General features: G+C 42.9%; 1 protein-coding gene across 3 annotated transcripts; it reads right to left on the reverse strand.

Annotated features, from left to right (window-relative positions):
• Positions 1 to 12641: 12641 nt before the first annotated feature.
• On the reverse strand, positions 12642 to 55909 carry LOC115195880 (uncharacterized). 3 transcript variants are annotated; one of them, XM_029756207.1, is made up of 7 exons: positions 55791 to 55909; positions 54195 to 54301; positions 22201 to 22706; positions 19798 to 19975; positions 18751 to 19625; positions 14364 to 18568; positions 12642 to 13612 (listed from the first exon to the last, which is right to left on the reverse strand). In XM_029756207.1, the coding sequence occupies exons 3-7, from the start codon at positions 22569 to 22571 to the stop codon at positions 13578 to 13580; spliced, it is 5664 nt and encodes a 1887-aa protein (XP_029612067.1). In that variant the 5' UTR covers positions 22572 to 22706; positions 54195 to 54301; positions 55791 to 55909; the 3' UTR covers positions 12642 to 13577. The 3 variants fall into 3 exon arrangements, with proteins under 3 accessions (XP_029612067.1, XP_029612069.1, XP_029612070.1); XM_029756209.1 differs by having other exon boundaries at positions 54190 to 54301; XM_029756210.1 differs by lacking the exon at positions 54195 to 54301.
• Between the last annotated feature and the right edge of the window lie 16180 nt (positions 55910 to 72089).

The following is a 72089-nucleotide window of genomic DNA, read 5'->3' on the forward strand; positions in this document are numbered from 1 at the left end:
TAACGTAACAAAATATGGAAAAAGTGAAGGGGTTTGAATACTTTCCGAATGCACTGTATATTAACATCATAAATGTAGTTATTTGTTACATTTGACCGTGTAAAACCTAGCAGTATTACTTACTTATCTAAGAGTGAGGCAGAAATATAGCATTTTGCTAAAAAAGTATTATTAAAATCAAAGGCCCTTTTCTATTTTTACCAATGACATGCCACTGGCATTAAACAAAGCATGTGTGTCCATGTATGCTGATGATTCAACCATATACGTATCAGCAACCACAGCTAATGAAGTCACTGAAACCCTTAACAAAGAGTTGCAGTCTGTTTTGGAATGGGTGGCCAGTAATAAACTGAACATCTCTAAAACTAAGAGCATTGTATTTGGTACAAATCATTCCTTAAGTGCTAGACCTCAGCTGAATCTGGTAATGAATGGTGTGGCTGTTGAACAAGTTGAGGAGACTAAATTACTTGGCGTACCTTAGATTGTAAACTGTCATGGTCAAAACATATAGATTCAATGGTTGCAAAGATGGGGAGAGGTCTAGTCGTAATATAGAGATGCTCTGCTTTTTTGACACTACACTCCAAAAGCAAGTTCTACAGGCTCTAGTTGTGTCTAATCTTGATTATTGTCCAGTCGTGTGGTCCAGTGCTGCAAGGAAAAAACCTAGTTAAGCTGCAGCTGGCCCAGAACAGAGCGGCATGTTTTTCTCTTAATTGTAATCAGAGGGTTGATATAAATACTATACATGCCAGTCTCTCTTGGCTAAGAGTTGAGGAGAGACTGACTGCATCACTTCTTCTTTTTATAAGAAACATTAATGTGTTGAATATCCCAAATTGTTTGCATAGTGAACTTACACACAGCTCTGACACACACACACACTTTTCCCACCAGACATGATACCATGGGTCTTTTCATAGTCCTCAAATCCAGAACAAATTCAAGAAAACTTACAGTATTATATAGAGCCCTTATTGCATGGAACTTCCTTCCATCTCATATTGCTCAAATAAACAGCAAACCTGGTTTCAAAAAACAGATAAAGCAACATCTCGTGGCACAACGCCTCTCCCCTATTTGACCTAGATACTTTGTGTGTATGCATTGATATGTAGGCTATGTGTACCTTTTTAAAAATGTATGTAGTTCTGTCCTTGAGCTGTTCTTGTCTAATGATGTTCTGTATTATGTAATTCTGTATTATGTTTCATGTTTGTGTGGACCCCAGGAAGAGTAGCTGCTGCTTTTGCAACAGCTAATGAGGATCCTAATAAAATACCAAAATACCAAATCAAATGTTATTGTTCACATACACTATATGACCAAAAGTATGTGGACATCTGCTCGTTGAACATCTCATTCCAAAATCATGGGCATTAATATGGAGTTGCCCCCCCCCCCCCTTTTGCTGCTATAACAGCTTCCACTCTTCTCGGAAGGCATTCCACTAGATGTTTGAACATTGCTTGCAGGGACTTCCATTTAGCCACAAGAGCATTAGCATCGCAGTTGCCGTTCCAATTAATCACAAAGATGTTTGATGTTGTTGAGGTCAGGGCTCTGTGCAGGGCAGTCAAGTTCTTCCACACACCGATCTCGTCTGAACCATGAAAAAGAGCCAAAGACCATTATTCCTCCTCCACCAAACTTTACAGTTGGCACTATGCATTGGGGCTGGTAGTGTTCTCCTGGCATCTGCCAAACCCAGAATTGTTTGTCGGACTGCCAGATGGTAAAGCTTGATTCATCATTCCAGACAACGCACTTCCACTGCTCAAGAGTCCAATGGCGCCGAGCTTTACACCACTCCAGCCGACCCATGGCATTGTGCCTGGTGATTTTAGGCTTGTGTGCAGCTGCTCGGCAATGGAACCCCATTTCATGAAGCTCCCAACGAATAGTTGTTGTGCTGACATTGCTTCCAGAGGCAGTTTGGAACTCTGTAGTGAGTGTTGCAACCGAGGACAGACGATTTTTACACGCTACGTGCTTCAGCACTCGGCGGTCCCGTTCCGTGAGCTTGTGTGGCCTACTACTTCTCGTTGTTGCTCCTAGATGTTTCCACTTCACAATAACAGCACTTACAGTTGACCGGGACAACTCTAGCAGGGCAGAAATTTTACGAACTGACTTGTTGGAAAGGTGGCATTGTGACGATCGTCGTAGAGAGGAGACCAAGGTGCAGCGTGTTAAGTGCTCATGATTAATATTTATTATAACTCAGAACACGAAATCAAAACAACAAACAAAGGAAAACGAACGTCACATTCTGCAGGCTTTGTTGAGCTGTACAAAAACAGGATCCCACACAGAAGGAGGGAAAAAGAGCTGCCTAAGTATGACTCCCAATCAGAGACAACGATAGACAGCTGCCTCTGATTGGAAACCATACTCAGCCAAAACAAAGAAATACAACAACCTAGATTGCCCACCCCACATCACACCCTGACCTAACCAAACCAGAGGAAATAAAATGTCTCTCAAAGGTCAGGGTGTGACAGTACCCCCCCACAAAGGTGCAGACTCCCGGCCGCAAACCTGAACCTATAGGGGAGGGTCCGGGTGGCGATCTATCCTTGGTGGCGGCTCCGGTTCGGGGCATAGCCCCCGCTCCGCCTGCTGATCCCTCCGCTTTTGTTTCACCAGACCATGGATCGTCGCCGGAGGCTCCGGACTGCAGACCACCACTGGAGGCTCCGGACTACGGACGGTCGCTGAAGGCTCCGGACAGGGGACCGTCGCTGGAGGCTCCGGACTGGGGGACCGTTGCTGGAGGCTCCGGACTGGGGGACGTCGCTGAAGGATCCGGACTGGGGGACGTCGCTGGAGGCTCCGGACTGGGGGACGTTGCTGTAGGCTCCATGCCATGGATCATCACTACAGGTTCCGCGCCATGGATCATCACTGGAGGCTTCTTGTCATGGATCATCACTGGAGGCTCCGGGCCATGGATCATCACTGGAGGCTTCGTGCCATGGATTATCAATGGAGGCTTCGTGCCATGGATCATCCCTACAGGTTCCAGGCCATGGATCATCACTGGAGGCTTTGTGCCATGGATCATCCCTACAGGCTCTGGGCCATGGATCATCACTGGAGGCTTCGTGCCATGGATTATCACTGGAGGCTCCGGACCATGGATTATCACTGGAGGCTTCGGACTCTGGGCCGTCTCAGGAGGTTCCGGACTGTGGGCCGTCTCAGGAGGTTCCGGACTGTAGGTCGTCTCAGGAGGTTCTGGACTGTAGGCCGTCTCAGGAGGTTCCGGACTGTCAAACGTCGCCGGAAGCTCTGGACTGGGAACTGTCGCCGGAAGCTCTGGACTGGGAACTGTCGCCGGAGGCTCTGGACTGGGAACTGTCGCTGGAAGCTCTGGACTGGGAACTGTCGCCGGAAGCTCTGGACTGGGAACTGTCACTGGAAGCTCTGGACTGGGAAGGCGCACTGGAGGCCTGATGCGTGGGGCTGGCACAGGTGGCGCCAGACTGGTAACACGCACCTCAGGGCGAGTGCGGAGAGCAGGAACAGGACACACTGAACTGGGCAGGCGCACTAGAGGCCTTATGCGTGGGGCTGGCACAGGTGGCGCCAGACTGGTAACACGCACCTCAGGGTGAGTGCGGAGAGCAGGAACAGGGCACACTGGACTGGGCAGGCGCACTAGAGGCCTGATGCGTGGGGCTGGCACAGGTGGCGCCAGACTGGTGACACGCACCTCAGGGCAAGTGCGAGGAGCAGGCACAGGGCGTACCAGGCTGGATAGACTCACTGGAGGCCGGGTACGTGGGGCAGGCACAGGATATACTGGGTCATTGAGGCGCACTGGAGGTCTGGAGCGTATGGCTGGCACAACCCGTCCTGGCTGGATGCTCAGTTTAGCCCGGCAAGTGCGGGGCGCTGGCACAGGACGAACTGGGCTGTGAAGGCGTACTGGCGACACCGTGCGTATCACCACATAACACTGTGCCTGACCAGTCCTACTCTCCCCACGGTAAGCACTGGGAGTTGGTTCAGGTCTGAACCCTGACTTAGCCAATCTCCCCGTGTGCCCCCCCCAACATTTTTGGGGGGGCTGCCTCTCGTGCTTGCCTCGTTGCCGTGCTAGTTCCTCCTATCGTCGCCGCTCTGCTCTCGCTGCCTCAATTTCCTCCCTCGGACGGCGATACTCCCCAGCCTGACTCCAGGGTCCTTTCCCGTCCAGAATTTCCTCCCATGTCCAATTCCCCTGACCACGCTGCTTGGTCCTTTGGTGGTGGGATCTTCTGTGACGATCGTCGTAGAGAGGAGACCAAGGTGCAGCGTGGTAAGTGCTCATGATTAATATTTATTATAACTCAGAACACGAAATCAAAACAACAAACAAAGGAAAACGAACGTCATGTTCTACAGGCTTTATTGAGCTGTACTAAAACAAGATCCCACACAGAAGGAGGGAAAAAGGGCAGCCTAAGTATGATTCCCAATCAGAGACATCGATACAACCTAGATTGCCCACCCCACATCACACCCTGACCTAACCAAACTAGAGGAAATAAAACGTCTCTCAAAGGTCAGGGCGTGACAGGCATCCTATGACGTTGCCACGTTGAAAGTCACTAAGCTATTCAGTAAGGCCATTATATTGTCGATGTTTGTCTATGGAGATCGCATGGCTGTGTGCTCGAATTTATACACCTGTCAGCATCCTGTATGGCTGAAATAGCCAAATTCACAAATTTGAAGAGGTTTCCACATTCCTTTGTGTATATAGTGTATTTAGCAGATGTTATTGCGGGTGTAGCTAAATGCTTGTTTTGTCTCTCTGAAATGAAACCATCAAGTGATATATTTTAAACAAATATGTCTGTCATTGAACATGTCATGATTAGGTAGTGTAACACACTAATCACTTTCATAAATTCTTTAAACAATAAAAGCTCATTTACCAACATTTCTGAAAATTGATATTTTATTTAACCTTTATTTAACTAGGCAAGTCAGTTAAGAACACATTCTTATTTACAATGACGGCCTACCAAAAGGCTTCTTGCGGGGACAGGGGCTGGGATTAAAATATATATATATATAAAATATATTTTTATATATATATATATATATATATATATATATATATATATACTGCTCAAAAAAATAAAGGGAACACTTAAACAACACATCCTAGATCTGAATGAAATAAATAATCTTATTAAATACTTTTTTCTTTACATAGTTGAATGTGCTGACAACAAAATCACACAAAAATAATCAATGGAAATCCAATTTATCAACCCATGGAGGTCTGGATTTGGAGTCACACTCAAAATTAAAGTGGAAAACCACACTACAGGCTGATGCAACTTTGATTTAATGTCCTTAAAACAAGTCAAAATGAGGCTCAGTTGTGTGTGTGGCCTCCACGTGCCTGTATGACCTCCCTACAATGCCTGGGCATGCTCCTGATGAGGTGGTGGATGGTCTCCTGAGGGATCTCCTCCCAGACCTGGACTAAAGCATCCTCCAACTCCTGGACAGTCTGTGGTGCAACGTGGCGTTGGTGGATGGAGCGAGACATGATGTCCCAGATGTGCTCAATTGGATTCAGGTCTGAGGAACGGGCGGGCCAGTCCATAGCATCAATGCCTTCCTCTTGCAGGAACTGCTGACACACTCCAGCCACATGAGGTCTAGCATTGTCTTGCATTAGGAGGAACCCAGGGCCAACCGCACCAGCATATGGTCTCACAAGGGGTCTGAGGATCTCATCTCGGTACCTAATGGCAGTCAGGCTACCTCTGGCGAGCACATGGAGGGCTGTGCGGCCCCCCAAAGAAATGCCACCCCACACCATGACTGACCCACCGCCAAACCGGTCATGCTGGAGGATGTTGCAGGCAGCAGAATGTTTTCCACGGCATCTCCAGACTCTGTCACGTCTGTCACGTGCTCAGTGTGAACCTGCTTTCATCTGTGAAGAGCACAGTGTGCCAGTGGCGAATTTGCCAATCTTGGTGTTCTCTGGCAAATGCCAAACGTCCTGCACGGTGTTGGGCTGTAAGCACAACCCCCACCTGTGGACGTCGGGCTCTCATACCACCCTCATGGAGTCGGTTTCTGACCGTTTGAGCAGACACGTGCACATTTGTGGCCTGCTGGAGGTCATTTTGCAGGGCTCTGGCAGTGCTCCTCCTGCTCCTCCTTGCACAAAGGCGGAGGTAGCAGTCCTGCAGCTGGGTTGTTGCCCTCCTACGGCCTCCTCCACGTCTCCTGATGTACTGGCCTGTCTCCTGGTAGCGCCTCCATGCTCTGGACACTACGCTGACACACAGAAAACCTTCTTGCCACAGCTCGCATTGATGTGCCATCCTGGATGAGCTGCACTACCTGAGCCACTTGTGTGGGTTGTAGACTCCGTCTCATGCTACAACTAGAGTGAAAGCACCGCCAGCATTCAAAAGTGACCAAAACATCAGCCAGGAAGCATAGAAACTGAGAAGTGGTCTGTGGTTACCACCTGCAGAACCACTCCTTTATTGGGGGTGTCTTGCTAATTGCCTATAATTTCCACCTGTTGTCTATTCCATTTGCACAACAGCATGTGAAATGTATTGTCAATCAGTGTTGCTTCCTAAGTGGACAGTTTGATTTCACAGAAGTGTGATTGACTTTGAGTTACATTGTGTTGTTTAAGTGTTCCCTTTATTTTTTTGAGCAGTGTATATATATATATATATATAAATATATATATATATATATATATATATATATAAATATATATATATATATATATATATATATATAGGACAAAACACACATCACGACAAGAGAGACACCACAACACTACATAAAGAGAGACATAGCATGGCAGCAACACATGAAAACACAGCATGGTAGCAACACAACCTGACAGCAACATGGTAGCAACATAACATGGCAGCAGCACAACATGGTAGCAGCACAAAACATGATACAAACATTATTGGGCACAGACAACAGCACAAAGGGCAAGAAGAGATGGAGATAAAAGAGTCCAGTTTGAGTGTTTATATGTAGCGTTTTGGAATGAAACTCTTTATATATATATTTCCTGGTATATGGGATTACTCAAGGAAGTACTAGAAGTACTACTGGTTTTCCATTAAGCCTCTATTGATTTCCATTTGTCTGTGTGAATGCACACTGCACTCAGTTTACTCATCCTATTGCCCCATAACATTACAACTTTACTATCGTGGAACTAGCTTGGTTTTTATGAAGTCACACTGTAAAGCATAACTGACACTATAGATAGAATATGGTTATAATTGGTATGTCAACATGAATGGGAGATAACACAACAGTTTATTATTTGTTAACCTTTTGAATACAGGACAATCCGTTCATGGTAAGATGAGTCAATCCCAGGGAGGGAAGGACACTACATGAGAAAGCCTGAACAAGAGGAAATAACAAACATCATTGTTATATTTGGACGTTCAAATGCTGTTCATATGCCAATGAGGCTAGCTTTGATCATGTGTGCATCCCAAATGGCACCCTATTACCTAATGTGCACTACTACTTTGGGCCCTTGTCAAAAAGTACTTATGGGTTCTAAAATGGTACAGTACAGGCAAGCCTACGTCACTGACCCTGTTTGAATAGACCTGTTGTTCTTTTACAGCTGAAGTACAGTACCATGCAGAGATACTAGACCAGTTATATACCTTGTCCAGCACCATGGACAGATTCAATCACGCCCTACATTCAAGGAACCATGTGCGATGTAGTGTACGTTCTTTAGGTTCTCTCCTTGCTTGAAATGTGTCAGCCAAATATCTCACTATTTGCAAATGTTTGTTTTCCACTTGCTGTACTTTTATTATACTGTCCAAGTAATTTTCATCACTATTTGTTGGCTAAACATTGACATGATTGACATGTCACTATTGCTGTCACTTGCTAGGCACATTAGGTTTTGTCATGGCTGGTGGGTTGGGGGCAATTGTAACGCGTTGCTAAAATGACCCTGAGCCAAGCAGCCAAATTATGATTTGTATTTTATTTAAACTTTAAGATTGTATGTATTCTACATTAATTATACAAAAACTAACTTTAAATAGCCGTGGGTTCCTGTGGAGTGCTAAATAACTTGTAAACTAATATCATTTGGTCACCATCAGACTATTCAGATGTCTTGAGAGGAACCAAATGACCATACAAAAACATGGCTGTTACTGTAAATATTTGTTACATACATAGAAATAATTATATTTTAGGCAAAATCATTCCATATGTCTTTGATAATATGATCATTCATAAACATGAATTCTTCTGAAGTTAAGTGAATGTATTGGTTTCTTTTTTAGTTGTTACCTTTGACCTCAGCTACATTTACAATTGTCCCTGGCACATACAGGGGCAAATGTAATGTTTTGGATTAAAATCAGTATTGTGATCCAAATGTCAGACATATAAATGGTATGAATGGTTAGGAGACAGATGTAAGTTACTTACATAAAAAAATTACTGGTCTAGTTCAAGTGGTCTCTGAGCAATAGAGTAAAATACAATTGCCCTCTCTCCCCTAGTTTGCACTGCCAGAATAGTGTAGTTTAGAATATTTTAGATAAAAATTCATCTTGAATACATCTGTATGATTCCCTGACTGTCTCTTTGAACTGAAACCAAATAGATTGTACATATACATATTTCTCCAGTGATATTAGCACTAGAAGTACCAGGGCCTTCATTTTGACTGCCTTCTGTTCTAGACTTATCCTAAATGCCAAAACGTTACTTTTTCAAATCCTCCTGCAGAGTCACTTGCAGGTAAGACATTTTGATTTCTACAGTATCAGAAAGAGCAGATTCTGAGGTTTTCAAAACACTTACTGTACCTTTGTAAGATATGAGCTCTATTTCAACATATCAAATTTTCCAAGAATAACCTTGCAGCAGATCACCTACAGTAAAATAAACTAATGAAAATGCTATTGTGTTCTTTGAAATACATATTTTTTTCGTATTCTAATGTTACCCAAGACCTTCATTAACACAACCAAAAGATAATTTTCCCGATAGCATATATTAAATCTATTTATTATACTGTTAGAATGTTACAGTCAAAATGGCTGCTCATTGGCGTAGTAAGGGGGTAGCGAGGCCCAGAAGTGTTAATACAAAACAGAGGCATAGCTTACATGCAAAGTTTATTTAATAATCTGCAATGTTATACAACAGAAGCACACTCTGACTGTATGTATGCTCATTTTTAATGATCATACCATGAATACAGACAAACATGTGCCTTTAAACACAGAGTTCCCTTTTTAGAATACTCAAAAAAATACCTTGCTTTCATTTTAAATACTTGCCGTAAAAATGTGAAAATAAAATATGCATTATATGAAATATATAACGGCTGCTTATCAGGTATACTATGGTACCAAATGCAATTATATGCAAATACCTTTCTCTCCATAACATCTAACGCATTACATGCAAGAACAAACAAAAGAATGGATGCCTGTATGCGTCTACAAAAAAGATATAAAGACTGTATGAAAATAGAAAATATCACAGCAAGATGTGCAACAATAGTCTATGTTATAAATACCTTGCAGTACAAAAGGTATATTACAATGTCCACATAACTATAGTCCACCTGGAACCTAGCCTAGAGTTACAGGGAAGGACAGAGTGTTGGTAGTGTAAACCATAGAATTAGAATAATTTTGAAGTAAAATTATTCTTAGAATTAGAATCATTCTAATTCTAGGGTATCAACATTATCCTGTGCTTGATATCAGGACTACAGTATCACAAACTAAAGCTCAAACTGACTTCCTGCTTATGCATGTCTTGAATCAGATCCCGTAACATTCATCCATACCATGTAACTTCAAACAAGGGGTTAAGAAAATAGCAGTATGTTTGTAGCAAGCAGACCATTTTTTTTTTTTATGTTAAGTCTTTATACACAGAAAACTGTTTTGGTTCAGAACGAGATCTTTCAACCAGTACTGGTTGATAATGCACAATGACTTGCATTTAGGCTTATGTAATATGCAAGTCAGTTATTTTAACAAAAACATTAAGGTGTATAACAATTAGAAGTCAATTCGAAAGTGAAGAATTCTTTCCCAGCTTACAAGGCGTTTGATATGTTCAACGCTTACATTTATCAGGTTCATGAATTTACGTTTTACAGTATATATCAGAAAAGTTATTTCAAAAATATACATTTTTGATTTCCAAAATACCTAAAACTTGTCTTATTCATATACAATTAACAATGAATTACAACATGTCCAGTTGAAATGAAGAAATTAGCTTAGTTACAGTAGATAAATTGTACGTGTTGAACACAAATAAACATTGGTTACATCCCAAATGGTACCCTATATCCTAAATAGTGCACTAATATTGGCTTTTCCCACAGAATCAGAAATGTGTACAAGGCACACTGAGATGTTATGGCTGTCTATCATTCATTACAACACCAAATTCATTAATTACAAAAAAATATATATTCACATTGACTTATGTGAGCAAATGAAATTGCACGGTTAATTATAAACCTTTAGCATTTGAAAATATATTTAAAATATACTTTTTTATTTTGTACAGTATGAGGTGTGATTAACAAACATAAATACATTTGTGAAATGAAATGCTGCTACGATTGCTGATGCTGAAAAAACAGACTCTAACCTGTCACATCACCCTGACAGTCTTGACACACTTTGGCACAGTCATGTTGGGGGGGTGGCACTGTAAATAAAATGTAACGGTCCTCACATTCACCCCTGAGGGATACCACCAATGCAAAACCACCAGCAACTCACAGACAGGTGACATGAGACCAATATCATTACTAAGCAGTGCAACCCCTGGTACTCTTAGTACCAAATGGTACAGATTTAACACATGGATGTGTAATGAGATCAATTTCTTAGGCCCCATCCCAAATGGACCCCTAGACCGTAGTGTATCTAAGGGTCGTTCTGGGATTGAGCCTTTAATACACAGGCTCTCGGCTGCTCACTCAAAGAAGCCCCAAGAGAAGCCCTGTGCAACAACAGTATTGCTCTGAGTGACAAACACCAGTGTTATATACAGTTGAAGTTAGAAGTTTACATACACTTAGGTTGGAGTCATTAAAACTCATTTTTCAACCACTCCATAAATTTCTTGTTAACAAACTATAGTTTTGGCAAGTTGGTTAGGACATCTACTTTGCTCATGACACAAGTAATTTTTCCAACAATTGTTTACAGATTATTTCACTTATAATTTACTGTATTACAATTCCAGTGGGTCAGAAGTTTACATACACTAAGTTGACTGTGCCTTTAAACAGCTTTTACAGAAAATTATGTCATGGCTTTAGAAGCTTCTGATAGGCTAATTGACATAATTTGAGTCAATTGGAGCTGTACCTGTGGATGTATTTCAAGGCCTACCTTCAAACTCTGTGCCTCTTTACGTGACATCATGGGAAAATCAAAAGAAATCAGCCAAGACCTCAGAAAAAAAATTGGTGACCTCCACAAGTCTGGTTCATCCTTGGGAGCAATTTCCAAATGCCTGAATGGGCCAAAATTCACCCAACTTATTGTGGGAAGTTTATGGAAGGCTACCCAAAATGTTTGACCCAAGTTAAACAATTTAAAGGCAATGCTACCAAATACTAATTGAGTGCATGTAAACTTCTGACCCACTGGGAATGTGATGAAAGAAATACAAGCTGAAATAAATCATTCTCTTTACTATTATTCTGACATTTCACATTCTTAAAATAAAGTGGTGATCCTAACTGACCTAAGACATGGAATTTTTACTAGGATTAAATGTCAGGAATTGTGAAAAACTGAGTTTAAATATATTTGGCTAAGGTGTATGGAAACCTCCGACTTCAACTGTATACATTTACCCTGGCCCCAGATCTGTCTTGCTGTCACGCCAACGGTCATGGCAATTTCCATATAGGAGTTGGCAAAAACAAGTCTGGGACCAGGTTATTCTCAATCTGATCCAGCCTGACATATAAGTACATTCTCAGGCCTCACGGCCAAGCCACAAACACACAAGTGTAGAGAACAGGAGAGATGCATCAATCGGTAATAACATCTGAAGAGTATAGCTTCAAAATCAGATTCTTCTTTGACATATACACAGAGTATACCAAACATTAGGAACACCTTCCTAATATTGAGTTGCACCCCCTTTTGCCCTCAGAACAGCCTCAATTCGTCGGGGCATGGACTATATAAGGTGTTGAAAGTGTTCCAAAGGGATGCTGGCCCATGTTGACTCCAATGCTTCCCACAGTTGTGTCAAGTTGGCTGGATCTCCTTTGGGTGGTGGATCGTTCTTGATACACATGGGAAACTGTTGCGTGTGAAAAACCCAGCAGCGTTGCAGTTCTTGACGCAAACTGGTGCACCTGGCACATACTGCCATACCCCGTTCAAAGGCACTTAAATGTTTTGTCTTGCCCATTCACCTTCTGAATGGTATACATTCCATGTCTCAATTGTCTCGAGACTTAAACATCCTTCTTTAACCATTCTCCTCCCCTTCATCTACTCTAATTGAAGTGGATTTAACAAGTGCCATCAATAAGGGATCATAACTTTCACATGGATTCACCTGGTCAGTCTATGTCATGGAAAGTGCAGTTGTTCTTAATGTTTTGTATACTCAGTGTAAGTTTCAACACAGGTAATAAAATGTACAGTTTTTCAGCAACAAACATCACAAAAGTCTGTTGGAACAAAACCTTAAACCTCTATTATTATTATTTACATTTGGTGTATGACGGTAACACTGATTGTAACACGAGACATTTGTCTTATTGTGGTTTCGTCTTAAAGTACTTGTTTGTGTTTGAAAAGCATAAGCACTTCTTTACATTCATAGGAACCACAGTGCTGTTGTATTGGGAGACAGTCGATGGCAGACATGTAATTCCAAGAAAATCAAAGCCGCATTCCAAACGGCACCCTATTCCCTATACAGTGTACAACTTTTGAGCGGGGCCCTAGTCAAAAGTACTACACTATAAAGGTAATAGGGTGCCATTTGGGATGCACAAACAACACAAAAACAAAATACCAGATAAGACAGGCTGGGAAAATCACCCCGTTAAGCAACAGTGGTTGGCTCATGACTGGAAGCATCTGGAAGTAGAAGAAGATGATGAAGAGGAGGATGAGGAGTGTGAGTAGAAGGATGAAGGCCAGAAGACAGATGGGTCCCAGTAATTCTCTTGTTTGGCAGTCAGAAGGCCATTAGAGCACCAGGTCAGAGTCAGGCAGGTATATTATGGACTGTTGCTGTTGCTTAAACAATGCTTGTATTGGTGAAAAGGGGGCACAGTGGTTGGGGGGTGGGGGGGTCATTGATTGAGATTAAGTTTCATCCTTATTCCCTATATAGTGCAGTACTTTTAACCAGTCCCCATAGAGCTCTGTTCAAAATAACTATATAGGCATTAACCAAGGCATTGACTGGAAAGTTGACGGACGGACGGATGGGCGGACGGACGGAGCGGTGATCAAAGCCGATTCCCCCCAGATGTTGAAGGTATTCATAGAGGTCAGAGGCTACACTCTCTCCACTCGACTAGGATCATAGGAGTCTGAGGAGAAAAAATGACATCAATCACAATCCAGTCAGACATTCATGATGATAATCCATATACAGTAATGAGGGAAAACCTTACTGCCAGTCTGTTTGCGCTATCAAGCCAATTATTGGTCTCTCATTATCACGCCAAACTGGCAGAGCAAAAACAGATCTGGGACCAGGCTAGGGAAATCCATCTTATCTCTAAAACAATGTGTTTCAGTAAGTCCCAGTGTCTCTGTGGATTCCCAGCTCACACAATGGCTTGGCTTGTCCTTCCCTCCCTTCTTCCATCCACACCCGCTAAACCAACCCCATAAAAAGTTATATCGTACAACTGGGATAACTGCTAGGTTCTGGAGTGGTTTACCTTCCTCTCCCTCTATAAAAACACCTAAATTGTTCATTTGGGTCAAAATGTCACAAAACCAACAAGAGCAGAGTTTCCCTACTTGTTTATCTGACAATGTTCTTAGTGCGTTTTCCAGCAGTATGTATATCAAATATTTTCTAAATTCCATCCTGATCCTTCATGTTACGCTAGGATGATAGCTCCCTCTTGTGATAAACATGATAAAATGAAGCTTTAAATAAAACAGGAGATAAAGAGTTTTACACAAAGATGAAGTACACAAAGTACTAAACATACATGTGTATATTGTAGATTTTGTGATTATTTTCCCCCAGTGTATGAAAAGTCCTATATAAATATGTAAGTTACATATATTATTGTTAAAGGCGTGTGTGTGTGTCCATGTTCCTACCTGAGAGCAGCTCGTCCTCCTCTAGGGTTGTAGAGGAGCCACAGGAAGAGACACTGAAGCTCAGGGGAAGGGTGATCTCTCTTTTGGCCACCGTGCCGCTGCGAGGCATGGGGACAGGCTTGGGGAGGAGAGAAGGTTTCACTGGCCTGGACACCAGCTCTGGCCGAACCTCCTGTTGCTGTTTTTCATCTGACTTTTCACTCCTCTCCTCCTCTCTTTTCACCTCTGGCTCTTTCTCTTCCTCCTCCACTTGCCTCTCTGTTTTATCCTCTGGTTCTTTCTCCCCCTCCTGCACTTCTCTTTCCTCTTCCTCCTGACTCCCTCTTTTCTCCTCCTCAATTCTCACCTTTAGCTCTTTCTCCACCTTGATTGTCAACTCTTGCTCTTTCTCCTCTATTTTCAACTCCTCCAGTTCTTTCTCCTCTCCCGATACTATGCTCTCATCTTCTCTCTTGTCTTCCCCGTCTATCTCTTTCCCCTCCGGCTCTGACTCTATCCACAACTCTTCCTCTTCCATCTCTTCTCTCTCTCCCTGGCTCATCCCCTCATCTTTCTCCTGCTCAGCCTCTACCTGCTCAGCCACTACCTCTGTCTCTGTCTCCTGCTCTGGCTCTCCTGAGTCTAAACTCCTGATAAGTACGCAGGAGACTGAGAACACCTCATCCAAGTGGACCATACTCTCTGTGCAGCCTGGCGACGTCGAGAATGAGAGCCTGGGGGAGGCACCACCAATGTGCCCCTTCCTCTCCCCTCCTCCACCCACACTCAGCAAGCTAAGGTACAGCTCCTCATCTGGGGTCACAGGCAGAGACAAGGGGAGGCTGCTAGGGGGAAACTCTGGCAGGTCCAGCATCATGGAGGGGTGGCTTAATCTCTCTCTGTCTCCTCCATCATGTTTGTCCTCACATACTGATAAGCTGACATCCTTACTGGGTCCTCCTCTTGTCTCCTCCTCTTCTTCTATCGTCTCCTCTTCCAAGGTAACCATGGATACCTGTACCTTCATCACTTGCTCGTACCCTCTTCTCACATGCTTTGTATCTCTGTCTTCGTCTGGACTGTGCTTCAGTGTTTCTCCTATTAGAGTTTCATCCTCATTCTCTGGGTTGTCTCTGTGCTCCTCTGCTTTCTGTTCGACCCTGCCTAGTGATTCCACAGCATGTGCTCCTTCTGGACTGAGTTCTTGGGTCTCTCTCTCAGTCTCTGTGTTGTCTCTGTGCTCCTGTGTTTCACCTATGACAGTTTCTCCCTCATCCCCTCTGTACCCCTGCCTATCCTCCTCTCTCTCCTCTACAACCCCCTGCAGTGACACCTCCTCTCTCTGCTCCTCCTCAACCCCCTGCAGTGACTCCTCCTCCTCTCTCTGCTCCTCCTCTCTCTCCTGGACCATCCCCCGCAGTGAATCCGGCGCTACGTCTATCCCCAATATCCTGGCTGCTCTCTGCTCCATTGTCTCGTTCTCAGGGATCCCCTTGGCACACTTCACCTCATATAGATTACTCAGGTCCTCTGTGGGCATGTTGTTTGCCTTCTCCTTGATCAGCAGGGTCTCCAGGTGTATATCTGCCAACGTAGCAACGTTACGCCAACTCAGAGGATCGGAGCTGACGCTGTATCTGTAGTCGTCATCCTCAAACGCAAACGCGGCCTCCCTAGTCAATCTGCCGGTGTGTGGTGTCCCCTGCGACCCTTTATCTCTGGGCGACCTGCTGTTCTCACTCCGGGCCCTGCGGATGTTCAGATTGGGCTCATGCCCCCTAAATCTGGGTGGCACGATGGGCACGTTATCCTTCTTTACCTTCATCCCCTCCTCCACTACTTTAGCGGAGCCAAGCTCTTCCTTATTATTGCCATCACTGATGTTCACAACCTCAACCTGGTTGTTCTTGGCAAAAAAGTATCTGTCTCGGTTCTCCCTTGATAGCTGTACATTCTGACATAGTTCATTGTGGTCTAATGGTGTGATCAGTGAGAATGGGCGGCCACAATACTGGCCTTGCTCTACGGTGCCTCCAGGGACCTCAGTGCAGACGGTGAGCCCCACGTCCCTCAGTAGAGACTCCTTGGCAACGGGGATGTCCTGCTCCTGCCTGTAGGTCAGTCTGGAGTCATAGTTTACCCTGGGGTCACCCTTAACATTGTGGGAGTTGTAATCTCTGAAGCCAGTGGACTCTGTTAGGGTGGCAGTGGGAGCCATGTCCTCTCTCTTCAGTCTGAGGATGCTAGTTCTGCTCTGGGGCTGAGGCCTGGAGAAAGCACTCCTCACCTCCCTGTAGTCTGGGTCAATGGTAGAGCCAGGGCCCCAGCTGTCTAGCCTTGGCATGATGGTAGGGATGTTGTTGTTGGGTTTGTTATTCAGGCGCTGGTCTGGAAGGCTAACCGTCTCCCTCTCAGGGTCCAGATGCGGAGGGGCTATGTGCTGATGTTGTTGTGGGTCTTCTCCGCTCAGCTCCATGATGGTCCTGTAGACCTCGTCCAGGTCGTCTATACACTGGTCGACACTGGGTCTCCTGGGCTGGACCTTCATTTTCTTCTGGACCTGGTCTATATCTACGCCTGCAGCCTTGTTGAAACTCTCCAGCTCCTCAATGGCATCCCACGGCCGCCGGCTCACCGGCTTCAGCAGGAACTGTCCGAACGCCACATGGCCCTGGATGTTAGCATTGGCATTGACTGGGGGTTTGGTGGTGTTGGAGGTGGTAGTACCAGTCTTCCTGGATGTGGAGGTCTGTTGGTTTCTCCCCTCCCCAGGCACAGGGGGTGGAGGCTGGGGTGGGAGTGACAGGGGCTGGGCCGGGCTGATACTGAGACAGGAGAAGGCGCTGTTGCTGGATGGGTGGAGGTTCTTCTGGCCCTTCATGGGATAGTCCACACCATAGGAGCCGGAGCTGCAGTCGGTGCCTGCACCACTGTCCATGGTGGTATCGGAGGCTGGATGGCCTGTCTCCTGCCCCCCCTGTCCTCCCTGACCCTGTCCTCCAGGGGGACTCTGAGGCTGACTTGTTCCCCCAGTACCCCCAGGACCCTTCACTGGCACGGGTGAGCTGGTCTGGGTCTCTTGGTTCCTGTACTGGTCCCCGGGCCAGGAGCCGGCGTAGCACAGCTCCTTGTCAGCACTGGCCTGGAGTGACCAGGCGTCTACTGTCTCCTTCCTCAGAGGACCCTTCCTGGTTCTTCTCATTGAGGTGAAGCTGCTGGTGTGGGAGGGGGGTTTGAGACCCATGTCTGATAAAGACTTGCTACAGAGGCTTTGGCTGTTCTCTGATTTGGATTGGACCACAGTGTTTTGGTTGTCTTCTGTGGCGATGACGCTCACGATTGGCAGAATACTTGGCAGAATGGCAGGCATATTCTCGTTATTATTCTGGTCTGCTGCTGAGACTGAGTCTTTATTGGTTTGTTGCATGTGGATAGGGACAGACACCAGGCAGAATATGGTCTCACTGTGCGCCTTCCTCTTAGAGTTCCTGTTGAGGTTGTCTACTCCTGAGTCTCCTGGAACTATCTTCTTCACCTGTGTGATGGTTTTTTCCGAGAAGCCCTGATCTGAGCTGGAAATGTGACACACTGGCGGAGCAGGATCTGGTGGCTGGAAGGCAGAGGGACCACCTTGGTTTGGTTTAGGATTATACCTGTTACAGTTTTGGGAAGTTGCTGCTGGGAAGTTATCTAGTGAGCCAGTCTCTTTGTGCAAATTACAGTGCTGCTGCTGTTGCTGCCACCTGTTATTGTTATTGTCATAGTCGCTAGCAGACCTCAGCGGCATGGGACTGGCCGGGTCTGGCGTGCTGGCAAGTGGAGGTGGGGCCCCCATGGAAGCGGACGACAAAAAGGCACTGTCATCAGACGAGTGGTCTGACACGGTGACACTGGGAAGCTCGGAGGATGTGGAGTTACGGATGTGGCGGATCTTGTCGGCGTCCGTCATGGACTTACCTCCGCCACATAGAGACGAGTTTCCTCCCCAGGACACATGTCGGAGGCGTGGGTCGTCGAAGGGGATGTACTGGATGTCAGGATCCAGGACCGGCTGGTGCTGCTGCTTACTGTAGCCAGTGTAGTGCTGCTTTCTGTGGGGTACACTCCTCTCTCTATGAGGCTCCGGCCAGGACCCTCCTCCACCGGTGTGTCTGCTACCAAACCAGGGGTCTGGGGTCCCATGCATCTGCTGCTGCTTCTGCTGCTGCTGGTACATCTGGTGGTACCTGATAACACATGATCATTTATTTAACTTCTAAATTGTACATTGCATTTACATTCATTTGGTCATTTAGCAAATTATTCTCTATAGCGCTATTTATTACAGAAAATAATGTCAAAGTGCTTCAATAGCAAATGAAAAAAAGCAATATAAAATCCTGAGTAGGTAAGCTACATAATTTGTTACCTGTAGTTGGCAGGGACCTCTCCATAGCCCCTGTGACCTCCATGGCTTCCTCTCATAGGTCGAGGAGCTCTCTTGGGGGGATACGATGGGGGAGGGATATACCCCGGAGGCTCCGTGCCAGACCCTCCATCCTGTGTATAATAGTCCAGCTTGGGGTCACCTATAATGGGGTGAGGAAGGGGAGTTCTGTCCCTGGCCTGGGGGGTTGATGCTGCTTCTGGGTCTCCTGAGAGCGTTTCGGAGCTCCCCCGGGTCTGCTGGTGCACCTCGTAGGACGGAGGTCGCAGGGGACGGCTGTACCGGACCTTTGGTACTTGAGAAGCCTGACTCACCTGGCTGACCTGGCTAGTCATACTAGCCTGACTGGAGGGTCTGTTGTCATTCTCAGGCCACCTGTCCCTGTCCCCTACGGCCTGGTTGTGGTTATATATGCTGTAAGGGTCGTAATGAAACCCTGGGTGGCCGTTGACCCTCCTGTGCACCTCCTGCCCAGGCCCAGACCCAATAGACCCAGACATTTCCACGTACTGCAGGCTGTCCGGTTGCAGCATCCTGGGAAGAGACTGGGACTTCCCTTTGTTCCTGGGACCCATTACAACCATAGCACCATCCGGTGTGCGGAGGTGGCGCTGCTGCAGATACTGCTCCTGAGCCTGAGACCACCTCTCGCCCTCGCTGTCTGAAAGCTGGCAGGAGAAGCTCACCACGGAAGGCCGCCACTCGTCCGTGCCCTGGCTCTGACACTTCCTATCAACGGCGGTCATCCTCCACTGCTGCAGTGCTGCCTCTCTCTGTCTGGAGCGGGTCTGGGCCTGAGCTTGGGACTGGGCTGCCCAGCTCTGCTTCTCACACTGCTGGCAGTCCTCTGGGGGCACCTAGACAGAGGACAGAACCACAATGGTCTTTGGCTTGTTCCCAAATGGCAACATATTCCCAATATAGTGCACTACTTTTTAGTGCACCCATGGGCTCTGGTCAAAGGTAGTATACTATAGAGGACTATTTCATTTTGAATTGTTAAATAAACAAATCAAAGAATCAAATCACCTCCTGTCTCTGCTGCTGCTGCACCCCCTCTGTCCTCCTATAGGTACCACCTCCTCGGGGCGCTCTGAAGTCAGCGTAGTCCAGGAGAATGCTGAAGTCCTGGCCCCTCCTCCTCCAGTAGGACAAGTCTCTGGGGCCCTTGTGATGAGAATACACCCCTCTGGGCCCCTCATAGAACCTAGAACACAGAACACACTGTATCAGAACCTAGAACACACTGAACACACATTATAACCTAGAACACAGAACAGACACAGTACTAGAACTTAGAACCAATGGTTCGCTCATAGACCATAGAACACACACAGGACACATCAGAAATAGTCCTCCAGTAGATGACTGTGATGATGTGTCTGGCGTTGTGCCCCTCTACCACTAGGGGGAGTTAGACCACCACAGACAGGCCACCACTAGACTACTAAAGTCAGTCTGCTATCAGTCTGCTACTGATAGTGTACTGTACTGTATCTGAAGACTTCATAACAGCATATCCGATTTGCAGAACAATATACTGTGTTTATCATCATCTCTCTATGCAAGCTCAAAATCTCAGTTTCTGGATATTCCTACTGAACATGTTAACAAACATGCACATGTGTGCACCCTATGGGCTGAGGGAGGCTGATTTTCCATCCGTGATCTGACCTGCCCTTTTCATGTATTGTCAGTACAGGCAGGCGTGATCATTAGGTAAGTTCCCATAATATAGTATAGCCTAGTTAGCCAATCATCAGCGGATATTATCTGCACCTCCTAGTGGAAAGATTAGGAATATTCTATATGTACGTTCTAAAACTATGCTAAAAACACCCCAGCAACAACAATTTCAATAAGTGGCACATTTGATTATCTTAAATTTTCAAATCAAATGCACTGTTTGGACTTGAGGCAAAGGTAGGGGATATGCAGGTTGTATTACGTTGCCTAATATCATCAACGTATCCATGGATTGTATTCAAGGTCAAACGACTGTTTTATAAGCAAATAGTACATACTTGAGTGGCATTGGCCGTTTTTCCTAGCCACCGTGCTTCTTTCACATGCATTGCTTGCTGTTTGGGGTTTTAGGCTGGGTTTCTGTACAGCACTTTGAGATTTCAGCTGATGTACGAAGGGCTATATAAAAATAAATTTGATTTGATTTGATTGGGCACTGATATCATAGAATTACATATAGAATGAATTAAGCTATAGGATCTCTATGAGTGATGTATGCTATTAACCGTCCTGTATGTTCAGAGCTATACAATACACAGTCCTCCAGGACTGGTACTGCAACTAGGCTACTCGAGCTGCCAAGAAGAAAGGCAGAAACGAAAGAAAAAGTGTCTCTGTAAAAATCCTAAATTTTAACACTCAGGGACATTCCCCAGGAAAGGTTTCCATTGCATAACTCGTGAACTAAATTAAATATAGTAGCCAGCATCTCTTCTTCGTATAGCCTACATATTTAAATGCTGTGTGCTTAAGGGAGGTTCTCTGTGTGGCGACTAAGAGTGAGGATATCGATACGACGAGCAGACATCCCAATCTGTCTGGATGCGTCCAAAATGGCACCCTATTCCCTATACAGTGCCCTACCAGGACGTAATGGGGCTCTATGGACCCCCTTTATGTTCTGGTGAAAAGTAATGCACTATATAGGGATTTAAGGTGCCATTTGGGATGCTGATTCTGTCTGTAGAACTGGGCATGCTCAGACAGTGGTGCTGGGGTCTATCAGCAGTAGCAGCAGCTCTATTCTGTTTACAACACAACTGTCCCATGTGGCAGATTAAGACTCCAGAACACATTAGCCCAACTCCCTGTCTACTGGCTTTATAGAGAAGAGGAGGGAGGGAGGGAAGAGCATAACCCCAACTCCCTGTCTACTGGCTTTATAGAGAGGAGGAGGGAGGGAGGAGCATTACCCCAACTCCCTGTCTACTGGCTTTATAGAGAAGAGGAGGGAGGGAGGAGCATTACCCCAACTCCCTGTCTACTGGCTTTATAGAGGGAGGGAGGTAGGGAGGGAGTTGGGGGGAAGAGAGGAACATTAGCCAAACTCCCTGTCTACTAGAGGGATAGAAATAGGGAGGGAGGGGGAGGAGCATTATCAACTCCCTATCTACTGGCTTTATAGAGAAGAAGAGGGAGGGAGTTAGGGGAGGAGAAAAGCATTACCCAAACTCCCTGTTTACTGGCTTTATAAAGGTAGGTAGGTAGGTAGGTAGGTAGTTGGAGGGAGGACATTACCCCAACTCCCTGTCTATTAGGAGAGGAAGAGGGAGAGTGGGAGGGAGAGTGGGGAAAGGGAAGTAAGAGAGAAAGGGAGCAAACTCCCAATGCAGAACTTCTTGACTGACGGAGTCCACCTTTCCATGAATCTATTTGTGCCAAACAAGCTCTGTGCAGCAGACTCACCCGCTATCTGTCGTGAGAGAATCGGCCAAGGAGTGCACGTCACCTTGGTTACCGCTGTCGGCTTCCATCCTCTGTGGTTGGCTATTCCTGTCCCTCCCACCTTTGATTGGGGCCGGTGGCTGGGGACGCCTGCTGGTGCTGTTGCTGTACACATAGACCCCTGGCCCAGACTGTATCTCATACCCGTTCACTGTTCCATGACCACCACCGGACCGGCTCTCTAAGATCTCCTGGCGGCAGGAGGACGGGTCGCCATAACGCTTGTTATCGTAAGAGGACGGGGTTGTGGGGGAGGCAGCAGGAGGGGAGGTAGAGGTTTTTTGGGGCAGTTTGTATCCATGCGAGATGAGCAGGTCATCCACGCTGTACATGGTCGCATTTGTTTTGCTGGTGTTGTTTTTGGGATGGGGTTGTAGGGGACTGGTAGAGGGGGGCGTCACTCAGACCTGGTTGCTAGACACAGCGACAGGAGCCCGAGCACAGCTGTGAAGCTGATGAGGCCATCACTGGGAAAACAGGAGAGAAAGAGAGAGGGGGGAGAGTTAGAAAGCGTGAAAGGGAAGGTGCCAATAAAATCATTATCCCTCTGTCTCAGTGTCCTTCTCTTCAGAGAACTGCCCGACTGGACGGAGGCGAGGAGAGAAGAGAGGGAAGAGAACGAACCAACCGCTCTGTCTGCCTCCCTGCCTTCCCTCTCCTGTTCTCTACTCTCCCCGTCCCTCCTCTCCTCTCTGCCTGACAACAGGACTCCCGTCCCCTCTCCCCATTATTTTTCTGTCCTCTCTTCTCACCATCCTTCCTTTCCTCTCTTTCCCTTCTCTCCTCTCCTCTCTGCCCCACAACAGGACTCTCTCCATCTCAGTCCGAGACAGAGCTCTGATACTAAGCCCACCACTTGCAGGAAAATCGACAACACTAGTCAGAGCAACCCAAAATATAATTATTATCATTACTAATGATAATAGTAATAACGGTGCTAGTGATAAATATAATGTAATTAACTATGTAATAATAACTGAAGTAATAAGGACAGTGTTCCCTTTAGACCTGAGGCAGTGGTTGGTCGGCTAGCCCATGTTTGGTAAATCAGCAGTGGGGATTGGGAGTAGTCAGTGTTGCAGTGGCTCTTGATGTAACAGTCTTAGCGGTGCTCCCCTCATCTTGCGTGCTTCAGCTTGCTTGCACCACCAGGACTGTGTGTGTGTGTGTGTGTGTGTGTGTGTGTGTCTCGGCCTCTATCCACATCCAAATCTGGGGCGTAGCTTTAATAATTACGCACCCAGCTAGCCAGCCATGCAGCTCCAGAAAGCCCTGAGGGTATTCCTGAACCCTGGGCATATGCCTGAAAGCCTGGGTAATATGAGTGGATTACGCTCTGCCTGTATTGTACTGATCTCTGTAAGTGATGTTTACAAAAGCGTACTACTGGACAGATACTAATGACAGTCTTCGTGTCACTCTATCCCAAACAAGAGTTAGTCTAGTTTATACCAACACATTCTGGGATTAGCCCCATAAGTACAGATAGGAGGAAGAGCCTGTAGTAGTGTACTACTGTAGAGTAAGTTAAAACATTTTTATAAAGTATTCCTTCATTACAACATACTACACATTGAAAAATGTACATGTAGCTTAGGCCTACAGTATGCAGCTTTTGCAAAGTCTTGAAGACCAGGACCCGCATTCACAAAGTGTCTAGGTGTGCTGATCAAGGATCAGTTTTGCCTTTAGTTTTACATCATAATTATATGGATGGGGGACCTGATCCTAAATCAGAACTCATACTTTGAGACACTTGATAGCCCCTGATTGGAGACATTGTGTAGCTGTGTTGCCCCATCTTCCACCTGAGCATTAGAGTCTGTAGTGATACTAGCTAGGATATTGCGTGTCTCTCTACTCTAGGTGTGTGAAATGCTGCTCTCTCTCTTTGTATGATCAGCCCTCTAATGCGATTATCTTTCTCATTTAAAACTTTAAACCTGTTAGTATTAGGGGATTGACTCTTGGCTCTGGTTCAGTCATACTTTCTCATGTTTAAATGTTGAGTATTTTACATGGACAGGCACATTTCTGTAAGTGAGTATGGTATTTTCCATCATCGCACAAACTAAATACTGGATGTATTACTGATGAATTAGCTCACTGTCAAATCCAGCTTAAACTGCAAACTTGGTTTCACAAATCCAAAATGATGCAAAGTCTCCACTAGCTAGGCCTAAACAACAAATGTATTCAAGCCTTGCCAGATATGACACTATGTGCAAACCACATTTTAATTGCAAACCACATTCCATCTGTACGAATGCTATATACTAACTGCTAGGCCTAAAACGTGAGTGGGTTCAATAGTTCAACCAGCCTAGCCCTAGAGTTGTCTGTGATACTTCCTCCATTTATTGCAGGAAACAAGTGAAGTGATAAACCACCCTGACCATTAGCAAAGAGACTTTGTCCTAAATGGCACCCATAGTGCAGTACTTTTTACCAGATCCCTACGGTCAAGGAGTTCATTATGTAGGAAACTGTGTGCGATTTGAGAAAGAGATCAGATACCTCTTGATCAAATCAGTGTTACACACCCTTTACTCCCTTCCTGCACATTAATAACCCCTTCAGCCTCTGGTTTATCAGCTGTTTACTACAGACACACACACACACACACACACACACACACACTTTGTGTAATTCGGAAATGTCATAATATGATCAAAACCGAGTATGATCCATAACATATGCTGCCTGCTGCCCTATCTAATACCTATTTAAATTCCTAAACCCACAATCGTAATTCCTGTCAGTCAGTTATCATCTCTAAATGGGGCTTATCTTCACCATCATAAGTCAACATCGAGATCAGGATTTCCTCTCCGTTCGTGACACTCCTCCCCTCATGTCCCATGTCGAGCTCAGTTTAAATACCAGGGCAATTACATAGGAAAGTCAGCCTGAGCATCCACAAATACATTTAGTCATTCCCGAATGAAACTACATTCAAAATTATCCTTAACATCTATATGCTGGAGTACAGGCTTTATTTGAAATTTTTAAAACCTCTCTAGGGTAGGTGGGACGAAATCGTCCCATCTACTCAACAGCCAGTGGAATCCCATGGCGCGTTATTCAAATACCTTAGAAATGCTATTACTTCAATTTCTCAAACATATGACTACTTTACATCATTTTAAAGACAAGACTCTCGTTAATCTAACCACACTGTCCGATTTCAAAAAGGCTTTACAACGAAAGCAAAACATTAGATTATGTCAGCAGAGTACCCAGCCAGAAATAATCAGACACCCATTTTTCAAGCTAGCATTTAATGTCACATAAACCCAAACCACAGCTAAATGCAGCACTAACCTTTGATGATCTTCATCAGATGACAATCCTAGGACATTATGTTATACAATACATGCACGTTTTGTTCAATCAAGCTCATATTTATATCAAAAACCAGCTTTTGACATTAGCATGTGACGTTCAGAACTAGCATACCCACCGCAAACTTCCGGTGAATTTACTAAATTACTCACGATAAACGTTCACAAAAAACATAACAATTATTTTAAGAATTATAGATACAGAACTCCTTTATGCACTCGCTATGTCCGGTTTTAAAATAGCTTTTCGGTGAAAGCACATTTTGCAATATTCTGAGTAGAGAGCCCAGCCATCACGGGCTAGCTATTTAGACACCCACCAAGTTTAGCCCTCACCAAAGTCAGATTTACTATAAGAAAAATGTGATTACCTTTGCTGTTCTTCGTCAGAATGCACTCCCAGGACTTCTACTTCAATAACAAATGTTGGTTTGGTTCAAAATAATCCATAGTTATGTTCAAATATCCTCTGTTTTGTTCGTGCGTTCAAGACACTATCCAAAAGGGTAAAGAAGGGTGACGCGCCCGCCGCGTTTCGTGACAAAAAATGTCTAAATATTCCATTACCGTACTTCGAAGCATGTCAGCCGCTGTTTAAAATCAATTTTTATGCTATTTTTCTCATAAAAAAAACATAATATTCCGACCGGGAAACCGTGTTTTAGTTCAAAGACAGAGAAAATAAAAACATGGGGTCGCCTCGTGCACGCGCCTCAGTCTCATTGTACTCTGATTGACCACCATCCATATGCGCTAATGTTTTTCAGCCAGGGGCTCCAAAGACATCATTCAGCTTTTTCCCGGTTTCTGAGAGCCTATGGGAGCTGTAGGAAGTGTCACGTTACAGCAAAGATCCTCAGTTTTCAATAAAGAGAGTCAAGAAGCCCAAGAAATTGTCAGACAGGCCACTTCCTGTAAGGAATCTTCTCAGGTTTCTGCCTGCCATATGAGTTCTGTTATACTCAGACACCATTCAAACAGTTTTAGAAACTTTAGGGTGTTTTCTATCCAAAGCCAATAATTATATGCATATTCTAGTTTCTGGGCAGTAGTAATAACCAGATTAAATCGGGTACGTTTTTTATCCGGCCGTGTAAATACTGCCCCCTATTTAAGTAGGAAATTGTATGAATTTTGACCATTACAGAGTAGGATGCCAAGTTTCTAGTAGAGGTCGATCAATTATGATTTTTCCAACGCTGATGCCGATACCGATTATTGGAGGGCTAAAAAAAGCCGATGGCGATTAATCGGACGCTTTTATATATATATATAATAATCAATCAATCAATCAATGTCTTGTTGTGCGTGAGTGTTTGGTGGAGGGATCCCCTATGCCAGGGAAGGCGTAGCTCTACGAATCTTAATTGCACAAAACCTATTATTTGGCAGGGAATACTATTTGTAGATCAGTTATTCCACACCTCACTTTGCTCAAGCAGATCCTCTCCAACGGAGAGTTGTAGTTAAAAATGGGTCAATAAGGGGCGGTTTAAGGGGAGAGTAATTGAAACCAACCATGGAAGTACGTTGTTGCGAATTCGGGAGGTAGCCCCGACCAGGACTCAAACCCAGGTCTAGTGACTGTCAAACCAACTCCTTAACCATTACGCCAAGAGGTCTGAAAAAAACACATAAACCGACTGGCCCTACTCATGGCTAGCAGAGCTTGTTTTCCACAGCTGTCCCGCAGTGTTATTTATTTATTTATTCATTCAACCTTTATTTAACTAGGCAAGACAGTTAAGAACAAATTTTTATTTACAATGACAATCTACCCTGGCCAAAGCCTAACCCGGACGACACTGGGACAATTGTGCGCCGCCCTATGGGACTCCCAATCACGACCGGTTATGTTACAGCCTGGAATCTAGCCAGGGTCTGTAGTGACGCCTCTAGCACTAAGCACAGTGCCTTACACCGCTGCTCCACTCTGGAGCCCTAGTCATAAAGATGAGACGTTAATGAAGCAATGCAGACCAAATTGAAGTATCTTGAGCTTTGTTTGTGTGTTCTACAGTCTTGTAAAAAGACTACATCAGATCATCTTCAAACTTTCACTGCAAAGCTAACTTTCATCAAGGTTTTACATGGTCTTTAATTGGTTTCTCTCTTTTCATTGTCAGTATCCTTTTTTAGCGTTATGATTTCCGTAACATCTGATTGTGGATGTGATGGATATTAATGTATAATATCTTAGCTTTAGAAGCTTGTGCTTTCACCACATTGTGTGTGCTTGTTCTAAGATGTATTCTATATGAATCCTTTACAGAAGCAATTGTTGATATCTTTGAAATGATGTGTTCTAGCAAGGATTCTCTTGGAAAAGTTATGCTGAAATGCATTTCTGATACATGACACTAGTATTGTTTACATAGAAAGATGAGAAGATTGTTGAAAAACTATCTGTGAATAGTCCTGGAGTATCTTTTATAAATGAAAGCTCCCCAAAATATATTGACTTCATCAAGTGTTCAGAAAAGTGGATTGGCAGTATAGGCACCTGCATATTGTCTAATTTGCATATTTTGATATACTATTTCAGAACAATTGTAATTCAACAAAATCTTATATTTGTGTCTACATTCAACTGGTAAATGTCCATTTGTATATATACAGTGCCTTCAGAAAGTATTCAGACCCCTTAACTTTTTCCACATTTTGTAACGTTACAGCCTTATTCTAAAATGGATTAAAGTAAAAAAAAATCCTTCGCAATCTACATCATAATAATAAAGCGAAAACATGTTTTTCTAAATGTTTGTAAATGTATTACAAATAAAAAACAGAAATACCTTACATAAGTACTCAGACCCTTTGCTATGAGACTTGAAATTGAGCTCAGGTGCATCCTCTTTCCATTGATCATCCATGAGCCGTTTCTACAACTTGGAGTCCAACTGTGGTAAATTCAATTGATTGGACATGATTTGGAAAGGCACACACCTGTCTATATAAGGTCCCACCGTTGACTGTGCATGTCAGAGCAAAAACCAAGCCATGAGGTCGAAGGAATTGTCCGTAGAGCTCCGAGACAGGATTGTGTCGAGGCATAGATCTGGGGAAGGGTACCAAAACATTTCTGCAGCATTGAAGGTCCCCAAGAACTCAGTGGCCTCCATCATTCTTCAATGGAAGAAGTTTGGGGCCACCAAGACCCTTCCTAGAGCTGGTCACCCGAACAAACTGAGCAATCGGGGAAGAAGGGACTTGGTCAGGGAGGTGACCAAGAACCCGATGGTCACTCTGACAGAGCTCCAGAGTTCCTCTGTGGAGATGGGAGAACCTTCCAGAAGGACAACCATCTCTGCAGCACTCCACCAATCAGGCCTTTATGGTAGAGTGGCCAGATGGAAGCCACTCCTCAGTAAACGACACATGACAGCCCGCTTAGAATTTGCCAAAAGGCACCTAAAGACTCTCAGGGCATGAGAAACAAGATTATCTGGTCTGATGAAATCAAGATTGAACGCTTTGGCCAAGCGTCATGTCTGGGGGAAACCTGGCACCATCCTACTGTGAAGGATGGTGGTGGCAGCATCATGCTGTAGGGGTGTTTTTCAGCGACAGGGACTGGGAGACTAGTCAGGATCGAGGCAAAGATGAATGGAGAAAAGTACAGAGAGGTCCTTGATGAAAATATGTTGCAGAGTGCTCAGGACCTCAGACTGGGGGCGAAGGTTCACCTTCCAACAGGACAACGAACTTAAGCACACATCCAAGACAACGCAGGAGTGGTTTCGGGACAAGTCTCTTCCAAACAATGCAGAGAGAAAGAAAATAGACAAATAATAGAAAAGTAAAACATGTAATAATTAGGGCTGGGCGATATGGACCAAAAGTCATATCCCGATATATTTAGGCTGAATATCGATATAAGATATATATCCCGATATTTTTTCCGCAAAGTGAGAGCAAATGTTCAGTCAAAGTCAAAGCCAGATATGACATGTCTCAAGAAGTTTTATTGAAACCGGCTATTTCAGTGAACAGTTGAAAAATCAAATGAATAAATAATAAACAGGGCTCTTCACCTGGTTCAGATTAAATGCTCAGCTGTTCAAATAACAATAACATGTAAACATAAACACTGTATAACAACAGAAGTACCTTTTTTGAAATCAAACTCCATAAGGTGCACATTTAAATAAAACAAATATCTTAAACAAAAATAGCCTATAAAATAAAATAGGCCTATCTTTTTCTGAAATAAATATTATATATATTTATGAGAAAAGTCAACTTTTTTTAGTTTGACAACTTGAAATGGCTTATTAAAATCAAATTACAGATTTCTTCTCCTTTCTAACAAATCCACAGATGCAAATAACGAACATTACAAAATAATAAAATATGACAAACCCTAGTAAGGGCAGCAATTATATATAAATAAAGAACAAAATAAAGTGCTCAGTTTGAGAAAATGTTTTTTAAACATCAGCCTGAGATTACCATTTGCTTTTTGTTAACTCAATTTCTTATCTGAACAGCTTCAACCAGTTGCACAAGAAACAGACTATCAACTAAATAAACATTTTCCCCCTCTTTTTTTACTTTGATAAACAGTAATGCTGTCTTGAGGTAGACATTAGGCACACTGCGGGAAAATGAAGTTTGCAGTGAGCTTTGTTTCGGGGCTGGAGCTTTTTCGGGTTGTCGACGGCTTGCGGCTGGGGCTTCTGCAGCGCGCAGTTTCACACACTCTTCGTATTGCAGTTTGTACCACTGTTTTAGGTGGTGAAAAAGATTTGTAGTGCTTCCACCCCTGGCTGTAACTTTTTTATGGCACTGCCTACATATAACGTGATTTTGTTGCTCATCTGATACTTTGAATCCGAACCATCTCCAAATTACTGAGCCAATGCTTTTTCTTTTACTAACCAATTCCCCCTAAAAACGCTCCGGAGACGCTGTTGCTTCCTCCATGTTTGTTGAAGTGTCTGTTCCTGCCCCTCCCCCCTCTGTGCATGAAAGAGGAGGGGCGGGGCGCGGGGAGCAGTGCAGAGAGCTCCGGGTCTGCAGCTTGCTTGGAGCAAGGATCAAAGCGCAAATTTGAACTATATCGATATATGTGAAATGGTCTAATTTCATATCACATTTAAAATATATCGATATATTTTTTATATCGATATATCGCCCAGCCCTAGTAATAATACAAATTATTGATACATAATGAGTAACGATAACTTGGCTATATACAAGCGGTACCAGTACCAAGTTGATGTGCAGGGGTACAAGGTAACTGAGATAGAAATGTACATATAACTACGAATAAAGTGACAGATAGTAAACAGTATGAGTCACGTGATGAGTCACAAAAAGTGCAAAAGGGTGAATGTCTGGGTAGGTATTTGGTTAACCATTTAACTAACTATTTAGCAGTCTTATGGCGTGGGGGTAGAAGCTGTTCAGGGTCCTGTTGGTTCCAGACTGAGTGCATCGGTACAGTCTATGACTTGGGTGGCTGGAGTCGTTGACAATTTTTTGGGCCTTCCTCTGACACCGCCTGGTATAGAGGTCCTGGATGGCAGGGAGCTCGGCCTCAGTGATGTACTCGGCCGTCCGCACTACCCTCTGTAGCACCTAGCACTTTTTAATGATTTTTACTCTTTCAAAACTAAATTAATTATCTTCTTTATGGATAACATATGTAGGCTAGCTGCTCAGTAAGCTAAAAACTCATCTAAACCATATGCAGACCAGACCAGACCTGGCATTACACAGAACTGTACTCTCATTCTATGTAGCCTAGTAGGTGAAATGGAAAATGAATGTAGCCAAATCACAACTACTTGTTATATTACTAGATAGCTTACAAATACTAGTGTCCAATTAATAAAGTAGCTACAGTGAGGGAAAAAAGTATTTGATCCCCTGCTGATTTTGTACATTTGCCCACTGACAAAGAACTGATCAGTCTATAACTTTAATGGTAGGTTTATTTGAACAGTGAGAGACAGAATAACAAAAAAATCCAGAAAAACACGTCAAAAATGTTATAAATTGATTTGCATTTTAATGAGGGACATAAGTACTTGACCACTTCTCATTCAGAAATATTTCTGGCTCCCAGGTGTCTTTTATACAAGTAAAGAGCTGAGATTAGGAGCACATTCTTAAAGGGAGTGCTCCTAATCTCAGTTTGTTACCTGTATAAAATACACCTGTCCACAGAAGCAATCAATCAATCAGATTCCAAACTCTCCACCATGGCCAAGACCAAAGAGCTCTCCAAGGATGTCAGGGACAAGATTGTAGACCTACACAAGGCTGGAATGGCTACAAGACCATCGCCAAGCAACTTGGTGAGAAGGTGAGAACAGTTGGTGAGATTATTGGCAAATGGAAGAAATACAAAAGAACTGTCAATCTCCCTCGGCCTGGGGCTCCATGCAAGATCTCGCCTCGTGGAGTTGCAATGATCATGAGAACGGTGAGGAATCAGCCCAGAACTACACGGGAGGATCTTGTCAATGATCTCAAGGCAGCTGGGACCATAGTCACCAAGAAAACAATTGGTAACACACTACGCCGTGAAGGACTGAAATCCTGCAGCACCCGCAAGGTCCCCCTGCTCAAGAAAGCACATATACATGCCCGTCTGAAGTTTGCCAATGAACATCTGAATGATTCACAGGACAACTGGGTAAAGTGTTGTGGTCAGATGAGACCAAAATGGAGCTCTTTGGCATCAACTCAACTCGCCGTGTTTGGAGGAGGAGGAATGCTGCCTATGACCCCAAGAATACCATCCCCACCGTCAAACATGGAGGTGGAAACATTATGCTTTGGGGGTGTTTTTCTGCTAAGGGGAAAGGACAACTTCACCGCATCAAAGGGACGATGGACGGGGCCATGTACCGTCAAATCTTGGGTGAGAACCTTCCCTCAGCAAGGGCATTGAAAATGGGTCGTGGATGGGTATTCCAGCATGACAATGACCCAAAACACACGGCCAAGGCAACAAAGGAGTGGCTCAAGAAGAAGCACATTAAGGTCCTGGAGTGGCCTAGCCAGTCTCCAGACCTTAATCCCATAGAAAATCTGTGGAGGGAGCTGAAGGTTCGAGTTGCCAAACGTCAGCCTCGAAACCTTAATGACTTGGAGAAGATCCGCAAAGAGGAGTGGGACAAAATCCCTCCTGAGATGTGTGCAAACCTGGTGGCCAACTACAAGAAACGTCTGACCTCTGTGATTGCCAACAAGGGTTTTGCCACCAAGTACTAAGTCATGTTTTGCAGAGGGGTCAAATACTTATTTCCCTCATTAAAATGCAAATCATTTTATAACATTTTTGACATGAGTTTTTCTGGATTATTTTGTTGTTATTCTGTCTCTCACTGTTCAAATAAACCTACCATTAAAATTATAGACTGATAATTTCTTTGTCAGTGGGCAAACATACAAAATCAGCAGGGGATCAAATACTTTTTTCCCTCACTGTATGGCGGTAAAAAATGTATTGTATATCGATACTATGACTCCAAGTATTGATTTGTTAAAAATGATTTATTTCTTGCTAGGTAATTAACGTTAGCTAGCGCAAGTCGGCTGTACCTGCACCAAAACTCTGGTAGTTCTCATGCTATAGGTTGTTCTCAATATTCTTAAAAAATGTTTTAAATGGTGTGCCAACATGTTTTGAGCACTTATCTCCAAAACAAATGTTCTCATGGCTCTCACTTGTTCCTCTGCAGGAGACATATAGTGAGCAAAACGTTTGGAACATCAAATCACTATAAATCACAATCTCGAATCACAACACATATAGAATCAGAACCTAAGTATCGTGATAACATCATATTGTGAGGTCCGTGGCAATTCCCGGCCATATAATTTCTTTTAGAGTAAAGTGTGCTTCTGGCATGTTCGTAATGAAATAAATAAAAGGCATTTTTAGATAATCTCGGAGAAGAGAAGAAGGCATCTGCCCTGACTGGTGGCTAGTGGCTACAACACCATGGTTGTATCCCAATTGGCACCCTATTCCCTATGTTTGATGAGAACCCAATGGGACCTGGTCAAAAGTAGTGCACTACATAGGGAATATGGTGCCATTTGGGATGCAAGCCAGAAAGTTGGAGGAGGATGATGACAGTTTCCAGGTTGACAGTTTGGTGTCAGATCCTTATTCATGGCCTCAGTAGGAGGGAGGAAGAGATGGAGAGAGGAGAGAGAACGAGATTAATTGAATTGAGAGAGAGAGGGAGATATAAGAGAGAGAGACCTAGATTAGGGATGAGAGGACACAGATGAAGAGCCCTAATCAGGAAATTAAGGTTAGGTCTATTGCTACTTTAAATAACAAAAACATAACAAAAACAAGCAACAACAGTGCAGTCTAGATTGATGGTATCCAACAGATAGCTTAAGCAGAAAGGATAGTGGACTGTAGGCCTATACTAAGAATGTGTTAAGCTGTTTCTACTTGATAGCCCTCTATAAAAAAAGAGTTTCACAGTCAAAATATCTGCAGGCAGACATACGCTCACATCAAAACAATTTTGTTGAGATGACAACATCTGACATTATTATTATAGCTTTGGGCATTGTAATAGTTTCTGGAACTGAACCCTGACAAGGAATGAATGAAGGACAAATTGGTCTTGGTTACTCATTCTTACATAATCCTTAGTGAATAACTATTAATGTTTCTTCAAGTTATAGCCTATCTACTTGACTACCTACAGTGGCTTGCAAAAGTATTCACCCCCTTGGCATTTTTCCTGTTTTGCTGCCTTACAACCTGGAATTAAAATTGATTTTGGGGGGTTTAATTTGATTTACACAACATGCCTACCACTTTGAAGATGCAAAATATTTTTTATTGTGAAACAAACAAGAAATAAGACCAAAAAAAATGAAAACGTAACGTACATAACTATTCACCCCCCCAAAGTCAATACTTTGTAGAGCCACCTTTTGCGGCAATTACAGCTGCAAGTCTCTTGGGGTATGTCTCTGTAAGCTTGGCACATTCTTCAAGGCAAAACTGCTCCAGCTCCTTCAAGTTGGATGGGTTCCACTGGTGTACAGAAATCTTTAAGTCATACCACAGATTCTCAAGTGGATTGAGGTCTGGGCTTTGACTAGGCCATTCCAAGACATTTAAATGTTTCCCCTTAAACCACACGAGTGTTGCTTTAGCAGTATGCTTAACCTGTCTGGGCTAGGGGGCAGTATTTTCACAGCCGGATGAAAAACGTACCCAATTTAAACAGGTTACTACTCTGGCCCAGAAACTACAATATGCATATTAGTAGTAGATTTGGATAGAAAACACTCTGAAGTTTCTAAAACTGTTTGAATGGTGTCTGTGAGTATAACAGAACTCATATGGCAGGCAAAAACCTGAGAAAAATACAACCAGGAAATTAAAAATCTGGTGCCTGTAGGTATTTCAAGTCATTGCCAATCGAACAAACAGTGACTAAGGATTCATTTTGCACTTCTTAAGGCTTCCACTAGATGTCAACAGTCTTTAGAAAGTTGTTTGAGGCGTCTATGATGAACGGAGACCGAATGAGAAGGCTGGGAAGTTGGTAACCCAGGGAAGGACATCACTTCATTGGCGTGCATTCACGCGAGAGGAAGCTCTGTTCCAAAACGTTCTTCAAGACAATGCATGAGTCCGGTTGGAATATTACTGAATCTTCACGTTCCAAAGGCCCTAAAGATTGATGCTATACAACGTTTGACATGTTTGAACAAACGTATATAGATTTTTTTTTTTTACTTTTCATCGTGACATTTTCCTCGCGCGTCCTACATTTTGAGTAGCTTACTGAACGCGCAAACAACATGGAGTTATTTGGACATAAATTATGAACTTTATCGAACAAAACAACATTTATTGTGGACCTGGGATTCTTGGAAGTGCCTTCTGATGAATATTATTAAAGGTAAGTGAATATTTATAATGCTATTTATGCATTTAGATGACTCCAAAATGGCAGCTATCTGTATTGCGTAGTGTATTTTTCTGAGCACAGTACTCAGATTATTGCAAAGTGTGCTTTCCCAGTAAAGTTATTTTGAAATCTGTCAATGTGGTTGCATTCAGGAGATGTTAATCTATAGTTCTTTGAATAACAGTTTAATATTTTATCAACGTTTATGACGAGTATTTTTGTAAATTGTAGTACTGATTCTGATACTGTACGAGCTTCAATGCCATTCAACTCTCCTTCCGTGGTCTCCAACTGCTCCTAAACACAAGTAAAACTAAATGCATGCTCTTCAACCGATCGCTGCCTGCACCTGCCCGCCCATCCAGCATAACTTCTCTGGACGGTTCTAACTTAGAATTTGTGGACAACTACAAATACCTAGGTGTCTGGTTAGACTGTAAACTCTCCTTCCAGACTCACATCAATCATCTCCAATCCAAAGTGAAATCTAGAATTGGCTTCCTATTTCGCAACAAAGCATCCTTCACTCATGCTGCCAAACATACCCTCGTAAAACTGACCATCCTACCAATCCTCGACTTCGGCGATGTCATTTACAAAATAGCCTCCAATACCCTACTCAACAAGCTGGATGCAGTCTATCACAGTGCCATCCGTTTTGTCACCAAAGCCCCATATACAACCCACCACTGCGACCTGTATGCTCTCGTTGGCTGGCCTTCACTTCATCATCGTCGCCAAACACATTGGCTCCAGGTCATCTACAAGACCCTGCTAGGTAAAGTCCCCCCTTATCTCCGCTCACTGGTCACCATAGCAGCACCCACCTGTAGCACGCGCTCCAGCAGGTATATCTCTCTGGTCACCCCTAAAGCCAACTCCTCCTTTGGTCGTCTCTCCTTCCAGTTCTCAGCTGCCAATGATTGGAACGAACTACAAAAATCTCTAAAACTGGAAACACTTATCTCCCTCACTAGCTTTAAGCACCAGCTGTCAGAGCAGCTTACAGATCTCTTCACCTGTACATAGCCCATCTTTAATTGAGCCCAAACTACTACCTTTTCCCCTACTGTATTTATTTATTTTATTTATTTTGCTCCTTTGCACCATATTATTTATATTTTAACTTTTAACTTTCTTCAAACTACAAATCTACCATTCCAGTGTTTTTTCTTGCCATACTTTATTTACTTTGCCACCATGGCATTTTTTTGCCTTTACCTCCATTATCTCACATCATTTGCTCACATTGTATATAGTCTTATTTTTTTCTACTGCATCATTGATTGTATGTTGTTTTACTCCATGTGTAACTCTGTGTTTTGTATGTTGTCGAACTGCTTTGCTTTATCTTGGCCAGGTCGCAATTGTAAATGAGAACTTGTTCTCAACTTGCCTACCTGGTTAAATAAAGGTGAAATAAAAAATAAATAAAAATAAAAATAAAAAAATTCACCGGGAGTTTTGGGGGAAATACATTTTCTGAACGTCACGCGCAAATGTAAAATGCTGTTTTTGGATATAAATATGAACTTGATAGAACAGAAAATGCATGTATTGTCTAACATAATGTCCTAGGAGTGTCATCTAATGAAGATTGTCAAAGGTTAGTGCATAATGTTAGCTGGTTTTCTGCTTTTGGTGACGCCTGCCCTTGCATTGAAAATGGCTGTGTGTAATTTTGTGTCTATGTACTGTCCTAACATAATCTAACTTTATGCTTTCGCAGTAAAGCCTTTTTGAAATCGGACAACGTGGTTGGATTAAAGAGATGTTTATCTTTCAAATGGTGTAAAATAGTTGATTGTTTGAGAAATTGAAATTATTCGATTTTTGCTATCTTGTCAAGCAATCCCGTTACCGGGATGAGAACTGGAAGGGGTCCCATAGTTAAGGTCATTGTCCTGCTGGAAGGTGAACATCCATCCCAGTCTCACATCTCTGGAAGACTAAAGCAGGTTTCCCCTCAAGACTTTTCCTGTATATAGCGCCATCCATCATTCCTTCAATTCTGACCAGTTTCCCGTTCCCTGCCGATGAAAAACATCCCCACAGCATGATGCTGCCACCACCATGCTTCACTGTGGGGATGGTGCTCTCGGGGTGATGAGAGGTGTTGGGTTTGAGCCAGACAGCATTTTCCTTGATGGCTAAAAATATAATTTTTAGTCTCATCTGACCAAAGTACCTTCTTCCATATATTTGGGGAGTATCCCACATGCCTTTTGGTGAACACCAAACGTGTTTGCTTATTGTTTTCTTTAAGCAATGGCTTTTTTGACCACTCTTCTGTAAATCCCAGCTCTGTGGAGCATACGGCTTCAAGTGGTCCTATGGACAGATACCCCAATCTCTGCTGTGGAGCTTTGCATCTCCTTCAGGGTTATCTTTGGTCTCTTTGTTGTCTCTGATTAACGCCCTTCTTGCCTGGTCTGTGAGTTTTGATGGGCGGCCCTCTCTTGGCAGGTTTGTTGTGGTGCCATATTCTTTCCAGTTTTTAATAATGAATTTACTGGTGCTCCGTAGGATGTTCAAAGTTTCGGATACTTTTTTATAACCCAACCCTGATCTGTACTTATCCACAACATTGTCCCTGACCTGTTTGGACAGCTCCTTGGTCTTCATGGTGTCGCTTGCTTGGTGGTGCCCCTTGCAGACTCTGGGGCCTTTCAGAACAGTTGTGTATATATACACTGAGATCATGTGACAGATCATGTGACACTTAGATTGCACACAGGTGGACTTTATTTAACTAATTATGTGACTTCTGAAGGTAATTGGTTGCACCAGATCTTATATAGGGGCTTTATAGCAAAGGGGTGAATACATATGCACTCACCACTTTTCTGTTTTTTATTTTTTGGAAACATACATTTTTTTTCATTTCACTTCACCAATTTGGACTATTTTGTGTATGTCCATTACATGAAATCCAAATAAAAATCAATTTAAATTACAGGTTGTAATGCAACAAAATAGGAAAAACGCCAAGGGGGATGAATAGTTTTGCAAGGCACTGTATAAGACCAAGGAACAGTTCGAAATTTACTGGGGGGGGATCCAAAATGGGGGAGGGCATTGTAACTCTTTTTGCTTTGGGGAGGGTTGTGTTTTTGTATTGAGCACAGGGGAGGGTAGTACTTTTTTTCTGGTTTACATTCACAGTTTTGCAGTTTTTCCTATATAATGTATTCCATCCTAACCAACTTTTTCCATCAGCTTTCATGCGCCTTACACACTAGCCTACGTCACAGTACCCACATGTCTTGCCGCCATCGGCTCCGACCTTATATTCGTCACACTCGCACCTTTGATATTTGCCTATCCAAAGGCCATGAAACAACATGTTTCATTGCCCATGGTGAGGCTTTTTATCAGAGTAATTGACCTCACAACAAGCCAGATTCCAGTAACTTCCATGACAGCTTTGTGGTGCTGAAATGTGAAGCAGCAGCCGCGGTGCAATAGGGAGGTGGAAAGCACGTGGTGCAAAAAATTTGGCTAATTCAAGTAATTAATTTACTAATTAACAGTCTTCATTTTAATTCGAATTAACTAACAACAAGAGGGCTTTGTGTTGGAGCTTATTTCTGGCTATTTAAGAAATAAGAGGTCAGACTACCTGTTTGACAGATGAAATTATAGGCTATCTATAGATTTGTTGGCAATTCCTCCAATAGCGTCACCATTCCTTAAATACCTCTTTGTCCGTGAAGGGCTTGGTCTGTTAAGTTAAAACCAGTGCGCAAATTGAGGTAGGCGTATGGGAGCGTATGCCATAGCCTACTATTTGTTAAAGAAAATGGCAAAAAGCTTAACATCCCATCATGCTTAGGGTCATGTATGAAAATGCCCAGTTGTCTATTATTTTGGCTACCATGGTTAGAAGAGATCTCAGTGACCCCCCCACCGACTGTGATGGACAGTCGGTGCCTGTCACGACTTCAGCCGAAGTTGGTCCCTCTCCTTGTTCGGGCGGCGTTCGGCGGTCAAACTCGCCGACCTTCTAGCCATCACTGATCCTCTTTTCATTTTCCTTTGGTTTAGTCTTGTCTTATATCACACCTGGTTCCAATCCCATTCATTACATGTTGTGTATTTAACCCTCTGTTCCCCCTCATTGTCCTTGTCAGTGATTGTTTGTTTTGTAAGCTATGTGCAAGATATGTTCTGGTGTGCGACGGGTTTTGTACCCACTGGTATTATTTTGTATATTTAGATTTTCTGAGTTTTTGAGCATTTATTAAACTACTCCATTTTATACCAAGTTCGATCTCCTGCGTCTGACTTCCCTGCCACCAGCACGCACCCTTACAGAATCACCGACAACCTATGGAGTCAGCAGGAGCAGGTACCCCAGTAGTAGGGGTGGAGGAGCGCGTCCAGGTGGATGCAGCAATGCTTCACCATCGCCATGGACCGCATTGTCCAGACTATGGTCCGCTGGGAGACAGGGAGTTCTTCAAGCGCCTCCGCCAGCACTGGTGGGATTCGTCTCTCCCTGCCCCAGGAGTACAACGGAGAGGCTGCGAACTGCCAGGGGTTCCTGCTTCAACTGGAGCTATACCTGGCCACCGTCCACCTGGCTCAATCGGGCCGTGAGAGGGTGTCCGCACTCGTCTCATGCTTCACCGGGAAAGCCCTGGAGTGGGCCAACGCCGTGTGGAGAGAGGGAGGTGCGGCATTGGACCAGTTTCAAGAGTTCACCCGCCGTTTCCGGGCAGTCTTCGACCATCCCCCCCGAGGGTAGAGCGGCGGGTGAGCGCCTCTTCCATCTGAGGCAGGAGACGAGGAGCGCCCAGGAGTTCAGGATCCTGGCTGCCGGTGCGGGATGGAGCGACAGGGCCCTGATCGACCATTACCGCTGCAGTCTGCGCTAGGACGTTTGTCGGGAGTTAGCCTGCAGAGACACCACCCTCACGTTCGACCAGCTGGTGGACTTGTCCATCCGGCTGGACAACCTGCTGGCTACCCGCGGACGTTCTGATCGGGGTCTGGTGGTTCCATCCTCCCGCACCCCCTCTCCGATACCCATGGAGCTGGGAGGGGCGGTGCGCAGGGAGACCGGAGGGGGTTCCCGCTCGTGCACCATCTGTGGCCGCAGAGATCACACTGCCGGTCGGTGCCGGGTTGGTTCCTCTGGGGATCGAGGCAGCAGGCAGGGCGCTCTGGCTTCACCCCAGATGATCCGGCACCATTCTCACCCAGAGCCCTCTTTTGCACATATGTTTGTGTTTGTCACTTTCCCTGAGTTTTCCCCGCATTCCCAGCATAAGGCGCTCGTCGATTCAGGCGCGGCTGGGAATTGTATTGACAGAGCTTTAGCTCATAGTTTAGGGATCCCCATTGTTCCCGTGGATGTGCCTTTCCCCGTTCACGCCTTAGATAGTCGACCATTAGGGTCAGGGTGGATTAGGGAGGTCACCGCTCCTTTGGGCATGGTGACACAGGGGGGTCATACGGAGAGAATTAGTCTCTTCCTTATTGACTCTCCTGCGTTTTCCGTGGTGCTGGGCCTACCCTGGTTAGCTTGTCATAACCCCACTGTTTCTTGGCCACAGAGGGCTCTCACGGGGTGGTCGCGAGAGTGCTCAGGTAGGTGTTTAGGGGTTTCCGTTGGTGCTACTACGGTGGAGAGTCCAGACCAGGTCTCCACCGTGCGCATTCCCCCTGAATATGCCCATTTGGCTCTCGCCTTCTCCAAAAAGAAGGCAACTCAATTACCACCTCATCGACGGGGCAATTGTGCGATAGATCTCCTGGTAGACGCTGCACTTCCCAGGAGTCACTTGTATCCCCTCTCACAGGCGGAGACGGAGGCTATGGAAACATATGTCTCCGAATCCCTGCGTCAGGGGTACATTCGGTCCTCCACTTCACCTGCCTCCTCGAGTTTCTTTTTTGTGAAGAAGAAGGAGGGAGGTATGCGCCCGTGTATTGACTATCGGGGTCTGAATCAGATCACTGTGAGGTATAGTTACCCGCTACCGCTCATAGCCACAGCAATAGAGTCAATGCACGGGGCGCGCTTCTTCACCAAATTAGATCTCAGGAGCGCTTACAACCTGGTGCGTATCCGAGAGGGAGACGGTTTTCAGTACCACCTCTGGGCACTGAGTACCTCGTCATGCCGTACGGGTTGATGAATGCGCCATCAGTCTTCCAAGCCTGTGTAGACGAGATTTTCAGGGACCTGCACGGGCAGGGTGTAGTGGTGTATATAGATGACATTTTGATATACTCCGCTACACGCGCCGAGCATGTGCCCCTGGTGTGTAGAGTGCTTGGTCGCCTGTTGGAACATGACCTGTACGTCAAGGCTGAGAAATGCCTGTTCTTCCAACAGTCCGTCTCCGTAGGCTACCGTAGGCTACCATCAGCGCACAGAGAAATAGACATAGACAAAACTAATTTACTAGAGACATTGGTTATTTTATCTAAATTATGTTATTGATTTGTTACTAACCAGATGTGTTAAAAATGGAGTTCAAAATAGTGTCGGTTTATGAATTGGACTGCTATTAATATTATGATAGTGTTTCACAGTATTACTTACCCGCCAGTAATTGGCTGTAAAATTTGCCTATTGATTTCTCCCGAAAGAGCAGCATCGGTTGTCAAAATGGGAAAGCGGTTCTGACTTTGTGGCTGTGGTATATAGCTGAAATATCTTTGTAATTTTCTGGTTACTAAATTTCAGTTTATGTGAGGAAACAAGCACTGAATTGTGTGGGGTATCATTGTACCATCTAAATAGTGGTGAAATATATTTTCAATAACAAAAAGTATCGTTTTTACAGCTGTTTGAAGCAGGTGGACCAAAACTGAAAGTACAAGGCTCAACTCGTGCTTGACAACAGATGCCGCTCCGCTGGGAGAAATCAATAGGCCAATATCACAACACTGGTGGGTAAATAATACTGTGAAACACTATCATTACACTATTACCGGAGATATATTATAGACATTTTCTGAAATTACAATGCAAAAATAAAAATAAAATACTACGTGTAGCTCCTTTAAGGTAGGCTTGATTGAGCTATCCTATTACAATGGAACTAATAGAATATTTGCAAAAGGGCAAACCCCATCCATCTGGCAGGGTAAAGACAACTGTAAAAGTATTTGAAAGATTTTAAATAGTATTTGAACCCAGGTCTAGCAGAGACCCAGAGGAGGACATCCCATCTGCTCCATGCTTCAAATATTCCTTCAGAGGAGTCACAATTCTGTATTGATCCAAATATAATTGGAAACCTGACCAGACCACTGGGGGAGGGGCCAAAAACATTCCACTAACAGCCTCCTTATTGTTTGGCTTTGTGACATCATCGTCCAGCGGACCCTGTTCGGCGCTTCCTGAGGATGTGCGTCGATGGCTTGAGGGAACAGTGGCAGTGTCGCAAGTGTTTTCCAATCAGATTTCTCTACAGGACAAGCCTCTAAGTTTCTCTGAGACACTGTGGCGAAGGCTGAGTAGGAGTGTTTCCCAAATGGCACCCTATTTCCTATATAGTGCAGTACTTTTGACCAGGGCCATGGACCTGAGCCCAAATGGAACAAATGGCCAAACACAGGGCCATATTTCATCCACACCGTTACCCCAGCCCAGAATAATGTGGGGCTCCCTCCACTATAAGGGCCGGGTGGTGTGGTAGTGTGACAGGGAAACTATCCGGTCCCCTCTGTCCCGAGCCCAGACCACTGTGTCCGCTCTCTCTGTCTCAATCCTCTCTTTGCCTGTCTGTCTCTGTCTGTCTGTTTTACAGACTTGTATTAAACAACTGAGGGTGAGGGACCCTGGCTGGAACATGTGTACTACGTCCATCAAATCAAATCAAACTTTATTTGTCACATGCGCCGAATACAAGTGTAGACCTTACCGTGAAATGCTTACTTACAAGCCCTTAACCAACAGTGCAGTTCAAGAAGAGTTAAGAAAATATTTACCAAATAAACTAAAGTGAAAATTAATAAAAAGTAACACAATAACAAGGCTATATACAGGGGGTACTGGTACCAAGTCTATGTGCAGGAGTACAGGTTAGAGGTCATTTGTACATGTAGGTAGGGGTGAAGTGACTATGCATAGATAATAAACAGCGAGTAGCAGCAGTGTACAAAACAATTTGGGGGGGGCCTCAATGTAATAGTCCGGTGACCATTTGATTAATTGTTCAGCAGCCTTATGGCTTGGGGGTAGAAGCTGTTAAGGAACCTTTTGGTCCTAGACTTGGCGCTCCAGTACTGCTTGCCGTGCGGTAGCAGAGAAAACAGTCTATGACCTGGGTGACCTGAGTCTCTGCCAATTATATGGTCTTTCCTCTGACACCGCCGATTATATAGGTCCTGGATTGCAGGAAGCTTGGCCCCAGTGATGTACTGGGCCGTACGCACTACCCTCTGTAGCGTCTGACCAGACCACTGGTCAGACCAGCCTCTGTAGCGCCAAGCAGTTGCCATACCAGGCGGTGATGCAAATGGTCAGGATGCTCTCGATGGTGCAGCTGTATAACTTTTTGAGGATCTGGGGACCCATGCCAAATCTTTCCAGTCTCCTGAGGGGGAAAAGGTTATGTCGTGCCCTCATCACGACTGTCTTGGTGTGTCTGGACAATGATAGAACGTTGGTGATGTAGACACCAAGGAACTTGAAACACTCAACCTGCTCCACTACAGCCAAGTTGTTGTTAATGGGGGCCTGTTCAGCCCGCCTTTTCCTGTTGTCCACAGTCAGCTCCTTTGTCACATTGAGGGAGAGGTTTCACCACACTGCCAGTTCTCTGACCTCAGCCCTATAGGCTGTCTCAACGTTGCCGGTGATCAGGTCTACCACTGTGTCGTCAGCAAACTTAATGGTGGTGTTGGAGTCGTGTTTGGCCACGCAGTAGTGGGCGTACAGGAGGGGACTAAGTACACACCCCTGAGGGGCCCCAGTGTTGAGGAGCAGCATGGGAGACGTGTTTGTTGCCTACCCTTACCACCTGGGGGCGGCCCATCAGGAAGTCCAGGATCCAGTTTCAGGGGGAGGTGTTTCGTCCCAGGGTCCTTAGCTTAGCGATGAGCATTATGGGCACTATGGTGTTGAATGCTGCACTGTAGTCAATGAACACCATTCTGACATAGGTGTTCCTTTTGTCCAGGTGGGAAAGGGCAGTGTGGAGTGGGATTGATATTGCATCATCTGTGGATCTGTTGGGGCGGTATGCGAACTGGAGTGGGTCTAGGGTATCTGGGAGGATACTGTTGATGTGAGCCATGACCAGCCTTTCAAAGCACTTCATGGCTACCGACGTGAGTGCTACAGGGCAGTAATCGTTTAGGCAGGTTACCTTCGCTTCCTTGGGCACAGGGACTATGGTGGTCTGCTTGAAACATATAGGTATTACAGACTCAGTCAGGGGGAGGTTGAAAATGTCAGTGGAGACACTTGGCAGTTGGTCCGCGCATGCTTTGATTACACGTCCAGGTAATCCATCTGGCCCCGCGGCTTTGTGAATGTTGACCTGTTTAAAGTAGAGGTCGACCGATTATGATTTTTCAATGCCGATACCGATTATTGGAGGACCAAAAAAAGCCGTTACCAATTAATCGGCCGGTTAATATATATATATATATATATATATATATATATATATATATATATATATATATATATATATATATATATAAATATAATGTCGCCCACATTGAGGCATATATATAATGACAATTACAACAATACTGAATTAACACTTTTATTTTAATTTATAATACATATATAAAATATAAATATAATACATAAATAAATAAAATCTATTTAGTCTCAAATAAATAATGGTTTAAATAATGCAAAAAATGCAAAAAAAAACAGTGTTGGAGAAGAAAGTAAAAGTGCAATATGTGCCATGTAAAAAAGCTAACGTTTTAAAGTTCCTTGCTCAGAACATGAGAACATATGAAAGCTGGTGGTTCCTTTTAACATGAGTCTTCAATATTCCCAGTTAAGAAGTTTTAGGTTGTAGTTATTATAGGAATAGGACTATTTTTCTCTATACCATTTATATTTCATATACCTTTTGCCTATTTGATGTTCTTAGAGGTACTACAGTATTGCCAGTCTAATCTCGGGAGTTGATAGGCTTGAAATCATAAACAGCGCTGTGCTTCCAGCATTGTGAAGAGCTACTGGCAAATGCAGGAAAGTGCTGTTTGAATGAATGCTTACGAGCCTGCTGCTGCCTACCATCGCTCAGTGAGACTGCTCTATCAAATATCAAATCATAGACTTAACTATAATATAATAAACACACAGAAATACAAGCCTTAGGTTATTAATATGGTCAAATCCGGAAACTATAATTTCAAAAACAAAACATTTATTATTTCAGTGAAATACGGAACTGTTCCATATTTTATCGAACGGGTGGCATCCATAAGTCGAAATATTGCTGTTGCATTGCACAACCTTCAATGTCATAATTATGTAAAATTCTGGCAAATTAATTACCGTCTTTGTTAGGAAGAAATGGTCTTCACACAGTTTGCAACGAGCCAGGTGGCCCAAACTGCTGCATATACTCTGACGCAAATGCGCTTTTGTTAAATCATCACCCGTTGGGCAAAGTAGGCTGTGATTCGATGATAAATTGATTGATTATATGCAACACAGGACAAGCTAGTTAAACTAGTAATATCATCAACCATGTGTAGTTAACTAGTGATTATGTTAAGATTGATTGTTTTTTAATAAGTTTAATGCTAGCTAGCAACTTACCTTGGCTCCTTGCTGCACTCGCGTAACAGGTGGTCAGCCTGCCACGCAGTCTCCTCGTGGATTGCAATGTAATCGGCCATAATCGGTGTCCAAAAATGCCGATTACCGATTCTAATGAAAACTAGAAAGTCGGCCCTAATTAATCAGTCGACCTCCAGTTTAAAGGTCTTGCTCACATCGGCTACCGAGAGCGTTATCACACAGTCATCCAGAACAGCTGGTGCTCTCGTGCAACACTAGACCTAACAACAATGTCGCCCACATTGAGGCAATTAGTGCATGAAGTAATACTTAAATGAAATAAGTTGGTGGGTGTTTTAACTACTCCCATGACAATGTTTTCCTTTTGTGAATAGCAGACTTCTTACGGACAATGGCATGTAGGTTGTTCACTCCACATATTCTGCGTTCCAAGTGGCATACCATTCCCTCTATAAGGTATAGTGTACCATTTGGGACGCACTCAAAAGTAGTGCATCCTATAGGGAATAGAGTGCCAGTAGGGATGCATCCATCGTTTCCCTCCAAAACTTGACAGAGTGGGAGCGAGTGAGCGAGTCAGTGGCTGCCGTATCAAAGGCCCTGATGGACCAGATAGGTTGGGATGGGATGTTACGTTGTTCTTCAATGGAGTCAGTAACACATTACAGACCAGACTTAATTCACTTCAGACACACTAGAGTGATCTACTCAAACAGTGTCATACGTCTTTTTAATGCTCTGCTGATTCGTCAATTATCGTTAAAGCAAATTCTGATGAGCCAAAAACATAATGGACAGCATTGCAGTGTGTCAAAAAAACAAAATGGAATGTTTTGTTGCATATTAGTGTTGTACTCAATGCAATAGCCCACTGGGCATAAACTGTTTGAATCAACGTTGTTTTCACGTCATTTCAACCCCCCAAAAAAATCTATGCCCAGCAAACCGGGAACATTCCCAGAACATTAGCTAAAATTCCCATTAAGTTCTAGTTAGGGTATTATCAGGGCATTCGCGAAAAAAGCACTGTCGTTGCACAAATGTACCTAACCATAAACATCAATGCCCTTCTTAAAATCACTACACAAGTATATATTTTTTAAACCTGCATATTTAGTTAAAATAAATTCATGTTAGAAGGCAATATTAACTAGGGAAATTGTGTCACTTCTCTTGCGTTCTTTGCAAGCAGAGGCTGGGTATATGCAGCAGTTTGGGTCACCTGGCTCGTTGCGAAATGTGTGAAGACCATTTCTTCCTAACAAAGACTAATTAATTTGCCAGAATTTTACATAATTATGACATAACATTGAAGGTTGTGCAATGTAACAGCAATATTTAGACTTATGGATGCCACCCGTTCGATAAAATACGGAACGGTTCCGTATTTCACTGAAAGAATAAATGTTTTGTTTCGAAATGATCGTTTCTGGATTTGACCATATTAATGACCTAAGGTTCGTATTTCTGTGTGTTAATTATAATTAAGTCTATGATTTGATATTTGATAGAGCAGTCTGACTGAGCGGTGGTAGGCAGCAGCTTGCTCGTAAGCATTCATGCAACAGCACTTTCCTGCATTTGCCAGTAGCTCTTCGCAATGCTTGAAGTACAGCTCTGTTTATGACTTCAAGCCTATCAACTCCTGAGATTAGGCTGGCAATATTATAGTGCCTATAAGAACATCCAATACACAAAGGTATATGAAATACAAATGGTATAGAGAGAAATAGTCCTATAATAACTACAACCTAAAACTTCTTAACTGGGAATATTTAAGACTCATGATAAAAAGGAACCTCCAGCTTTCATATGTTCTCATGTTCTGAGCAAGGAACTTTTCAACGTTAGCTTTTTTACATGGTGTCACGATTTTCGTAGTGGAGAGAAGACCAAAATGCAGCAGGTATGTGAATACTCATTCTTTTAATGAAATTACTCAAAGCATCCACAGGAAAAAACAAACAATAACCAATACTCACGACCAAACAGTGTGGCAGGCTAAACCAGCAGTGCTCACAAACAATTACACACAAACACACCCTACTAATATAGGACTCCCAATCAAAGGCAACTCAACACACCTGCCTTCAATTGGGAGTCCAATTCCAATTAACTCTACATAGAAAACAAATCTAGAACCTATACCCACAACTAACTAACTAAACCTAGAAATACATAAACACAGAGCAGTGCCCAAAACCCCCGGAATACATAAATAAAACAACCTACTACCTACACCACCACCCCGAACCATATAAAACAAATACCCTCTGCCACATCCTGACCAAACTACAACAACACATAACCCTTAACTGGTCAGGACGTGACACATGGCACATATTGCACTTTTACTTTCTTCTCTAACACTGTGTTTTTGCATGTTTCATTATTTATGAGACTAAACTGACTTTTATTTATGTATTATATTAAGTTAAAATAAGTGTTCCTTCAGTATTGTTGTAATTGTCATTATTACAAATATATATAAAAATCGTCCGATTAATCGGTATCGTCTTTTTTTTGGTCCTCCAATAAATCGGTATCGGCGTTGAAAAATCATAAATGGTCGACCTCTAGTCTACACCCCACTCCAGTTTTAAAACGAAACATGTAAAAGCATTGGCAGAAACTCGTTGTTCCAAAAGACATTGCCAATGCAAGCATATGATAACATTTACAGTGTAAAATACTTCTTGGAACGTATTGAAAAGCCTCTGTCTGAAACATTAGCAGGTTTAAGCCCCTGATATACAGTTCTCTGCAGTTCCCAAAATAATTGCATCAAGTATGACTAACTCTCCAGCACTATATCCCAGGAGATGTTTTGTTTTTTTGACACATAGAAATAGTATTACGGGATGTTGACTTGAATGGTGATGTTCCTATGTTCCATTCTAGTAATTATATTTCTGTTTTTGACCCTGTCCACTGCTCAGCTTGTCTTTACATGGTCATTAGTTCTCATCAATGTTCTGGGGCAACCTTCAGATGACAGAGGCATGTTTTATCAGACAGAACCACTGTGATCAAAGGATTAACACACTACAGTACACTAACCCGCTGCTAATCAGGTATGGACAGACTTGGCAGGCAGCTGTACACTCAGTCTTCAGTGAAGGGGGGAAGAAAGGAGAAAGAATCAAAACAACTTCTGAGACAAAATGTCCAGAACTCAAAATTAATGACTGATATCACGACATGACTGATGTCATACTCTTTGATAAGGCAAAATCTGTGTCAGCTGCTATCTTGTGAACTACTCAATAACATCCTACAGAACGAGTGCAACAGACCAAAAAGTGTGTGTGTGTGTGTGGGGGGTCTCTCTGGCTAACTGACTTATTGCTGTATGGCTCTTTGAGATAAGTGATGGAAACTGAATTGGTACAGTATGAGTCACTTAGCCAGGCTACATCCATGCAACGCCTTTGGAATGCTGTGGCTGTGCTGACCAGCCGTTTCCTTTCCTCTCCTCTAGTGCTGCCGGAATTAATGAGCCACTTCCCTCTTTACCCCAGTCTCCCGGGTGCATCCAACGGGCCTTACTTTCTCACACCAACCCTGCCAAAGGAGGGTATGTGTCAAAGCACACACTCACACACACTCTCTCGCTCAAGCACACGCACACACTGAACTCAAACCCCAGAGACAAACTTGTTTAGGTGCATCTCAAGGAGTTTCTCCCTCTCTATTTACATGGTGAGTGTCTGTACTGTTCTCTTTCAAAAACTTCAGTGATGTTACCAAAAGATAAAAGTGTCAATCTAAGAATGCCAGAGAAATAAGATTGTAATAACATTATTACAAATGTAACTGAAGAAGTCACAGCTAACATTAACCTCTCTGTTAACACTGCCTGTTGTTTGAGTATCTGTTCTCTGTCTAGACAATGGGTTTTAGTCTACTGCTTCATTTTAGGCGGCAGATAGCCTAGTGGTTAGAGCGTTGGGCTAGTAACCAAAAGGTTGCTGGATCGAGTCCCTGAGCTGACAAGGTAAAAATCTGTCATTCTGCCCCTGAACAAGGCAGTTAACCCACTGTTCCCCAGCAGGCTGTCATTGTAAATAAGAATTTGTTCTTAACTGACTTCCCTCGTTAAATAAAAATCTAACTGTTGTGAATCAATGATCACTTATAATGGTGCCGGACGGGATGGCTGAGGTTTTATGGGCTCCTAACCAAGTGTGCTATTTTGTTAGTTTTTTTTGCATTGTTTGTAACTTATTTTGTACATAAAGTTGCTGCTACCGTCTCTTATGACCGAAAAGAGCTTCTGGACATCAGATTACTCACCTCGAACTGGACAAAGATTTGTTTTCTTTAATGAGTCCGACACAAAGGATATACTTGCTTTCCGGAGACCAGGCCGGAATTCCCGTCATTTGCGTGAAAAAAAGGCGGCGACACAGAGGAGAAGGTCGGGGTGACTTGTGAGGATTCGGAGGCAAGTGAGTAAATCGCCACTAACATTGGTTCTATTGGCCAACGTGCAATCACTGGAAAACAAACTCGATGATCTACGGTCAAGACTATCATACCAACGGGACATAAAAAACTGTAATATCTTATGTTTCACAGAGTTATGGCTGAACGACGACACGGATAATATAGAGCTGGTTCGGTTTTCCTTGCTTCGGCAGGACAGAGCAGCAATGTCTGGTAAGACGAGGGGCAGGGTTATGTCTACTTGTCAATAACTGCTGGTGCGCGATGTATAATATTAAAGAAGTCTTGAGGTATTGCTCGCCGGAGGTAGAGTACCTCATGATAAGCTGTAGACCACACTATCTAGCAAGAGAGTTCTCATCTATATTATACGTAGCCGTCTATTTACCACCACAAACCGTTGCTGGCATTAAGACCGCACTCAACGAGCTGTGTAAGGCCATAAGCAAACAAGAAAATGCTAATCCAGAAGCAGCGCTCCTAGTGGCCGTGGACTTTAATGCAGGCAAACTTAAATGTGTTTCACCTACGTTTTACCACCATGTCACATGTGCAACCATAGAAAAAAAAGAAACTCTAGACCACCTTTACTCCACACACAGAGACACATACAAAGCTCTCCCTCGCCCTCCATTTGGTAAATCTGACCATAATTATATCCTCCTGATTCCTGCTTACAAGCAAAAACTAAAGCAGGAAGTAACAGTGACTGGCTCAATACGGAAGTGGTTAGATGACGCGGATGCTACGCAACAGGACTGCGCTCCCGAGTGGAGCAGCGGTCTAAGGCACTGCATCTCAGTGCTAGAGGCGTCACTACAGACACCCTGGTTTGATTCCAGACGGTATCACAACCGGCTGTGTTTGGGAGTCCCATAGGGTGGTGCACAATTGGCCCAGCGTCGTCTGGGTTTCGCCGGCGTAGGCCGTCATTGTAACTATGAATTTGTTATTAACTGACTTGCCCAGTTACATAAAACCTAAACAAATTAAATACATTTTGCTAGCACAGACCGGAATATGTTCTGTGATTCCACCAATGGCATTGATGAGTCTACCACCTCAGTCACCGGCTTCATCAATAAGTGCATCTACGTTGTCGTCCCCACAGTGACCGTACGTACAGTTAAAGTCTAAAGTTTACATACACTTAGGTTGGAGTCGTTAAAACTCATTTTTCAACCACTCCACAAATTTATTGTTAACAAACTATAGTTTTGGCAAGTCAGTTAGGGCATCTACTTTATGCATGACACAAGTAATTTTTCCAACAATTGTTTACAGACAGATTATTTCACTTATAATTTACTGTATCACAATTCCAGTGGGTCAGAAGTTTACATACACTAAGTTGACTGTGCCTTTAAACAGCTTGGAAAATACCAGAAAAGGATGTCATGGCTTTAGAAGCTTCTGATAGGCTAATTGACATCATTTGAGTCAATTGGAGGTGTACCTGTGGATATATTTCAAGGCCAACTTCAAACTCAGTGCCTCTTTGCTTGACATCATGGGAAAATCAAAACAAATCAGCCAAGACCTCAGAAAAGAAATGTAGACCTCCACAAGTCTGGTTCATCCTTGGGAGCAATTTCCAAATGCCTGAAGGTACCACGTTCATCTGTACAAACAGTAGTACGCAAGTATGAACACCATGGGACCACGCAGCCGTCATACCGCTCAGGAAGGAGACGCGTTCTATCTCCTAGAGATGAATGTACTTAGGTGCAAAAAGTGCAAATCAATCCCAGAACAACAGCAAAGGACTTTGTGAAGATGCTGGAGAAAACAGGTATATCCACAGTAAAATGAGTCCTATATCGACATAACCTGAAAGGCTGCTCAGCAAGGAAGAAGCCACTGCTTCAAAACCGCCATAAAAAAGCCAGACTACGGTTTGCAACTGCACATGGGGACAAAGATCGTACTTTTTGGAGAAATGTCCTCTGGTCTGATGAAACAAAAATATAAATGTTTGGCCATAATGACCATCGTTATGTTTGGAGGGGGAGGCATGCCAAAGAACACCATCCCAACCGTGAAGCACGGGGGTGGCAGCATCATGTTGTGGAGGTGCTTTGCTGCAGGAGGGACTGGTGAACTTCACAAAATAGATGGCATCATGAGGCAGGAAAATTATGTGGATGTATTGAAGCAACATCTCAAGACATCAGTCAGGAAGTTAAAGCTTGGTCGCAAATGGGTCTTCCAAATGGACAATGACCCCAAGCATACTTCCAAAGTTGTGGCAAAATGGCTTAAGGACAACAAAGTCAAGGTGTTGGAGTGGCCATCACAAATCCCTGACCTCAATCCTATAAAGATTTGTGGGCAGAACTTAAAAAGCGTGTTTTTTTTGCTCTCAGAAAAAAAGTCAACACCGCCAGCACATTTCAATGACAAAGAATGGGTCACAAAACTTGCTTACCTGTGCGACATATTCAACCTGCTCAACGAACTCAATCTGTCACTTCAGGGGAGAATGACAACGGTCTGTAAGTTGTCAGATGAAGTGGCTGCATTCGAAGCCAAATGGGAACTGTGGGGACGGTGAGTGAACATGGGCATATTTGACATGTTCCAAACATTAGCAGGGATTTTGGGAAAGACTGAGACTGGGCAGTCTTTCTCCCAGCTGGTGCGCAATCACCTAGCTTCACTGTCAATGGAGCTTGAGCGTTACTTCCCAACCGCCAAAGACCCACGAAGTGCGAAGGAATGGATCTGCGACCCATTTGTGAATGTCCCAGGTAAATCGTCCATGTCCATGCAGGAAGGAGATCAACTCCTTGTGGTTGCAAATGACGGTGGCCTTAAAAGTATGTTTGAGATAACCAGAAGGTCGGCAGAGATTAAGTTTTCAATCAAGGCTGAATATCCTGAGAGAGCCACAAAAGCACTTAAAACATTGCTTCCATTTCCAACATCATATCTCTGCGAAGCTGGGTTTTCCGCAATGACGGCAACAAAAACGAAATTACAGAGTAGACTGGACACAAGGAACATGTCACTGTCTAACAATCAACCGTCTTGTTGCTGGGAGACAAACAGCAACATGGTGAGTTGCAATGTTTTTATTATATGGTCTTTTATAATATCACGTTAGACCTACTTGAACTAAAGTCTGGGAAAATATTGTCTATATGAGACGACAGGTTTTTTGCAGGTGGTGCAAAAAAGGTTGGGGACCGCTGCTCTAGAGGACACTAAGGGAAAGGTCAAGAGAAAGATATTGGCTGGCTTTCAACACCCCCTCTTACTCCATTCGAATGCTTTTCCTTTCATATGGCCTACTACATCTGTGTGTATAATTTTCCATTTATACACAATCACAATAGGGCTTTGGTTTTCTCATTGGTGATTTTACAAGCCGATCTTAAAAAGTATTGCGTGGACTGGTCACCACTCAGTTATAGAGGTTATTATTACTAATATTATAAAATCACTAGACTCATTACATAGGCATGTTACATTTGGCCTTCATTATCAGTGTTTTCAGGAAGCAGACCTTACTTTTCTCCATGTAATCCAAGATAAGTGACGCCTGGCAAAACTCTCTTCCTCTTTTCTTTCCTTCAACCCCACTCCTCTCTCCCTAAAGGTTATATTGAGTTCTCCTCCTAGGTGACAAAAAACAGACCAAGTAAGTGGGAATAAGTGGTAGAGTCAAGTTTTCATACAGCATCACAGAATGAGCAATGGGCTAGACAATCTGAAATGTCAGAATGAAGTGAAACAAGTCATTACCCTTTTCATTCTTTGTGCAATACTCATCATGGCCCTCAAGTTGTATATAGGTATCACCATCTTGCTATGTTTTTGTTTACTCACAAGAGGACAAGAAATACAAACGGACCTGATGGTCCTCATGCTGCAGTGGTAGACTGAACTAACAAGCAGTGTGGCCGACTACTATGAATGTATTAAAAATGGAGTAGCCTGTGCTAGTCTAGTTAGTTGACCATGAGCATACATCCCATCAGTTGTTGACCTTGTCCCCTCGCGGCTGTTATCATCACCATAGGTCATTTCCCTGAGATTTTACACTTCAGCACGCGCAGGTTCTCTCTCTGTCTGTCAACACAGTCAGTATAAGACACATGCACATCGCCTATAGCCCAAATCTGTAAGTAAATGTCTCTATTATTGTTAAATTGTCACTATTAATCCACCAGCATAACTCTATTGTAGAACGAAACGCTTTAAACGTGTAAACGTTTTTAAAGTTCGACGAAATGGGACAAATGTGTAGTGATGATATAGTGATGATTGGTTGTTGTTGCAAATGTGGACGCACATGTGAATGAGAATATGTTGCAGGTGCGACAAACATCAAAGCTAGCCGCCTGCATTTGACATACCAACCATATCCCATTGCTGGGTCATTGCTATTCTCACTGTCATTTGTTGTTAGTTACACATATTTCAAATATAACTGCCCTGTGAAGATAGCAAGATTGAAGGCGTTCGTGCTCACTGGATTAAACGCTGTAATGTTAAACTTTAGGAAAAACATATAATATTTGCTAGATAACTCTCTTGTACAGAGAGCCACAATGTTTGTTATTTTAATCTTCAGCAAGCTATTGATAGCTGGCTATATTGTAAACCCGCGAAATTTTGCTAAATGTTCAGTATAGCTTGCTAGGTATGTCTGAAGCGCCGTTGCAGGTAATGCTTCAGCGAGGCTAGCTAGCACTTAATATGGAAGTTGAAAAATAAATCTGTAAATGGTCATTCCGTTCGTGGTCCTCGTTGCTCTGTCATCCATTCCCCAATTGTATCCTATCTTTACATCCCATTTTATTATCGGCATTACAGTGAGCTAACTACAGATAAAATGCTAGCAAATGCAGCAGATATGAAGATCACCAGCCAGCCAGACTGAGGTTGCAAATTGAGGCATCCTTAGCAGATGCGCCTCTGCTCTGTTTACTTCATGCCAACAGCATTCTTCAACCTTCTCTCCCTCTGCCGAATATGTATCCAGCGGACACAGCTAAATATTACTCGATACCATATACAATTCGTTGTTTTCTTGTATTACATTTCACACATAGGCTACGGCTATCATCACCCTGAAAATACGCATGTATAGACTTTTTTTACCTTGGAGATGCGTAGGGTCGCGTTGCCGTGTAGTACTAGTTCCCTGCACTCAGCATCTACCGCTAAGAGAGCTCTGTGCTGTAGGGAGTATTTGCAACATGCCTATTCGGGGGCGGCACCTGGAGGGGCGCAGGAGCAGACAGTTCCCCAGCGCCCTATTAGCAGCAAGGAATATATTTTCACCAGTAGTGCTGCTGGATGATTTTGTGTTCTAGGGCTGGGACAGATTTTTTTCACTTTTCAATTAGCCTAGCAAACTAATTGAGATCATGATAGTAGCCTTAGTTAACAGTTAGGTAAGTAGTTACTAACTTTTATTTTGCCCTTATTTAACAATGGTAAGTCAACATCTAACGAACTCCATGCCATTGAGAAACTAATAGGTAAAGCACAAGGTAATAAAACCTTGCAATTAAAGGTGTACTATGCAGAAATCAATCCGCCATTTCCTGGTTGCTAAAGTTTGAACAGTTTGCCTAATTTCAGTTTGTGACAAAACAAGCAAATATAGTGTAGACTCATTGTCAAATCTAAACCGCTTAGAAATATATTTTGCATAACCACAAATATTGTATTTTCAGCTGTTTGAAGCTGATGTAAAAAACGAAAGTAAAAGACTCAAAAACTAAATTTAAGAACGGGAAGCATAGAAGTAATGCACATAGAACAGATATACCGCTTCTTAGACTTGCTTTCAATGAGAATGACAGATCTATAACTCACGTGAATTTAACACACAAACACACACACAGAGAAATACAGTAGGAGTACACCAGCAATCGCGCATCCATACACACATACCTGAATGTTTTCATTGCTGAATGTTCACAGATGGAGAGTTGTTCTCTTTTTTCCACCACATAGAAGAACAGAGGAAACAAAAGACCCCCATAATATTGACACAGATGTTGCAAATAACTGAATCCCCCAAAACTGAGGGAGGGAACTGGCATTTTCTGTCTGCCTCAACCTGTGTATTCCCACAACAGAAATAATTCTAGTAGTAGGCTATAATGTCTGTGATTCACCCATTCTAACGTTTTAATATAGGTCTATTGCCTAATTTATTTGTAATGGCCCTTCTGCCTGCTGTTACTATGCTCCCTTGGTGATTGACCCAACTATATGCTCATGTTTACAGAGCCAGCGTCCCAAATGGCACCATATTAGAGCCCTATTGGCCCTGGTCAAAAGTAGTGCATTATATTTGGGACAGCCAGTCTGCCTTAAAGGGATACTTAAGGATTTTGGCAATGAAGCCCTTTATCTACTTCCCCAGAGTCAGATGGACTACGTGCAGTTTGAAGGAAGTTGCTGACTAGAGTTAGCACAATTGCTAATTAGCACTAGCACAATGATGGGAAGTTTATGGTAACTGCTAGCATGCTAGTAGATACCATAGACTTTCAGTCATTGCGCTAACGCTAGTTAGCATTGGCTTGAGGGACTACCTCTAACTTCCTTCATACTGGATGCAGACAAATAAAAATGGTATCCAAGAGTTCATCTGACTCTGGGGAAATAGATAAACTGCTTAATTACCAAAATCTCGAAGTATCGATTTAACTTCAAATTACTTATCTGCTTCCTGTAATCTAGCCATTGTTTGAGTCTGTGGCCAGCGGCCCATAGTCATCTCCTGTGGGCCATTATATATGTAAGAACAACATTAATACGGCAAGTCATAGTGTGCATGTACAGTATGTGTGTGTGACAACGGACCCTCCATGGTCTCTATTGTATGTGTATGTATGTGCAATAAAACCCTTAAAATAAATAATTACCGTAGGTCTATACCACAGCTGTATAGATAGAACCTTTGGCTGACATGTAGACTTTGCTGAGACCTGGCTCTCTGAATTGGAGGAGAGAAGTTGGAGATACAAGCTGAACAGAGAAGAGGAGAGAGAGGCTAATCTCATCCACCACCCGGCTCTAGCAATTGAGCCTGGGGATGAGGTTATGGGATTTAAGATTATCAAATCATAATGTCCTCTATATTATCAATTCCAGTACATAAGCTTATATCATGCAAAACAAGATATATAAATGATGAGTTTGGCAGTGTCACAGAAGTTCATTGGTTTGTTTTGAACCAATCTGTTACACATTGTTCAGGCTATGTCTTTGCCTTGCTGTCTTAAAATCTGCACTCAATTTTCTTGCTCACTTTGTTTCATGTTGTAATAACTATATGTTCTTAAGATGTGATGCACTGTAATATGCAACAAGCTGGATTCAGATGGTGATGTAATGCCAGGCCTTTCTTTGTGCTCGATGCTGAGTTCTGGCGTGCATCCCAAATGGCAGAGGAGAGGCATTTGAACCTCAAATGTTTTGGGGGGCAGAAATGCCTTCTGGAACATGTGGATTTCATGTGCCTTAATAACAAACTTGTATGCCATCTGTAAACACGAATCAAATTGTTATATTACGAGCCTAGTTGGTTCAGCCACGGAAAAAGACAGGAACCTTTCACGCTAGCCATGATTGACTGACATAACGGATGGGCTGGACATGCCGAGAGATGAGTTCGGATTGGTCTGACATGTAGCACTCTTCTGTCTATAGCATGAGCTGGTCAGTATGTGTTGGTAATTATTTCTAACACAGCTTTTTTGAAAGATATCAGGTAGTAGATCTGCTAAAGTGTTACTCTCTTCTTTCTGAAGGACCGAGTTTTGAAATCAGTGGAATGCCCGATGGAATTAAAGTATGATACAAATTCTGGCGTTTGATTGAAAATATGCAGAGGGCGTCAAAAACTGAACACACAGAAGGCTGTTGTATAAAACATCTGTCTCCGGATTACATCTTCAAACTAAGGGCAACCATGGCCGTGACAGAGCGGGAGAAGCGTCCATCCATGCATACGGGTTAGAGGTCGACCAATTAATCGGAATGGCCGATTAATTAGGGCCGATTTCAAGTTTTCATAGCAATCGGTAATCGGTATTTGTGGCCACTGATTTGCCGATAATTACTATTTTTTTAATCAGATTTAGAATCAGATTAAGAACACATTCTTATTTTCAATGACGGCCTAGGAACGGGGGTTAACTGCCTTGTTCAGGGGGGATTCGGGGATTCGTTCTTGCAACCTTCCGGTTACTAATCCAATCCAACGCACGAGGAGCCTGCATGGCAGGCTGATTACCTGTTATGCGAGGGCAGCAAGAAGCCAAGGTAAGTTGCTAGCTAGCATTAAACTTATCTTATAAAAAACTATCAATCTTAACATAATCACTAGTTAACTACACATGGTTGATGATATTACTAGTTTATCTAACGTGTCCTGCGTTGCATATAATCGATGCGGTGCCTGTTAATTTATCATTGAATCACAGCCTATTTCGCCAAACGGGTGTTGATTTAACAAGCGTATTTGCGAAAAAGCACTGTCGTTGCACCAGTGTACCTAACCATAAACATCAATGCCTTTCTTTAAAATCAATAAACAAGTATATATTTTTAAACCTGCATATTTAGTTAATATTGCCTGCTAACATGAAATTGTGTCACATCTCTAGCGTTCATTGCACGCAGAGTCAGGGTATATGCAACAGTTTGGGCCGCCTGGCTCGTTGCGAACTAATTTGCCAGAATTTTACGTAATTATGACATAACATTGACATAACATAACTCGTAAGCATTCATTCAGACAGCACTTTCGTGCATTTTGCCAGCAGCTCTTCGCTGTGTTTCAAGCTGTTTATGACTTCAAACCGGGTGGGTATAATTTGTGGAACGTTCCAACAGGAATCTATTACAAAAACTTCGTAAATAACAAGGTTGCCAAAAAACAACGCATACAAAGCTGAAGAATTACTTTCCCATTGTTCTTCAACTGTAGTGTATGATATACTATTTTCTAACTCTGAGTCTCTACTTTTATCCAATGTAAAAAATACAATTTCAAATTTTGCTACATGAGACCAGATCGAGCCGGTCGATCACATATTATCTTTAACATAGCGTAGCTCAGTGCCACCTGGCAAGCATGTTTATCCTCTCTCCGTGATCTGCCTCGTTCAGTTCTAGATCCGTATTCATAAAGCATCTCATAGTAGCAGTGCTGATCTAGGATCAGGTCCCCCCTGTCCGTATAATCTAATTAATTATGATCTCAAAGATCCTAGATCAGCTGTTATGATAGGGGGGAGGTTAGTGTTAGGACATAGACAAACACACTATCCAGTTTACACTTCCATACTCCATTCCCCCAGGGTGCAGCAGCAACCTTGTCCAAGTGCTGCCAATTAGGGTGATCAGTCAGAGTGCTAGCTTGGAGAGCCATGAGGCTGCTGGTTGATTTGGTGGTCTTAAGGCCTTTCGTTTGGTTTGAGTCTTTAGTTTGGGTATGCCTGTTTTGTAGGTTTCCATTTTGTATGTTTATTTTCATCACCATCTGAACAACTAATAATCCGCTTGGGCTCTCCGACCCAAAGGCATCAAAACAGAGCTGGTCCTGGACCTAAGGTAAGGTTTCCGTCGCTCTGGACACATGTGCATTCAACGCGGTCCTCAAATGCTGATTTCTCACAAAACTGCACACATTCATTCAGGTTACAGACGAGATGACAGAATCTGTAAGTCATTGAGAGAGGACATCAGTCCTATATGTGAATCCATGATAACAATGACGGAGAAATCAGATTATCTCGAGGGACAATCAAGGAATAAAAAAATGGTTGTGGACGGAATTTCAGAATATCCACATGAGACCTGGTCGGAGTCTGAGGACAAAGTGAGGGAAATGATCTCGGAGAAACTGAAGATGGACCACAGGAAGATTGAGGTGGAGCGCGCCCACAGAACTGGAAAACACACCACAGGCCCAGGTGACAGGCCGATAGTGGTCAAATACTTTTCCTCTTGCTTTGTTTGCTCTTTTCCATATTATGTCTATTTCTGATAGGCTATCCAGGAAAGGGCTGAAATAGTCCATATTAATATATTTTGCCTTAGAAATAATGTTCATGAAATCAATAACTTGCTAACATCAGATAAAATGTATATATTATCCATTTCTGAGACTCACTTAGATCATGAATTTGTTGCTAGAACAGTAACAATACAAAGCTATAACATCTGTAGAAGAGACAGGAATGCTTATGGGGGAGGTGTTGCTGTATATATTCAGAGCCATACCTATAATGCTTAGAGAACATCTTAAGTTAAGTGTTATTGAAATGTTGTGGTTGCAGGTTCACTTGGCACATTTAAAGCCTTTTCTTTTGGGGTGTTGCTATAGGTCAGTATTTAAATAATATGTGTGAAATGCTTGATAGTGTGTGTAAACAGATGTCTACTTTCTTGGGGACCTGAATATTGATTGTTTTTTATCAAGCTGTCCACTCAAGAGGAAGCTTCTCACTGTAACCAGTGTCTGCAATCTGGTTCAGGTTATTAATCAACTTACCAGGGTGTTTACAAACACCACAAGAACAAGATCATCCACATGTATTGATAAACATTTTACTAATACTGTAGAACTTTGTTCTAAAGCTGTATCCATACCCATTACTGTAGAATTTTGTTCTAAAGCTGTATCCGTACCCATTGGATACAGTGATCACAATATAGTGGCTAAATCCAGGAAAGCCGAAGTTCTAAAAGCTGGGCCTAAAATAATGTATAAGAGGTCACACAAAAGATTTTGCTATGACTCTTATGTGGATATATTTGTTGGTCTGATCTGGTTAATAAGGAGCATCGAGACACTACACTTGATGAAATTGCTTCTTCCAATTATGATGAGGAATTGAAAACTGTATGGTTGAAGAGATGGGGTAAAAGGAGTGGCTAATAAGTCTGGCTGCACATCTGACTGGCTGACTTCCTGCTAATTGAGAAATTATGTGACCAAACTCAACAAAAGAAGAAGAAACTGTATTATGGAACCAAAACAAACAGAAAGACAAATTCAACCCTGTCTTTAATTGAATCAGATGGCTTATTTGTCACAAAACCATTTGATGTGGCCAATTATTTAAATGATTACTTCATTGGGCAAACTTAGGCAGTAAATGCTAAAAATGAACACTGAGCTATCAAACTCATGAATCAAAAAACAAATAATGAAAGTTTGAATATTTATAAAGTTAGTGTGGGAGATGTAATTTGTAGCAGACACTGTTATCCAGAGCAACTTACAGCAGTGAGTGCATACATTTTCATACTGGTTCGCCGTGGGAATCGAACCCACAACTCTGGCATTGCAAGTGCCATGCTCTACCAAGTCAACAATGACAAACCCAACGTAAACATGTCAGCACTTATTGTCCAGCATTTGGTTGGCATATCCTATAGGCTAGGTCTAGGGCAAGTTCTCAAAAATAATTGTCAATAAAAATCTAGCCTAGTTTGTAAGATAATTTATACATGTTTTGGAGTGTACCACTTTTGACTAAGAATTCATTGCAAGGGTTCAGATTTCTCTTGATTAAAGAAATGTGCTTAAATTGGCCGAACTATACAGATATTGGATCTTAATTTGATCACTGTTGCAGGAAATTTAAAACGTAATGTATTTTAGGTTTGAAAATGCTTCTGAAGTTTGCAATTTCCACTTTGAAATTTCAGTCTTGATTGTCCCTTGTGAAAAATAGATCAACCCCACAAAAATGTCCATTAATTATAATCGACATAATAATTCACATATCCTGTTGCTTCAGGATTCTTTTTTTGCTGTAGTAAACTTGCTCAAATTAAGGTCCTACATCTGTAATAACTAACCTCATGCAAGGCGTCCTCAATGCACCAAAACCGTCCATTTCCCTTCAGAGGCCTTACTCCGGACCTATAATTTGAACAGACTATTTCAGGAACCCAAGACTATCCTGTGGCTACTCTATCCTCACAATCTATCACAAAGAACCACAAGACGTCCCAAACCAACCCAAACAATCGGGCCATAGTACTAGTCCAGACACAAAACTGCATCCCAAGTTGCACCCTATTCCCTATGAGCCTTGGTTAAAAGTAGTGCACTATATAAGGAATATGATGCCATATGGGACACAGCCTGTTTTTCCTGGTACTTTCCAATGTTCTTCACTTTTGATTGCCTTTGACACCAATGTCCGGTGAACCAACCAGCACCCTTTGAAACTACGCTCAACATTTCTGACATGGTCTAGCTGCAACACAACAATGTGCTACTGAGTTATTATCTAATACATGTGGTTGAAGTAAAAACAACAAAACAAAATCTCTCGATACCTTTTAAAAGTATGTTGAAAGATGGGAATGATCCATTTTGTGGACGATACATGAATGAGAAAGAAAGAATGATGTAACCTATCCCTCGCTATCTAAATCTACTCATTTTTTTCCTCCGGAAAGCTTGTCTCTTCACTACAGCAAAATTTTAATTAAGCAATTTCTAAATAGAGCAACTGCGTAAATCAATATGATACAAGCGCACAGTTTGTGTCCCAAATGGCACCCTATTCCCTATAGTACAGTACTTTGACCAGGACCCAGACGCAATAACACTATCTGTCATGTTGTATAATGGCCACAGTAGATGTCTGGTAGTGTACCCCCACTGAACCACTTTCAGGGCTCCTTGGGCACGTAATAAACCCATAATCAAACTAGCTCTACACCAACAAAGCAAATCCTTAAATGACTGGGTTTCACAGAGGTAAGCGCCTCCTGTAACAGATAACAGATGGAGTGGGAGGGAGGGAGGGAGGGAGAGAGAGAGCCAAGCAGTATGTGGTCCATCTCTGGTCTAATCGTGAAACCTGCCCTGAGCCATGCCTGGGTTCAAATACTATTTTTAATAATTTGGCACCGCATGCTGGCTAATGCAAACGTTTAAAGTATTTGAAAGATTTTAAATATTATTTGAACCAAGGTCTTACCTGAGTCCAACCTGGTGGTGCAAAGTCACCCAGAGAGGCATCTACTCCAGAGATCAGAGGGCTGCAGCTGTGGGATCTGATTATTGTTGTAAGGTAAGGGATCTGTGGAGATCTGTGGAGAGTGGGGGCACAGGGGATACTCAACACAGCTCCTCACCTCTGAACCGACAGTGCAAACAGCTGCTTATTGTTGATACTGCAGTCACTTTGATCCACTTCCTTGTGAAACAACCCGCACAACCGCAGATTCATAAGCTACTGAGCTTCTGTTCTGTGGGGAAAGGTAATTACAGTATCTACGCAATCTACAGTCTCCAAAAGATTCTAGTATTTGTGTCTCAAATGGTACCCTATTATCTATACACTATTCAGTGCTGTGGAAAAGTATTTTCACCCTTTTTGATGTTCTCTATTTTTGCTTATTTTTGATACTGAATGTTATCAGATCTTCAACCAAAACCTAATATTAGATAAAGGGAACCTGAGTTTACAAATAACAAAACAAATTGATACTTTATTTTAGTGCCAACTGTAAAGTTTGGTGGAGGACGAATAATGGTCTGGGTCTGTTTTTCATGTTAGTTCCAGTGAAGGAAAATCTTAATGTTACAGCATACAATGACATTTCTAGATGATTCTGTGCTTCCAACTTTGTGTCAACAGTTTGGGGAAGGCCCTTTCCTGTTTCAGCTTGCCAATGCACAAAGCGAGGTCCATACAGAAATGTTTTATTGAGATCGCTGTGGAAGAACTTGACTGGCCTGCACAGAGCCCTGACCTCTAACACCTTTGGGATGAATTAGAACACCAACTGCGAGCCAGGTCTAATTGCCCAACATCAGTGCCCGACCTCACTAATTCTCTTGTGGCTGAATGGAAGCAAGTCCCCACAGCAATGTTCCAACATCTAGTGGAAAGCCTTCCCAGAAGAGTGGAGGCTGTTATAGCATATTAATGCACATAATTTTGGAATGAGATGTTTGATGAGCAGGTGTCCACATACTTTTGGTCATGTAGTGTAGTACGGGCCCTGGTCAAACAGTGCACTATATAGGGAATAAGATGCCATTTGGGACAGACTTTATGTGAAAGTCTCAATAACTTATTATCTGAAGTTAATAAAGATGTTAAAGTAAAGACATGGACTGTTTTTTTCTGCAGTGCTTTCTTTTGCTACTTTTACTACTTTCATGGCTTCGCATCAGATGTGACCTCTAGCGTGTGATATTTGAGTCATCTGTCTGAAAGTGTCTTTGCCTAGACAGCATGACTAATTGTCTCTCAGTGTGTGTGTGTGTGTGTGAGTGAGGCATAGCTAATTCAATACGTCCTGTGCCAGAGATGATATCGGACAGAGCACTTCACAGAGAAGAGAGAGAACCCAGGCAGCTAGGGGAATCACTATGTGACAATGCAGAGAATTGATGTCATGTTGGTCCCGCGCAGTCGCGGTTAACATGAGAACTCTGGGGTTCTCCATGGAGAAAAAAAATAATCTGGCCAAAAATGTTGGACTAAAGATGCTGCACAACAACACAAGAAGCTACCGTAAGGCATTTCAGTTGATTTACATTGATAAAGACGAGGCCTTTCCACCATGAGTGAAATGCAATGTGTCATCCCTTTAAAAACACAAACAGCTCTCTTCAAGAACTAGTTAGAAAGCTCCATGAATCACTATGTATGTTTTAACGTCCGAGTGGCCTGTTTCATGCTCCAAGTATCACCTTGCTGTCACATGAAAGAACACGCAACCCTTCCTGTAATTCTACAGGGGCCATGCCAAGGAAGCAACATGGGCCCATTTCCATATTGATCTGGTCCCATAAACACACACATTCCATTCCAACTATGTACTGTAACAAATTACCATGTAAGTAATAGGTTTAGGGCCAAGTTGAAACAAAAATAATTAAGTCAGGTGTTACAGTATGTTAATGTTGTAATCAGTTAATGGTGAATCTAATTAATTTTCCTGATGGGCTCTATAATAACAATATGCAGATTAGGAACTACACATCTCTGATATTGGAGGAGAGATGATTAGGTGCGACATAGAACACAATAGAGTCTCTCGAGCACGGGTTCCCCAACTTTTTTGATTTGTGACCCACATGTTGAGGTGTCTTTTGAGTCGTGACCCACCATAAGGGTTGAGTGGTGAAAAAACACACAGACGAAAGACAAAGTAAAACATAGATTAATAATACCCTTCAAAACATTTAACTGAATATAGATTTAAGCAGGGGTGCAACTTTCACTGGGGACCCCACATTCTGAAATTGCATTTTTCTCCCGCCCAGTTTTATAATTGGAATGTGATATAAAATGTGGCAACGGTGTGTTTTAGGACCATGAGGATGCCTCCGAGCATCGGGTAGGCTGTTTGGAATGTTTAAGTTAAAAAAATTATAAACCAAAGTTGCGTCCCTGGATTGAAGTATGGGCTCTTGTGACCAATTATATAAAATGGACTGTATAATAATGAAATTATAACAATGCAGGAGTTTTTCTGGATGAAAAACAGGTTTAGGTGCTGGGTGTGACAGGGGGTGTGGCAATGGGCTGAATTCTGTAGGTCCTGGGCACAAAAATTTGAGGCCCTCATCATGGCAGCGGAGAGAAGATTATTTAATCTAATAATTTTGCCATGGAGCTGAAATAAAAGTTTGCAGTTTTAACGCAATTTCTGGCAATTCTATACATTTAGCTTTTTTTGTTTTTGTTTAAAATCCCACATTTCACAAACATAATAGATTAATTCATATAAATACTGTACAAATCTGTTTTTACATTAATACATGGGTTCATCATTAGGCTACTTAACAGGATTACATATTTAATAGTGTCCATGGAAGTTTTTGTAGGTCACCTGATTTTTTTAATGGAATATCCACATAGACGTACAGAGGCCCATTATCAGCAACCATTTTAAAAGGCTAATTGATCATTAGAAAACCCTCTTGCATTTATGTTTGCACAGCTGAAAACTGTTGTGCTAATTAAAGAAGCAATAAAACTGGCCTTCGTTAGACTAGTTGAGTATCTGAAGCATCAGCATTTGTGAGTTCGATTACAGGCTCAAAATGGCCAGAAACAAAGAACCCTCTTCTGAAACCCGTCTGTCTATTCTTGTTCTGAGAAATGAAGGCTATTCCATGCGAAAAATTGCCTAGAAACTGAAGATCTCATACAACGCTGTGTATTACTCCCTTCACAGAACAGTGCAAACTGGCTCTAACCAGAATAGAAAGAGGAGTGGGAGTCCCGGTGCACAACTGAGCAAGAGGACAAGTACATTAGAGTGTCTAGTTTGAGAAACAGACGCCTCACAAGTCCTCAACTGGCAGCTTCATTACAAAGAAGAACATTCGTGAGATGCAGAAAAAATGAAAATATGCTGGAGGAGTGCTTGACGCCATCTGTCAAGCATGGTAGAGGCAATGTGATGGTCAGGGGGTGCTTTGGTGGTGGTAAAGTGGGAAATTTGTACAGAGTAAAAGTGATCTTGAAAAAGGAAGGCTATCACTCCATTTTGCAACGCCATGCCATACCCTGTGGCTGGTGCTTAATTGGAGCCAATTTCCTCCTACAACAGGAAAATGACCCAAAGCACAGCTCCAAACTATGCAATAACTATTTAGGGAAGAAGCAGTCAGCTGGTATTCTGTCTATAATGGAGTGGCCAGCACAGTCATTGGATTTCAACCCTATTGAGCTGTTGTGGGAGCAGCTTGACCGTATCGTACGTAAAAAGTGCCCATCAAGCCTATCCAATTTGTGGGAGGTGTTTTAGGAAGCATGGGGTGAAATCTCTTTAGATTACCTCAACAAATTGAGAACTAGAATGTCAAAGGTCTGCAAGGCTGTAATTGCTGCAAATGGAGGATTCTTTGAAAAAAGCAAAGTTTGAAGGACACAATTATTATTTCAATTAAAAATCATTATAACCTTGTCAACATCTTGACTATATTTTCTATAAATTTCTCATCTCATTTCATGTATGTTTTCATCGAAAATATGTCAATTTCTAAATGACCCCAAACTTTTGAACGGTAGTGTATATTATTGTCCACCATAGATCTTTAGTATTGTCATCCATGTGAGTATCAAAAACACAGTGAAAGACTTTCTTGGGATTTATACATACATTGAAATCATTACTTCTCATCAGGTCCCATATTTACTTAGTTCTGTAGCAGTTCAATAAAAGATGTTCTAAACTCTCATCACTACAATTCGGCATAGGACAAAATGTACTTTCAACAAAACAGCTCCACTTTACTAGAGCACACACTGGTAAACGTGGTACAGAAATCAACCATGCAGTATCTCTGACATTTTCTGACAATTGTATTCTGAGTAAATGTTTTATACGCTCTTTAGTTTCTGCTGGGGTCAGGTTGCGGTATGCAACTTCACCACCGTACATTTCATCAGATATCAATTTTATAAATAGTTTTGTTTGGATCACTACTCCAGTTAATATTAAAATGTTGAAAGTTGTCAGTAAAGTCACCATAGCACAACGTTTGATGAGGTACATTTTTTCTTGATTTCCCACCCCTGCAGGTCACTCAACCAAAGGACTAGCTATAGCACTTGCAAAAATATTACAAAATAAAATGTTTAACTTCACACCTACGTTCACTGCATCGAGGCCTCCTAATTCTTTACTTTAAAAAATAATATCTTGCTTTGTTACCTTCCTATTGGAACCCCATATTAACCAAACACATGCCTTATTGATCCTTGTGATGCAATCATCAGTGAGGGGGAATATAATGCTTAGGAACATTAGCTTAGATAAAATACACATCTTAAAAATATTTATTCTACATTATAGAGCTGAGAGAAAATGTTGCAGTTTTATGCAAATTTCCTGCAATTCTACTAATTTCAACATGGCTAATGCCCATGACATGGCTACCCAGTGAAGTTCACTGTTGAGGTGTTCTTCTCTTCTCTTCACCACAGACCTCCTACAGACCTATACCACAACTCTGGAATGGTGCTCCTTCAGTCCATCCACAGAGCAAAACAACATTCATGTTTGGAGAGGTTAGATTCCATCAGGATCAGCATTGATAAAAACAACAAACCCTTTTAGACATTTTGGCTTGGCTTCTATGCCCTCTGTCTATACCTTTGCAAACCAAAGCACATGCATTCATTGTAGCTCAACAAAAAATAACATTGTCATATTTTCCTCCCGAAAAGTGATTTAATGTTCAACTGAGCCTGAAAACCCTGGTGTGCTTTTGTTTTTCTATTCTCACACAGCACGTCTCCCACTCGCTCCCTAACTCATACCTCTCCCTCTATCTGGTTCCTGCAGGTCATGGTGTTGTGAAATAAGTTGAGGCTTTGTGGTACACTTGACCTGCAAGATACTGTGAGTGTTGGGGGGGCCACAATGGAAGTGCATTTCATGCTAAGCGATAGCCCCGGTGTGTTAAATGACATGCTTCCATTATTGCAGAGCAGCACCTGTGTTCAAATAGTATTTGTTTTCTTTCAAATACTTCAGATGTGTGTGATTGAGTTTGCATGGCACAAACCCTACCTGATATGGCACTCCAGGCATGCTCAATTAAACGTTGTAAGTTATTTGAAAGATACAAAAAAAGTATTTGAACCCAGGCCTGCTGCTGCAGAGAGTACAGAGCCAGACTACTACTCCCAGTTATAAACCTCCACATCTGGCATGTAGAGGGAGGACAGGGACTCACTGGTCTAGACTGGCCGGGGGGTGCAGATAGGCTGACACTATAATTAGTCACCCCAAGTATACTGGGAAAAGCAAATAGCGACCTGGGAGAGTCCTAAGAGTTCCTAAGAGGCCAGGCGGACAGAGTGTCTCCCTCCTTCTATCGAAGGAAAACATGGTGTGCGTCCCAAATGGCACCCTATTCCCTACATAGTGTACTACTTGTAACCACAAGCAATATGGCTCTGGTCAAAAGTAGTGCACTAATAGGGTGCCATTTGGGACACAGACATGGTAAAAGATGGGGAGAAAACTGACAGAGGGAGGAATCCCAACCATGTCTCATGTGTACTCTACCTTGGCCCTAACCCATGTGGGTCATCAATCTACTGTACGTGTGCTTTTTGTCAGCCCCTACGGAGTGAACAATGCCCCTAACTACTTTGACCAGAGCTATGGGCCCTAGTCAAAAGTAGTGCACTGTAAAGGGAATAGGGTGCCATTTTGGCCACACCCTGTGAGTGACGGGAGGAAGAGTCTATGGGGAGACCACCTGGGCTCTGTCTAGCAACACTATATATGTTGGTGTGACCACATGTCCTGGATTGTGCAGGACAGTCCCGCATTTTGGCCCTTTGTCCCGAAACAAAGGGTATGATATAAGGATATGATACTGGTGATGTTAAACACTTCTACAATCGTTGTTGAGATCTGAACAAAATGTTTTCATGGAGACTACACTGTCCCGTGAATGTCCCGCAAAATCATCCCTTTGTCCCACATTTGGGTATTTTGAATGTGCTCACCCTATTTATAGGGGATCATTATTATTATTAGTGGTCAGTTGTAAATTAATGAATGCCTGGTAGGCTGGTACAAAGAGGAAAGGTGGAAGGTTTCAACATCAACAAATGGCGTCAACCACAACTTCAAGTTGTTTCTGGAATTGTACCCCAGCTTCGATATGCTCCGCTTACACCTCCTTTGGCCGCCTTTCCTTCCAGTTCTCTGCTGCCAATGACTGGAACAAATTGCAAAAATCGCTGAAGTTGGAGAATTATATCTCCTTCACTAACTTCAAACATCAGCTATCTGAGCAGCTAACCGATCGCTGCAGCTGTACACAGCCCATCTGTAAATAGCCCATCCAATCTATCTACCTTATCTCCATATTGTTTTTATTTACTTTTTTAATCTTTTGCACACCAGTATTTCTACTTGCACATCATCATCTGCACTCCAGTGTTAATTTGCTAAATTGTAATTTGTTCGCTACTATGGCCTATTTATTGCCTTACCACCTCACGCCATTTGCCCACACTGTATATAGACTTTTTTTGACTGTACGTTTGTTTATTCCATATGTAACTCTGTGTTGTTGTTTGTGTCGCACTGCTTTGCTTTATCTTGGCCAGGTCGCAGTTGTAAATGAGAACTTGTTCTCAACTGGCCTACCTGGTTAAATAAAGGTGAAATATATATATATTTTGTTAATACTATAAATTCCACCCTCTAACCCTTGGAGATTTTCTTGAAAGGTTTAAATGTTTCTTTTTTTCTCTCAGCATGGTACAGGCTATTATTGGATATTGTCCATTAAAGATGCACTATGCAGAAATCACTCCGCCATTTCCTGGTCGCTAAAATGTAAATATTCGCCTAATTTCAGTTTATGTGACAAAACAAGCAAGTGTAGAGAGTCATAGTATCTTTTCCATAACCAAGCTATTGTATTTTCAGCTGTTTGAAGCTTGTGTACAAAAGCAGAAATAAAATATGCAAAAATGTAACGTACGAATGGGTGGCATAGAAATAGTGCACATAGAACAGTTCTGCCGCTTCTTAGACTTGCTTTCAATGACACATTTTTCTATGTGAATTTGGTTGGGTTGCCAAAAAAGTTACATACTGCTGCTTTAAGTCTATGTGAGTTGATTTATGTCTGACTGTTGTTGAGTATTATGGTAGTGGTCTCTGTAATTATTATGTTAGTGAGCCTTAACCATTAAATGGTCTTCATCTGTCACCCCGTTTGGTGTTGGAGTGAGGGGGTGTTACCAACCATCACAATAGAATTGACTCGCTTGTGTTGTGTTGCCCTAGTCAGTGCTGTATCTCATAACATGTCAGTGGTGCCTTAGTACATTGTGGGGCTGAAAGGCTGGGCTTCACCAGCTCACCACCCTCCACCCTGGTCAGGGCCTGGAGATCGGGGGCTGTGCCTGGTACCAGCTAGGACAGGGGTGACATCACTCACAGCACAAACATAATTTTAAACATCAGTTAGCTCCCTCTTCTCTCCTTCTTCTCTCCTTTGTCTCCCTCCTAATATTATTATGTTGCCCCATCTTCCCCTCCTATATCTCACTTTCTATGTATCTTTAAATGTTTGACCCATGTGGATACCTACATGCATATTCAACCACATACACTATATATACAAAAGTATGTGGACTCCCCTTCAAATTAATGGATTCGGCTATTTCAACCTCACCTGTTGTTGACATGTGTATAAAATCAAGCACACCGCCATGCAATCTCCATAGACAAACATTGGCAGTAGAATGGCCTTACTGAAGATCTCAGTGACTTTCAACGTGGCACCCTCATAGGATGGCACTTTTCCAACAAGTCAGTTCGTAACATTCTGCCCTGCTAGAGCTGCCCTGGTCAACTGTAAGTGCTGTTATTGTGAAGTGGAAACATCTAGGAGCA

Source organism: Salmo trutta, chromosome 6 (assembly GCF_901001165.1).
Source record: "Salmo trutta chromosome 6, fSalTru1.1, whole genome shotgun sequence".
Classification (NCBI taxonomy): domain Eukaryota; kingdom Metazoa; phylum Chordata; class Actinopteri; order Salmoniformes; family Salmonidae; genus Salmo; species Salmo trutta.

Excerpts from the sequence above, each read along its gene's own strand:
- LOC115195880 (XM_029756210.1), bottom strand. The coding sequence starts at position 22,571 with ATGTACAGCGTGGATGACCTGCTCATCTCGCATGGATACAAACTGCCC. Across the intron at positions 19,626-19,797 it reads AGCAGCAGCAGAGACAGGAG|GTGCCCCCAGAGGACTGCCA; the intron begins GTGATTTGATTC and ends TCCTCTGTCTAG. Across the intron at positions 18,569-18,750 it reads GAGGTCCCTGCCAACTACAG|GTACCACCAGATGTACCAGC; the intron begins GTAACAAATTAT and ends ATGTGTTATCAG.